The 53,412-nt window shown below is 44.9% G+C and overlaps 2 protein-coding genes across 4 annotated transcripts; one reads left to right on the plus strand and one right to left on the minus strand.

The window, feature by feature from the left end:
* Positions 1–4,787: 4,787 nt before the first annotated feature.
* CUNH20orf96 (chromosome unknown C20orf96 homolog) lies at positions 4,788–26,366 on the minus strand. 2 transcript variants are annotated; one of them, XM_040247619.1, is made up of 11 exons: positions 26,031–26,366; positions 25,670–25,718; positions 25,093–25,210; positions 15,272–15,384; positions 12,844–13,002; positions 12,248–12,347; positions 11,064–11,221; positions 10,882–10,983; positions 10,628–10,714; positions 9,822–9,940; positions 4,788–6,224 (listed from the first exon to the last, which is right to left on the minus strand). In XM_040247619.1, the coding sequence occupies exons 1-11, from the start codon at positions 26,048–26,050 to the stop codon at positions 6,164–6,166; spliced, it is 1,086 nt and encodes a 361-aa protein (XP_040103553.1). In that variant the 5' UTR covers positions 26,051–26,366; the 3' UTR covers positions 4,788–6,163. The 2 variants fall into 2 exon arrangements, with proteins under 2 accessions (XP_040103553.1, XP_040103554.1); XM_040247620.1 differs by lacking the exons at positions 25,093–25,210; positions 26,031–26,366 and having other exon boundaries at positions 5,896–6,224; positions 25,670–25,988.
* A 7,878-nt stretch (positions 26,367–34,244) lies between these two features.
* ZCCHC3 (zinc finger CCHC-type containing 3) lies at positions 34,245–42,171 on the plus strand. 2 transcript variants are annotated; one of them, XM_040247622.1, is made up of 2 exons: positions 34,245–35,741; positions 39,089–42,171. In XM_040247622.1, the coding sequence occupies exons 1-2, from the start codon at positions 34,873–34,875 to the stop codon at positions 39,219–39,221; spliced, it is 1,002 nt and encodes a 333-aa protein (XP_040103556.1). In that variant the 5' UTR covers positions 34,245–34,872; the 3' UTR covers positions 39,222–42,171. The 2 variants fall into 2 exon arrangements, with proteins under 2 accessions (XP_040103556.1, XP_040103555.1); XM_040247621.1 differs by lacking the exon at positions 39,089–42,171 and having other exon boundaries at positions 34,245–37,546.
* Positions 42,172–53,412: the final 11,241 nt, after the last annotated feature.

Consider the following 53,412-nt stretch of genomic DNA (forward strand, 5'->3'; position numbering starts at 1 on the left):
ACTCGGGCTGATGACTCCCTGCTAGAGAGCTTTACACAAACCTGTTTCATAAATCTACCCCACAAGATCTGAGGGCTTTTAAATGTTTGGAGGCAGAGGTAGATTCTCTAGATCAGGGGTCCCCAACCACTGGGCAACTGATCCGTATTGAATGGGGACGGTGGGGGGCGGGGGTGGTATACAGCAGGAGGCAAGCGACAGGCAATTGTATTCACAATCTCTTCAATGCTCACACTGCCTCCTGAGTCTGCCTCCTGTAGGATCAGCAGCATTAGAGTCTCCTGTGTGTGAACTGTGCATACGAGGGATCTAGGTTGTGTGCTCCTTACAAGCACAATAATGCCTGGTGATCTGAGGTGGAGCCGAGGTCGAGACGCTAGTGCTGTGGAGCAGCTGCAAAGTAAACGTAATGTGCTTGAATCATCCAGAAACATCACCCGTGGAAAAACCGTCTTCCACGAAACCGAGCTTTCGTTCCAAAAAGGCTGGGGACTGCTGTTCTGAATAATCTAGATCAACTCCACCCTTTGAAGAGCAAATCAGTGGCGACCCTCTCCTGGGTGGATGATTTCCAAAAATTAAGAATTTCCACAACTTTTGCCCCTCTACCCTCCATTATCAAGGCCCGCTTGACTGTCAACCACTGCCCTGCCCCTGCATGGCCTCCCCATAACACTCCAGCTTCTCCTCCTTCCCCTTCTTCCATTTTTAAGGACTCTGTGATGATACAAGCCTAGAGGATTATTCCCAGGCCTAGAAATCAGTTGAATTTTGAAATCGCTTGTGACCAGTGCCTCCTTTTTTCCTTTCATTTTCTCCCTTTTGAATGAGAAAGTCTGTAACTTTTATCTAATGTCTACCCCACCACTGCATTTTGTGATCAAATAACTTGTTTTTTTAGTTTCACGGGTTCACAGATGGGAAGGAATTGTGTCCAGGGATGAATAAAGTCTTTTCAGAGCCTCCTTTACCTGGTTTAAATGATATTTGGGACTTTTGAACTAATGGGTTTTAGATGAGATGCTTTTCCTTTGAGTTGATGCAATAACAGGATGAGACTTTGGGAAGTGGTGAATGTATACTTTGCCTGTAGGATAGACATGAATCTTTGGGGTAGGAGGAATAATAACCTCCTAAAGTGAAAGTCACTCAGTCATGTCCGACTCTTTGAGACCCCATGGACTATACAGTCCATGGAATTCTCTAGGCCAGAATACTAGAGTGGGTAGCCTTTTCCCTTCTCCAGGGGATCTTCCCCAACCCAGGGATCGAACCCAAGTCTCCCGCAGCGCAGGCGGATTCTTTGCCAGCTGAGCCAAAAAAAGCCCCTTAAAGATGTCCACATACTATCCCCAGAATCTGGGAGTTATGCTACATGGCAAAGAGGAATTATGATTGCAGATGAAGCTAAGCTTGCCAATGACCTTATAATGGAGATTACTCTGCATTATCCTGGTAGGCCTGGTGTCATCATAGAGTCCTTAAAAGTAGAAGAAAGGGCAGAAGAGGAGGCCAGAGTGATGTGATGGGCGAAGGACTCAACCTGCTGTTACTGGTTTTGAAGATGGAGGAAGGACCCACAAGCCAAGGAACACAGGTGGGCTCTAGAAACTGGAACAGGCAAGAAAATGGATTCGCCTCTAGTGCCTCTAGTAAAGAAGACAGCCCTGATGACCCCTAGATTTTACCCTTCTGAGATCTGTGTCAGACTTCAGACCTACAGATAGGTCAGATAATAAATTTGTGGTGCCTTATTTAAGATTGCAACCATTTGTTACAACAGCAATAGAAAACTAATGCCAGGAGCTCAGTCCCTGGCTCTATAGACAGAAAAGCATGACCGTCTAGTTTACTGTTCAGCACACATCCACTCCCCTTACCCTCCCATGGGTAGGTGAAGGGAGGTGGTGGGGGAGAGATCTACCTCCCTCCCTAAGTCATGTGGGCCCTGGACCTGCGACCTCCTTTGCCCAGTGAAATGCTTGCACATCCAAAAGCAGAGGTCTTAAGTGAAGACCTGACTCAGTTGCTCCCGGGATCCTCCTTGAGAAAAGCACACCCGAGATCGAGTATCCTGATCCACAGTCTGGAGCCAAACCCAGCTGACCCACAACCTGAAGCAGAGCTGCCCAACCAGCCCAGCTGGGTTCGGCCAAAGTGCAGTTGACCTGAGGCCCTTGAGTAGGGGATAAACTTTCATTGCCGCAGTCCACTGAGTTCTGCAGGTGCTTCTCATGCAGCCGTGCTAATGGGAACAAAGCTGACTAACAGACAGTTCTAGACAAGACACACAATCGGTCCTTTTATTGATAAGGGCAGTCCTGGTGTGTATCTGTGTGCACCTGAGGATCCAACCACGTGAAGCTCTGAAAAGTGAGAGAACATCCATATACAGCTGGGCACGTACGGGGTCACTCTCTGTCACAACTGGAGGCACCACAGCTGTGCGTGACTTCCGGGAATCCACGTGGTCAGTCGTCCTTTCTTGGTTTCCCCCTCAAAACTTATTCATCCCTTCACTACAAAGAGCCCAGCTTCTGGCCAAAAACTTATGCCTGACTTTTCTAAAGTCTTTTTTTTTTGATTGAAGTACAGTTGATTTACAATGTTGTATTAGTATCTGGTGTACAGCCAAGTGAGATATATATATGCATGTATATATATGTGTGTGTGTATATATATATATGATATTTATAGATGTCAGGTTCTTTTCCGTCAAACGTTGCTAGGAGATATTGAATATAGTTCCCTGTACTATAGGGTAGGTCTTTGTCGTTCATCTATTTTTGTACAGAGTGTGCGTGTGTGTGTGTGTGTTGTCGCCTCAGTTGTGCCCGACTCTTTGGGACCCCATGACTGTAGCCCACCAGGCTTCTCTGTCCATGGGATTCTCCAGGCAAGAGTACTGGAGGGAGTTTCCATGCCCTCCTCCAGGGGATGTTCCTGACCCAGGGATCTAACCCACTTTTCTTATGTCTCTAGCATTGGCGGGTGGGTTTTTTACCACTAGCACCACCAGGGAAAGCCCACAGTGTGTCTGTGTGTGTGTGTGTGTGTGTGTGTGTGTGTATTTCAGTCACTTCAGTCCTGTCCAACTCTTTGCGACCTATGGACTGTAGCCCACCAGGCTCCTCTGTCCATGGAGTTTTCCAGGCAAGAATGCTGGAGTGGGTTATCATGACTTCCTCCAGAGGTCTTCCCAACCCAGGGACTGAATCCTCGTTTCCTGCACTGCAGGCCGAGTCTTTACATTGAGCCACCATGGAAGCCCCATAGAATAGTGGGGCTTCAGCCCCATTACCTGTAATACAGCCCCATTACCTGTAATTTCTCAGGCACAACCACAGGCCATTACAAAGGCTCTCCCCAGCAGGCCTGGTGGGGAAGTCTGCCTGACCCCCACACACCAGTGTGGTGCCCCTCCCATGCACGCAGTCTCTGAGGGGTCACAGCCAAGAACTCAAGCCCCTGGCCCATCCTACATTCTGAGCCCAGCTTCCTTCAGAGACCTTCAGCAAGGGAGGGGGTAGCCTTTGCCCAAGGCCCTACTCAGGTGCCTCCCCCTTATCAGGGGTAGAGGAGACACCTTGAAGACACTTGTCTCCACTCTGACTCAGGACTCAGGACCTTCCTGCTCCTAGCCCTCCCTACACTCCCTTCCCCACTCCACCCACCCCCAATCCCCAGCTCCGGCCCCCAGGTTCACAGGTCCCCAGCAGTGGGAACACCCCTGGTGCTGACCCACCCCACCCGATGGCGCCATTCACCCCAAGCAGAAAACTCAAGGGAGCGATGCCAGTGCTTCTCCAGTTTAGCAGGCTCTTCCTTATGCTACAGAAGTGAGCAATTGAAGCTGGACTGTTACTGTCATTTGGACTCTTTTTTGGCTGTGCTGGGTCGTCACTGCTGCGCACTGTGGTGGCTGCTCGTGTTGTGAAGACACACAGACACACAAACAGACACACACACACACACACACAGGCTCTAGGCATGCCGGCTTCAGTAGCTGCGGCTCACCGGCTTAGTCTCCCCCCAGCATATGGGGTCTTCCCAGACCAGGGATCAAACCTGTGTCCACTGAACTGGCAGGAGGATTCTTAACCACTAGACCACCAGGGAAGTCCTGGACTTAATTGGCTCCTATGACACCTGGTGGCTCCGTTCTCTCTAGCCCGGCTGAGCTCCTGACAGTGCACTGATTAAAAGTGAACTGCCTCTACCACTTTCAGCCTGATGACCTCGAAAAAGTCACTGAACAGCTTTATGCTTTGGGTTCTTCCTCTGTAAAAATGAAAATGCTCACAATACCCACCTCCTAGGGTTGTTCTTGTGACGATATGAGGAGCTGACAGATGTAAGAAGTTCCAGCTAAGCATTTGCTATGATGATGTTCAACACTGTCCATTTCTGTTTGGAGATCCATGTGCTTCTGGGGGTGCCTGTTGGCTTAGCCTGGGTCATGTGCCCAGCCCATCGATGCCTTCCCCTGCTCGAGGGGTCTAGACTAAACTAGCAGGTGTTCACCTCCTAGGCTGATTCCTGGTGGGCTTGTGATCTGATCCAGTCATGTGAAAGTGAAGTGAAAGTCACTCAGTCGTGTCCGACTCTTTACAACCCCACAGACTGTACAGTCCATGGGATTCTCCAGGCCAGAATACTGGAGTGGGTAGCCTATTCCTTCTCCAGGGGATCTTCCCGACCCAGGAATCGAACTGGTATCTCCTGCATTGCAGGCTGATTCTTTACCAGCTGAGCTATCAGGGAATCTTAAAGACACTGGCTGAAAATTCTGGGATACAGACACTCTCTCTTTCTAGCAGGACATGAACAAAGAATCATAACACCCTAGGAGATGCTGGCAGCCATTCTGGGACCACAACGAGCGCTGACCTCAGCAAGGGGAAACACGAGGAAAACAAAGGAGAAAAAGGGAAACAAGGTCCTTGGTGTCATCACTTGATTTCCGGTTAAAGCCTCACCTCATCTAGAAATATGTACCTGAGCCCTTTACTGTTTAGGCCAATTTGACTTGGGTGTTCTGTCACCTGTAACCCAAAGTCTCCCAACACACAGAGTGGATCGGTGAGTCATCAGAGTAGGGAGTAGGGGGTAGACTAGGTCCCCAGGGAGGCCAACTCTGAGACAGCACAGGGTACAAGCTTTGATTACTGTGTGTCCTGGGGATCAGCTGAGGGAGAGAAGAGAGGGCTAGGCAGGGCTGGGAAGACAAGGAAGTTGAGCTACAGTGCAGACCCAGGGGCAGTTTCCGCCAACCCTCCAGGGAGCTGTGGAGCCAGAGGCGCCTTTGGTGTTTGTACATTGAGCATCATCAGAGGTGGGAAGGGGCCGGGGCTCTCTCCACCTCACACAAACACCGATGGGACTGGCAGCTGGAGGATGCCTGTCAATGCCCCTCCCAGTAACCCCAGCAACAAGCCCTTGCTTGAAGGGGGTCCAGGCATCACCCCTCTAAGTCCGCCTTGGAAGCCTATGTGGTAGGGAATGGTGCCTGACCAGGCACCCGAGGGTGAGTTGGTGTTCATGTCCACATACAGTGAGAATACAGACGGTGGACAGACAGACGACTGGACTGTAAGAGAGATGGACAGCAGCAGTGAAGATTCAGCAAGTTCCCAGGGGTGTCAAACTCCAGGCATCCCCCCTCCACCCGGGCACTGGTCTCAAAAGATCTGGGCACAAATCAGGGGGAAAACTGGGCTCCCACTGCACCAGGGAGGGGGCGGCTGGAGCCACAGAACCATGGAGCCTCAGGCAGGGGGTCCCTCCAGCACTTGTTGAGAAGTTCTGAGCCCCAGATGCAGGCAGCACAGTTATCCACCTCTTATGACAAAATCTACTCCTACTAGGCCTTAGGAAGCCCCAGGCACTGGCAAAGACCAGGGCAAGCCCAACTTTATTGGTAAAAAGGACTCACCTAGGAATTCCTACCTGGCCCAAGTAGCAGCTCTGAAAGAATGAGGGGCAGAAGAGGAAAGAAGAAAGGAAGGGAGAGAGAGAAATAAAGTGGGGAAAGAGGGAGGCAGTGAGGAGGGAAGGAACTGCAGACCGGCACCTGAATGGGGACGTGGCCTTAGGGGAGAACTCAAGGTTCCGAGTAGGGGGAAGAGACCAGGGAAGAAGGGTTGGTCCCCAGCCCCGCCATCTAGAAGGGCAGCGGCTCTTCCACAGGGATGTTGAGGACGACGTCCATGTCAGGGGTACACCTGTAGGGAAGAGCAAAGCGGGGTGTAAGAGGTCAGGCTCTAGAGCTGCAGGTAGGGGAGCCTGGCCTCAGGGAAACCTGCTCTTTGGAACACTTGTACTGGGGAGTCCCATTCCAAAACAACCTGTGTGCGCGCACACACACGCACATCAAAATGAAACAGGAATTGGTTTGGCAGGACTCATGTTCCGCTACAGAGGTCTGAGGTGAACAGGGAGCAGGAGCTCAGCTCTCAAGCGCTGGGGCCCTTCAGGATGAGCACTCTCTCTGGAGTCAGAATGACGGTTTTGGAAGCCTAGCTCTGTGTCGCCTCAAACACTGCTTTTCCTCTCTGAGCCTCCCGCCTTCTCTGGGGACAGACCCCAGGCGAGCCTCTGTTTCCTCACCTGGCAAAAGGGGAGGGTCTGGAAGAAATGAAGATGAAGCCGATACGGCCAAAACATAACAAATTCTAAATCTAGATGGGTAACTGGGTACTCCTCATAGTATTCTCTCAATTGTTCTATACATTTGAAATTGCTCAAAGTAAAAAAAAAAAAAGCATCTCTGCACTGTTGTTCAGTCACTTAGTCATAGTTCAAAAGCATCAATTCTTCAGCATTCAGCCTTCTTTAAGGTCCAACTCTCACATCCATACATGACTACTGGAAAAACCATAGCTTTCACTATATGAACTTTTGTCAGCAAAGTGATATCTCTGCTTTTGAATATGCTATCTAGGTTTGTCATAGCTTTTCTTCCAAGGAGCAAGCGTCTTTTAATTTCATGGCTGCAGTCACTGTCTGCAGTGATTCTGGAGCCCAAGAAGATAAAATGTCACTGTTTTCATTGTTTCCCCATCTATTTGCCAAGAAGTGATGGGACTGGATGCCATGATCTTTATTTTCTGAATGCTGAGTTTTAAGCCAGCTTTTTTACTCTCCTCTTTCACCTTCATCAAGAGGCTCTTTAGTTCCTCTTTACTTTCTGCCATAAGGGTGGTGTCATCTACCTATCTGAGGTTATTCCAGCTTGTACTGGCATTGCCAAAGTTTCCATTTCCAGCCAAAGTCTGTCTTCTGAGATCTACACTTATACCCCCAGCTCCCTACCTGTCAGCTCCACGCTCAGGTCTCCATAACTTAAACTCAATGTCCAAATCAACTGCTGATTGACCTACATATGCATCCTTCACCCCCAGTCCCAGTCTTCCTTCTCTCTGGGTTTGGTACCACTACCCACCCTGTTACAAAAGCTAGGAACCCAAGGGTCATTCTTGACACCTCCCTGTACTGTGCTTCCCATATCCAAATATCACCAAGTCCTACAGATTTACCTTCTTAAATATTTCTCCACTCCGTCCATCTCTCTTCTCTCTTCTGCCACCCATCTTGGCCAAATCACTCCCAACCACCCCTTCCACACACAACCGCCATCACAACCAACTGGACTCCTGACACGGCCTCTCCAATATCTTCTCCATATTTCTTTTCAAAGTGTCTTTTCTTGGAATGCAAATCTGATGTCATCACTGAGCTTGAAAAGTCTTTACTTAGGACTTCCCTGGTGGTCCAGGGGTTAAGACTCCACACACCCACTGCAGGGAGCACGAGTTTGATCCCTGGTTGGGGAACTAAGATCCTGTATGCCAAGTAGCACAGGCAAAAAAAAAAAAAGTTCTTTGCTTTCAGGATCAAATATCTTTGGTCTACAGGGCCCTGTATGGAAGTCCCTAAGGGCGGGCCTGTCATTACTCTCCCCATCACTCTGCAGTCCAACCTCACTCAGCTCCCCATAAACACCAACTTTCCTCCTACCACACATCTACAGCCTCACTGCTCAGCCTATGGTCCAGGGATCGGCACCTCAGCATCTCCCAGGAGCTTCTTAGAAATGTAGACTCCTAAGCCCCATTCCAGGCCTGTTGATTCAAAATCTGCTTTTCAACAAGATCTCCAGGTGATTCCAGGGCATGTTTTGGATGGAAAAGTTCTACTTAGCAGCGTGCCATTCCCACATTCTAGGAGGAGACAGCTTCTTCCCACTCCTGGCGTCTCCCTGCCCATGGAAGGGCATCAGTGGGCATACTATCATCAATGGGCATACTGCTCCTGGCTTCTCTCCATCTCTTTACTCACTCTGCCCAGGAAGGAGGTATAACAACCTGAACAGAATCTAGAGAGAGGAACAGGACCTGAGTAGCCCTGCCTCATTCTCTTTCAGTAATGAACAGCCTGCAAGGACTACAATCTCCTTTGCTTCCATGCAGCTGACCATGGAACTCCATTTGCCTAATTCTGAGTTAGTATTCAGAAGCCAACATGCCTGGAGATATAAGCTACATTCTCTAAAATCAGCTCTATCAGATAAAAGTGCGAGTCTGGCCCATGTCACCCTTGCCCCTTTCATTCTTACTTCAGTGTCCAGAGCTCAGGTAGGGACAATGGAGCCTGCTTAGCACATCTCGAGATGCCAACACCACTACCTAGAAATGCTCTTCCTTCAGTTTCCCCTTCAGCCCCCTTTGCCCAGTGAAATTCTAGGAATAATCCCTCAGACTTTAGTTTAAAAAGTCACATTCTCAGGACTTCCCTGGTGGTCCAGTGGTGAAGAATCTGCCTTCCAATACAGGGGATGCGGGTTCGATCCCTGGTCTGGGAACTAAGACCCCACATGCCGTGGGGCAACTAAGCCCACGCGCCACAACTAGGGAAGCCCGTGCGCCACAATGGAGACCCAGCACAGTCCAAAAAAAAAAAGGTCACATTTTTAGGGAGACCTCTTTGCTACTCCAGATACCTCCCTGTCCAGGCCATGCTCGCCCGTCACCACATCCACACCTCTTCTTTAGCAGCTCTCATCTCAGCTGCGACATTTATCTTTGGCTCGTTATCGATTCATGTCTGGTCCCGTCCTCGGCTCTGTGGTGGCAGAGCCAAGGACTGCTTGCCCTCACCATGCCTGGTGCTCCATAGGCCCATCGTAGATCTGACAGCACTTTTTAAGGAAACTTAAGAGAAGAATGAAGAGGTAGAGGAGGAAGAAGGGAAGGGAGAGGAAGAGAAGGAGACAGACACAGAAGCTAAGGAGAAGGAAAATAATTGGCAGATGGCAGGAACTGCCCCACCTGGAGAGGCATGGCCTGGTGGGATCCCCATGCTCAAACAGAGAGCACCTGCCCCCTGGGAGGTCGGGCAGGGAATTGGTTTTGGAAGGAAGTTCTTCCTCTGGGTCCCAGAAGTCTGCCCCACAGAGAGAACACCATTCTCTCCTTGCAGGGTGCCTTCCAGGCCATTCTTCCCTGGAGCTAACCACCCTACTCAACACCGTCTTCCTGAACAGCCTGGGAGCTCAGGGGTGCACCCACCTGGTTGAGACACGGAATCTGGAACTGGAAGGGGGCAGAGAGATTACCTAACTCAGCCTGCTACGTGCAGATGGACACTCAGGCCAAGAGATAGCAAAAGGTTACAGCTGCCACACGGTCAGTGGCAAACACCCAGTCTCCTGCACCCCTGCACAGGTCCTGCCTTCTCCCCCAGGCTGCCCCCAAGAACAGAGAGCTTGCTCAAGCCCAGAGCATGGCTACTGCAAGAGGTGCTGCTCAAGAACCACCTACTTGGATCTCCGAAGTAGAACGTCCGCAAACACAATCTCTCGGGGTTCCCAGATCTGAAATTCCAGCTGTTCCATCTCAGCCCTTAATCTGTGTATTTCCTCCTCAAAACGGTCTATAAACTGAGGAAAGCAGGTGAAAGTGAGAAACCAAACATCCCCCAACCATTAGAAGAAAAGGACAAAATGCGTGAATAAGGACATCTAGGGAAATGGCCTGGGCTTTGTCATCGGGACTTCTGGACTCCAAAGCGGGGCTCTCTCCTTGCAGGGCAGGGCTGGCTCATGAGTTACTGACAATGTTTGATGGTGCTGAAAAAGGTGAGGGAGACAGGCTGCAAGGGGGTGGCAGTGCTCGACAGTGAGAATTAGTGGGGGCTGGTGGAGGTGATGAAGGTCATTCACGCAGACAACTGACGAAGGTGCAAGATACCAAAAATTACCAGGAAAGAGGGGTGATCATGGAATTCATTAACATGGTCTTGAGTGATGGTCAATGTCGAGAATGAAGAGGTGAAGACAAGGAGTGGGTAGTGATAGTAAAGTGATAATTGTGTGGGTGAAGCTTGGTGATGCTGCCGATGGGTCACGGCTGGTGGTGTTGGTTAATGAGGCAAGGCCTAGCCCAGGACAAATTCCCTTCTCAGATGGAAGACAAGTGACATTAATGGCACAGCCAAGGAGGAAGACTAACACCAGAGACCTTGTGAGCCCCAGATAAGGACAAGCTTGACCCCCCCAGGGTCCTGGGGACCACCCACTCCCCCTGCTCTCGCACAGGGAGGACCACCACCATCACCACCCACTCACTTCTCGGAACTTGTCCATGTATTTCAGTATAACCTGGGTATTCCAGGTCTTCTGCAGGAGAGTCTCTTGATTGGCATGCTGGATTTTCTGTGGAAGAAGGAAAATCTTCTTCTGACCCCCTAGACTGGCCCCAGTGTCTACCCCTGCCCTGGGTAGCAGATGGGCATGTGGTGGGCCTGAGGGCAGAGGACAGGGTTAAGAAAGCAGGACTGGGGGCAGGACCCGGATACCTGCCACAGTGGCTGGCTACTCACCACCACCAAAGACCTCAGAAGGTTTTTTTTCTTATTCTGGATCTGGTTGGACATAGACGCCAGGACCATTCTGCACATCTCACCGAGTTCATCTAGCTCATCCTAGGGGTAGGCAGGAAGGTGTTGGCCACCAATCCTGCCTCGCACAAGGTCAGGTGAGGCAAAACCAGGGGCTCACCTACCAACTGGCTGTCCTTCACCTGCTGCAGCTGGCGCACGAGGTTGGCCACCTGTACCAACTTGATGGGGTATTCGTGGTCCTTGTACGTGCTCACGAAGCTCACCTGCTCACGGACCTTCTCGATCTGGGCATCTAGCTGCTCCACCTGCTGCTCCAGGTCTGACGAGATCAGGAGGGACAGAAGGCAGGATCGTCCCTCAAGGACAGCTCCAGGGCCACCCGAGAAGCAAAGCTCTCCTTAGTCAGTGGATTGGGGTCTGGGTCTACGGCTGTACCACCCTGAACGCTCCTGATCTCATCAGGTTGGGGTCTGGGCTGAAACGAGCCCAAACACAGCTGGGAGGTGATGGATGGGTAAGCCCCCAGAAAGAGCTTTGCCTTCACAGGAGAAGAAGCAACAACCTACCCAAAAGAGGAAACAAACTATCCCGGTGCCCGATGCTTGGCACCAAGCCTGGGGATATGGTGACAGGGCAGGATTAAGACAGCCTATCCTGGGACTTCCCTGGTGGTCCAGTGGTTAAGAATCTGCAAGGATGAGGGTTTGATCCCCGGTCAGGGAACTAAAATCCCACATGCTGTAGGGCAACTAAGCCCTACACACACCACAACTAGGGAAGCCTACTAACTGCAACTACTGAGCCCTGTGCACTCCAGAGTCTGTGCTCTGCAACTAGAGAAAGCCCGCGAACTGCAACGAAGAGCCTGTGCAGCCAAAAAAAAAAAAAGGCAGTCTATCCTGCCACCCTCCACAGAGGGGATCCCAAGTGTCTGAAGCTGCCTGACACACCAGGGGGGAAAAAAACCACGGGCTCAACAAATCTGTGACCAGTGACCTGCCTAGCCACCAACTCCCAGAGGAACCTTGGCAGGAAACAGACAGGCTGGGACTGGATGCTGGCTCCTAGCTGTATAACTTTCAGCAGCTACTTCACTTCCCTTAGCCTCAGTTTCCTCATCCGCAAAATGGGAGAAAAGAAAAACTTCCCTGCCTTATAGGGAGTTGTAAGGACTGAAAGTATGCCCGTAAAAACACAGCACATAGGGCCTGCAAATGCTAAGTGATAAGTAAGCTGTCGCTGTCCATCTTAGCAGTCCTCTGTGCCTCAGAAGCGAGGTGGTGGGCCTGATGGCTTCCCCTAGAGAGCCAGGTGAGGGTCAACTAATCCGCGGAGATATTCTTACTGTGGATCTTGGATTCCTCCTTCTCCTCCCATTCCTGGAGCTCACACTTCATCTGGTGCAGCTTCTTCTTGTTGGTGTACTCCAAGATGTCAGTGATGGTCTGTGGGAGTTGGGGGGGTGGTTAGCTCACCACCACCACCACCCCACCACCCTCGCTTCCACTGGTGCTGCCAAAGCAAGGACTGTCGGAGAATCCCGTACTTCCTCAGAGGAGTCCCCAGAGCCAACCCCACACTGGGGCCCACACCTCCTGTGTGCCAGGTGCAACTCCTTTTCGGGGTCACCGCTATTGTGCCCCACTCGTATGGGGCTCACAGGTTGACTCAGGTCTTCCAGCTAACTAGTGCTGAACTGGGATGAGCCCGCACCCTACCCCCAGTCTGATTCCAATGCCCAGGTAGGGGTGCGGGGTCAGGGAGAGCGGAGTGTGTAAAAGATGCTATCTTCCAGACGGAGGAAGGAGCTTATGCAACCGGCCGGGAGAGGCCGGGAGAAAGCAGGAGAGGGCGCCCGAGGGCTCGGAAGGGGCGGTGTCGCGGGCCGGACGGCGGCTCAGGGCGGAGGCGGGGCTGCGGGGCCGAGGCGGGGAGAATCACCATGTAGACGTCCTGCTGCTGCAGCAGCATGCGCACTTTCAGGGCCGCGCTGTCCTCTGTGTCCTGGATGGTCTTGATCAGTTCCCCACAGAGCTTGGTGAGGAAGTCCTCGTGGTCGCAGAGCTCCTGGCACGACGTTCGCCGGTTCCGGAGCATTGTCTGCGGGCAGAGAGACAGGGAAGGGAGGCGGCGGTGCGCGGGGCCGGCCGGCACCTCCGGGAGCCCAGGGACCACGTCCCTCCTGCCGCAATCCGCCCCCTTGTGGCCCCGACTGATAAATGCCACCCGAGCTGGGCGGCTGTTCTCTATTGTCTGCGGGTCAGAGCACCTTGAATTATTTCAGCCTTTCTGAAACACCCATTTTCTCATAATTTCATATTCTGGGGTGGAGCTGTATCTTACAGCTGGTGGCGTGTTACAGTCTAGTTGAAAAATATTTAATTAGTGAGTTATTAAGATAAAGGTGTGCCTTATTACCACTGGCTTCTTAGAATCAGTGAACCTATGTGTGTGTGTTAGTCGCTCAGTCGTATCTGACTCTTTGCGACCCAATGGACTTGTAGCCCGCCGGGGTCCTCCGTCCATGGGATTCTCCAGACAAGAATACAGGAGTGGGTTGCCATTCCCTTCTCCAGGGGAACTTCCTGACCCATGGTCTCCCACATCACAGGCGAATTCTTTACCCTGAGTCACCAGGGAAGCCCTCTTTGCATTGAAAGAAGTCTTAACCGCTGGACCACTAAGCAAGTCCCAACATATTTTTCTTATTTTCTTCCTTCTTGTCTGTCTTCCCAATTAGAATTTTACAGCCAGGAGGGCAGGGGCTTTGGTTGTCTTGTCACAGCTGTATCTCCAGCACACACACAGAACAGTGCCTAGAGCTCCATAAGGGTGGGCTTAATCAACTGATGAGTAAATATTCTTTGGAGGTTTTTTAATTTGTTATGCCTCTCCGCACTAAAGTATAAGCTCCATCATAGCACAGATTCTGGGATCATGTTCATGGCTATCTCCCCAGCACCCAGCTTAGTGCCTGACACATCGCTGGCCCTCTCAGGAGTTGTTGCTTGAATAAAAAACTGTCCTGAGGCTGAAGGCCAGTGTCAGAACCCTATTCCAACCCCAAGAACAAACCAACTGGGTCGTTTCTGCGTTCTTGCACTGTTTCCCCCCTTGTCCCCACAGCCCATTCTGCACACACGGCAACAGCAGCCCGGGGACTCCTATGAACCTCAGGGCCTTTGCAGTTCCAGTTCTTCTGCCTGGAGCATTCCTGCCTCAGATGTCACCACCTTGACAGCCTTCCCTGACCACCCTCCTAAAATGGTCACGGCTACCCCCTCCTCTGTGCCCCTTTAGCCCCCTAACCTTATTTTATACTTCTTCATAGCTCTTATCTTCACTACACATATCATATTTTTATCTATCTTGTTTGTTATCTGTCTCCCCTAGTAGACTGGGAGCTCCCTAAGGTCAGAGGCCACATCACTGGTGAATTCCCACACTTAGAACAGGGTCTGGGACACAGCAGATGCTCAAATATTTGTTGACTAAACAAATGAATGATTATAAGAGTATTAGGAACTGGTTAGGAGCACAGGTTTTAGAGCCAGTTGTCCAGGTTCATGTTTCATACCAAACAAAAACACATAACCCTTCTAAAGTCAGGATAAAAATAACACCAGAAATATGAGTTCCTCCTTTAAGAATACTGGGCTGCCTCTAGTAACTCATTTTTGCAAAATTGAAGGTTAAAGGGAAAAAATGATTTCAAGGCAAATACATTTCTCCCTATTTCTTTATATAAGTCATTGTTCATTGAGCTATTAAAAACTTTCCTGAAGAAGTTAGGAACTTTTCTATAATATTTTGTAGTAGTTATAGTATTTGGTATGTTACTTTCTGCTATGGACACTAATGCCCCCACTTTTTCTAGTTCAAGTACTTTGAAACATTGTTCAGAAGCCATAATAAACAACAGATTTTGAGAAAATGAATGATCAAAAGTTCTGTCAGTTGATGTGAAAAGTTTTACTAGGAAGCTCCTAAGTCTTGCTTCAAGATGCACTGTATTTCATGAAAGGTTAATTTCCCAGAGTTTTTAAATGAACAGGCCACTAGACTGTATTCCTAATGCAGTGAAATAAAATGATTCCAATCATTTTCCTGAATCTAAAACACAAAGGCAAATCTTTGCCTAACTGGCTTTGACCCCTGGTACTGCATTTTCTAACTGTGTGATCTGGTGCAAGTCATTTATCTCCATGCACCTCAGTTTTCCCTTCTGTAAAATAGGGCCGATGATAAGCATGCCCATGGGGTTGCTGTGAGAGCAAGACTGCAGGCAGGCGCCCATGAAGTGCTCAGGGCATGTTTGCTGTCACCATCCCCCACCTCCAGCCCCCACGCCTGTGGGAGATGCTCATACCCTCATTAATCGGATTGTGGCATGTGTCTTCCCAGAGTCCAGCTTTCCTCTGCGCAGCTCTATTGGATTCCTTGGCTGGCTTGTTATCCACAAGGTAGGCTTGGATTGCCACCCTAGGGCATGGGAAAGGACAGAGGGGGAGTCAGGAGAAAGAGAGAGTCAGACAGCCCAGGCCCCAAATGCATCCACTCATGGCCTTATAATGTATGACAGTGAGACAGAGGCCAAAGCTTACATCCATCCATAAGCTCCCAGGCCCCGCTCAGGTCCTTGTTATAAAGGACAGCGAAGCCCAGGGAACTTCCACATACCACACAGAGTGTGCGGGCTGAACAGAGGGGCAGTGAGGGGTAGCAGCGGGAGATGGCCAGACACCCTCATCTCTCCCATCAAGCTGGCCAATGGTAAGCTCAGGAATAACTAATGAGCTAGACAGCCTGGGTTTGAATCTGGCAGCTCACATGACCTCTCTGCCCCTCACGTCCCCATTACTCTATAATATAAGAATCATCATCATGACTACCTCACAGGATTGTCGTGAAGACTAAATAAGAAGCTACTGTCCTTTAAAGTGTTTGGAATAATCCTTAACACATATTCAGTGCAAATATAAACTACCAGTTGTCACTGTTATTACCAGTGACCTGAGAACTGAGATCAGGACCACAGCATCAGATGAAGACAGGAGCCAAGCAAAACACTGTCTCTGAAATACCTGTAAAACCTGTGGTCCTGCCAGATATGAAGTATACGAAAATAATTCAGAGCAGAAGACACTCAGAGGGCATGGTCCAAGAATCCCTGATTCCTCTTGGCGTGTCCTGCACCGGCGTGAGGCAAATCACACAAACCATCACAAATGCTGCCCTCAAAGGCCCTGTTAGAGGTACAGCTCAGTTCATTTTGAAAAATATTATTTCTTTAATGGATTGATATCGTAATTTAGTATTAAGTACTGAGGTGACAAAGCAAATTAGAGTAATTTTGAGTTAAAAGTTATGAATTATCTGATATTTACTTGAAACTGTTTGAGAGATGGAGTGATTAATACATTACTCTTGAAATGCTAATTTTTTAATATTTATTTTTATTTATTTGGCTGCACCCGGTCTTAGGTGCAGCATGTGGGATCTTTGATCTTTGCTGCGGCATGCAGGATCTTCAGCTGTGGCATGTGGGATCTAGTTCCCTGGCCAGGGATGGAACTCGGGCCCCTTACATTCAGTCTTAGCCACTGGACCACCAGGGAAGTCCCTTGTGATTCTAATTCAAAAGGAGATCCAGCCAGTCCATTCTGCAGGAGATCAGCCCTGGGATTTCTTTGGAAGGAATGACGCTAAAGCTGAAACTCCAGTACTTTGGCCACCTCATGCAAAGAGTTGACTCATTGGAAAGGACTCTGATGCTGGGAAGGATTGGGGGCAGGAGGAAAAGGGGACGACAGAGGACGGAGATGGCTGGATGGCATCACGGACTCGATGGACGTGAGTCTGAGTGAACTCCGGGAGTTGGTGATGAACAGGGAGGCCTGGCGTGCTGCCATTCATGGGGTCGCAAAGAGTCGGACACGACTGAGCGACTGAACTGAACCGAACTGAACTGAAATGAGATTTTGATTCAGATTTGTTTTTTAAGTTGCAAGGTTTAATACAATCTTATTACATGTATATAAATTACCACAACTTTTAAGAGAACATAAGATTACCCACATTTAGAAGTTTATTTATTAGATATACAAGAATTACATTACATGCCCAATGGTTTTGTTAATCAGAACAAGTGAACTTTTTGAAAGTGAAAATGTATTTATTAAATTTTAAATGTAGCTTAAACAATTTAAGGGAATTTAATTAACCAAGTTCCAAAAACTCCTTTACGAGGGTTTTTAAAAATTATAACATTCGTAGGTTGAACTTAAATACTTTAGGAAGATTTGTCGGTTTAATAACGAGTATTTCTTTTCATTAGTGGTGGTAGCCCTGATTTATCTTTTTTTAATTAAACGTTTAATTTTGAAATAAATTCAGATTACATGAAGTTTTAAGAAATAATACAAAGAAATCTTGTATTTCCTCAACCGTTACTCCCAGTGGTAACATCTTATAAAACTAAGCACAGTATCACAACCAGGACACTGAAAGCCAGCATGTTACAGAACAGTTTCACAAATGCAAAGGATTGCTCCTGGGACCTTGTATTGCCATAGTCATTTCCCTCTCCTTCCATCCTCCTTCCACTGCTGGCAATCATGAATCTGTTCTCCATTTCTACAGTTCTATCATTCCCAGAATGTTATACAAATGGAATCTAACGATATGATACTTCTAAGATTGGCTTTTCTCACTCAGTGTAATTCACTGGAGATTCATCGAAGTTAGTGAATGTATCAAAAGTTCTTTCCTTTTCCTTCTGAATAGTATTATATGGTATGGAATGGATGCACCATAGTTTCTTTAACTACTCACTCATTAAAGGACATCTGGATTGTTTCCAGTTTGAGGGTCTTATGAATCAGGCTACAGTGAAATTGTCATGCACTGGTTTTTGTGTGACCGTAAGTTTTCACTTCTCTGGAATAAATGCCCAACAGTTTGGTTTTTGTGTGACCATAAGTTTTCACTTCTCTGGAATAAATGCCCAAGAGTGCAACTGTTGGATCATTATGGGAAATGTGTGCTTGGTTTCATTAGGAACAAATGACCCAATCTCTCGTTGTTGCCAACACTTGGCATTATAACTATTTTTCATTTTAGTCATTCTGATAGATGTTCAGTGACACCCCATTCTGGTTTAATTTGCATAGCTCTAGTGGCTAATGACTGCAGAAGGAAATGGCAACCCACTCCAGTGTTCTTGCCTGGAGAATCCCAGGGACAGGGAAGCCTGGTGGGCTGCCGTCTATGGGGTCGCATAGAGTCGGACACGACTGAAGCGACTTAGCAGCAGCAGCAGCAGCAGTGGATAATGAGTTGAACATCTTTTCCTGTGCTTATTTACCATATGTATTTCCTCTTCTGGTGAATGTCTCTTCAAGTCTTTTGCCTTTAACTTTTTAACTGAATTGTTTTTCTGTTGAGTTTGAGGGTTCCCCATATATTCTACAAAGCAGTCCTTTGTCAGGTATGTGGTTTGCAAACATTTTATCCAAGTACATACCTTCATACTCAATCTCTGTTAAGACTGTGAAAAGAACAGAAGTCATACATTTTTATGAAATCCTACCTGTCCATTTATTCCATTTTTCTTTTATGAATCCGCTGTTGGTATGAAGACAAAGAACTTTTCACTTGCCATCAGTCCCAAAGAATTTTCTCTCATGTTTTTTCTAAAAGTTTTACTGTTTTACATTTTACATTTAATTTTGATTTCATTTTAAATTTACATTTTGGGTTAATTTTTGTATAAGTTGTGAGACTTCAATAGAAGTTCATTTTTTCATCTGTGGATGTCCATCTGCTCTAGCACCATTTGTAGAAAAGGCTTTCTTTTCTCCACTGTTTTTGTAACTTTGTCAAAAATTGCTTGAGTATTTGTGTGGCTGTTTCTGGTTTTTTCTTCTATTGATTGATTTTTTTATTCTATTCTATTGATCTATGTGTTTCTCTATCAATATGATGCTGTTTTGCTTACTATAACCAAATAGTAGGCATTAATACCAGGTAAAGTGATATTGTTCCGATGTTGTTCACTTGCTTTTCTGTATAAATTTTAGAATAAACCTGTCTATGTCTACAAAAAAGTTTGCTGGGATTTCGACTGGAATTGCATTAAACATGAATCAGTCTGAGAACTGACATCTTTATGATGTTGAGTCTTCTAATCCATGAACCCAGTATGTTTCTCCATTTACTTAGGTCTTCTTTGATTCTTACATCAGCATTATATAGATTTCAGCTTACAGATCCTATATGTGTTTTGTTAAGTTTATGCCTAAATATTTCATTTTCTTTGGTGTGACTGTAAATGTATTGCATTTTTGATTTCTACATATTTATTATTAGTACTTAGAAATGTGATGGGTTTTCATGTGTTGTGCTAGTATCTTGCAACCTTGGTCAACTCATTCTTCTAGTTTCTTTTTAGATATAGTAGATTCCTTAAGATTTTTTATGTAAACAGTCATGTGTCATCTATAAATAAGAACAGTCAAATAATTCTATCTGATTCATTTCAGTGTTGGTGTCTGTCTTTTCTCATTCATGTTGTGATTTTTCTCATTCTTGGTATGACGGGTGATTCTGATCGTACCTTGGATGTTTTAGATATTGCTCTGGATCCTATTTCATCTTCTTTTTAGCAGACAATCTCCTGTTGAAATTCAGCATGAAGACCAGATGATGGTGTATGCTCCCCATTCTAGGAGCCCACTTTCTTCTTTACAGTTTTCAGAGCCTCGCTCTGTTGTGTAGTGTCCAGAGATTTTTAGTTGCAAAAGGGAGGACCAGGAAGGAATGGGGCTACTCCATCCTGGTGGAATCTGCAGGTTTATCTTTTTTTAAAACTCAATAGCTGCCCTCAGGACATGACTTCCCACAAGACATGCTACCAACCCAAGCTTCAGTGTCCTCATCTGTAAAATGGTGATGACACCATTTCCATAAGTGAATGAGATCATGCGTACATGCTCAGTTGCTCAGTCATGTCTGGCTCTTTACGACCCCAGAGACTATAGCCCACCAGGCTTCTCTGTCCATGGGATTTCCCAGGCAAGAATGTTGAAGTGGGTTGCCAATGCCTCATCCAGAGGATGTTCCTGACCCAGGGACTGAACCCTGGTCATTTGCATCTCCTGCATTGTAGGCAGATTCTTTACCACTGAGCTACCAGGGAAGCCCATGAATAAGATCATGACCTCCTTCAATTATAAGTGTATTTTTTTTTCTTTTTAGCTGCACTTTGCTGTGACTCGTGGGCTCTCTAGTTGCAGCACAGCAGATTTAGTTGCCCCAAGGCACTGGGACCTTAGTTCCCCCACCAGGGATCAAACCCAAGTTCCCTGCACTGGAAAGCGGATTCTTTACCACTGGACCACCATCAAAGTCCCTACAAGTGTATTTAAAAAGTTTTGTGTAATTACATGTGTGAGGTTGGGACTATGAACTCTACACGGCTAGAAACCAATCTTTCTCCTAAGTCAACAACACTCAGCCCAATGCTGTGTACATCAGGGGCTCAGCAAGTGGCTGCTGCTAAACGAACATATGAATGAATGAGTGAATGAATGGATGAATGGACAAATAAGGCCTCTACAATAGAGCCTAACGCAAAATGAGTCCTCAGCAAATGCTAACTGTTGTTATTTACATAGATTACACTGGAATAAGGCAGGAATCTTTGTGCCCATTTCCACAGGGAAGGAAACTGAGGCTGGGATCAGTAACTCAAATAGAATTGCAAGCAAGAAGGGACATTGGAACACCAGCTCAGGTCTACATTTCTCCAGTGGTTGACTCTGGGTCCTGGAGCCAAACTGCCAAATTATCACAGCCTGGCTGGGCCCCCTCCTACCTGTGTGACCTTGGGAGTTGCACCTGTCTGTGCTTCAGGTTCCTCATCTGTAAGAGGAGGTGATAACATCAGCACCCACCTCACAGGGCTGTTGGGAAGATTAAATGAAGTGATATGCATAAATTGCTCAGATAGTATCTAGCACATATGTCCTTGGCATATGCTAATTGCTCTTGTTCTGGTTGTGGTTGTGTCTATTACATACCTCACTGCTTTCCCAGTGAAAGGAAAGGGCAAGCATTTCCTTGTAGATGCTGTTTGAATAGGGTCTAGGGCCAAAGACAAAAATTCTGTCACAATGTCGTGTGCTCATCACTTTACATCAGTGACTCTCAACAGCTCAACAGGGGTATTTACATATACTGCTGGGGGAATCTGTGGTTCACATAAATACCAAGGGTCCAACATCTCCCAGACAGGACAACCCCATAGAACATAGAATTCTCCTATCTTGTTTAACTTTTCTAAGTCCTACTAGATACTGACATAGGTAAAATCCGATTATAATGATCTGATCCCAGAACCTGATTTTGTTTTACATGTAACTATAAAAATGGAAAAAAGCAGAAACAGTGACAGATTTTATTTTCCTAGGCTCCAAAATCACTGCAGACAGTGACTGCAGCCAAGAAATTAAAAGATGCTTGCTCCCTGGAAGGAAAGCTATGACAAACCTAGACAGCATATTAAAAAGTAGAGACATCACTTTGCCCACAAAGGATCATATAGTCAAAGCTATGGTTTTTCCAGTAGTCATGTACAGATGTGAGAGATGGACCATAAAGAAGGCTGAGCACCAAAGAATTGATGCTTTTGAATTGTGGTGCTATTGAAGACTACCAATAGTCCCTTGGATTGCAAGGAGATCAAACCAGTCAGTCCTAAAGGAGATCAAACCAGTCAGTCCTAAATGAAATCAACCCTGAATACTCACTGGAAGGACTGATGCTGAAGCTCCAATACTATAGCCACCTGATGCAAAGGGCCAACTTACTGGAAAAGACCCTGATGCTGGGAAAGATTGAGGGCAGAAGGAGAAGGGGGTGACAGAGGATGAGATGGTTGGATGGCATCATCGACTCAATAGACATGAGTTTGAGCAAACTCTGGGAGATGGTGAAGGACAGGGAAGCCTGGTGCTGCAGTCCATGGGGTCACAAAGAGTCATTCACAACTTAGAACTAAACAACAACATAATGCTGAAGTTTCCAACGAAGCAGCTACAATCAGGGGAAGATCATGCCTTGTTTTGTTTAGAACTTTAGTAAGAGATGACACAACTTTGGAAATCTGGTTGCAATGAAAAATCTCTCTTGGTATTTGAGTCCCCAATTTCATCATGTGTCAGTCAGCATTTGCAACTGTTACATTCACCATGACGCCACATCTATGAGTAAGCTTCTGATGACTTGCTCATGTCTTCCAGTGGGCTCCATCCTGAACATTTACATACTGAAACCTATGTTATTTAAATGTAAATAACTTGCCTTTTCCTTTACTTTACAGTTCCCTTCAGTTCAGTTCAGTCCCTCAGTCATGTCCGACTCTTTGCCACCCCATGGACTGCAGCATGCCAGGCTTCCCTGTCCATCACCAACTCCCAGAGCTTGCTCAAACTCATGTCCATCAAGTTGGTGATGCCATCCAACCATCTCATCCTTTGTCGTCCCTTTCTCCTCCTGCCGTCAATCTTTCCCAGCACCAGGGTCTTTTCCAGTGACCCAGTTCTTCGCATCAGGTAGCCAAAGTATTGGAGTTTCAGCTTCAGCATCAGTCCTTCCAATGAATATTCAGGACTGATTTCCTTTAGGATGGACTAGTTGAATCTCCTTGCAGTCCAAGGGACTCTCAAGAGTCTTCTCCTACACCACAATTCAAAACCATCAATTTTTCAGTGCTCAGCTTTCTTTATAGTCCAACTCTCACATCCATACATGACTACTGGAAAAACCATAGATTGACTACAGGCCTTTGTTGGCAAAATAATGTCTCTGCTTTTCAATATGCTGTCTAGGTTGGTCATAGCTTTTCTTCCAAGGATCAAGCGTCTTTGAATTTCATGGCTTCAGTCACCATCTACAGTCATTTTTGGGCCCCCCAAAAATAAAGTCTGTCATTGTTTCCATTGTTTTCCCATGTATTTGCCATGTAGTGATGGGACCGGATGCCATGATCTTAGTTTTCTGAATGTTGAGCTTTAAGCCAGCTTTTTCACTCTCCACTTTCACTTTCATCAAGAGGCTCTTTGGTTCTTCTTCACTTTCTGCCATAAGGATGGTGTCATCTGCATATCTGAGGTTACTGATATTTCTCCTGGCAATCTTGATGCCAGCTTGTGCTTCATGCAACCCAGTATTTTGCATGATGCACTCTGCATATAAGTTAAATAAGCAGGATGACAATATACAGCAGCGATGTACTCCTTTTCTGATTTGGAACCAGTCTGTTGTTCTATGTCCAGTTCTAACTGTTGCTTCTTGATCTGCATACAGATTTCTCAGGAGGCAAGTAAGGTGGTCTGGTATTCCCATCTCTTTAAGAATTTTCCACATTTTGTTGTGATCCACAGTCAAAGGCTTTGGCATAGTCAATAAAGCAGAAGTAGATGTTTTTCTGCAACTCTCTTGCGTTTTCGATGATCCAACAGATGCTAGCATTTGATCTCTGGTTCCTCTGCCTTTTCTAAATCCAGCTTGAACATCAGGAAGTTCACTGTTCACGTACTGTTGAAGCCTGGCTTGGAGAATTTTGAGCATTACTTTGCTAGCGTGTGAGATGAGTGCAATTGTGCAGTAGTTTGAGCATTCTTTGGCATTGCCTTTCTTTGGGATTGGAATGAAAACTGACCTTTTCCAGTCCTGTGGCCACTGCTGAATTTTCCAAAGTTGCTGGCATGTTGAGTACAGCACTTTCACAGCATCATCTTTCAGGATTTGAAATAGCTCAACTGGAATTCCATCACCTCCACTAGCTTTGTCCATAGTGATGCTTCCTAAGGCCCACTTGACTTCACATTCCAGGATGTCTGGCTCTAGGTGAGTGATCACACCATCGTGGTTATATGGGTCGTGAAGATCTTTTTTGTATAGTTCTTCTGTGTATTCTTGCCACCTCTTCTTAATATCTTCTGCTTCTGTTAGGTCCATACCATTTCTGTCCTTTATTGTGCCCATCTTTGCATGAAATGTTCCCTTGGTATCTCTAATTTTCTTGAAGAGATCTCTAGTCTTTCCCATTCTATTGTTTTCCTCTATTTCTTTGCATTGATCACTGAGGAAGTCTTTCTTATCTCTCCTTGCTATTCTTTGGAACTCTGCATTCAAGTGGGTATATCTTTCCTTTTCTCCTTTGCCTTTAGCTTCTCTTCTTTTCTCAGCTATTTGTTAGGCCTCCTCAGACAGCCATTTTGCCTTTTTGCATCTCTTTTTCTAGGTATTTTGCATTTCTTTTTCATTTCTTTTTGTATTTTTTCTTTACTTTACAGTTAGGGCATTATATTAACTTTTAAATTATATACATAGGTAGATTATATTATCTGTGACGTTTATTTCAGGATACTAAAGGAATATTACAAAATATGTGTCATTAACAGGAGTGCTGAGTCTCATAAGACTGAATAACAATGGGCTTTACATGGATCTTCTAATTTAATTCTCACAACAATCATATCAGGTAAGTATTAGTGTCCTCGTTTTAAAAATGAGGAAACAGAAACTTAGAGAGATGAATGACTTTCCCAAGAGAGTAAATGAAAGAACCAAGATCTGAATCCATATCTGCCTAAGCCAAGGCCTCAGAACTCCCCTGGAAGGCATGACAGTGATATGGCAGAGATTATCCCAAGTTCACCAAACTGTTTTCTTTTCCTAGCTAGACTACATTTCCCATCTTTCCTTAGGGTTAAGGGTGGGCATGCGGCTGAGTTAAGGACACGGGAATATGAGTGGGCGTGATATGTGTCACTTCAAGTCTAGGCCCTGAAACTGTCCACAAGATCATCCATATTCTTGCTCTCTTTCTTCTTTCTGCTGGATGCAAAAGGACCCAACAGAGGACTTCAGGACTTTAAAAGACATCCTAGTCACAAGGTGATGGACCCCAGAATGATCATATGAAAAAGATTACCCCCTCCCCCCAGATCCACAAATGTACTTTGACATAAATGAGAAACAAGCATCTATATTAATACTTCAAATCTAGGGACTGTTATAGCAGTTAGCCTGCCCTGATATAAATGCTGTCACCAAGGGCCAAGAACCTCTACCCCATCCTGTCCCCACCTTCTTCTCCAGCGCCCAAGGACCTCTGCCCACCTGGCTGGACGGTAGACCAGGTCTTCCTTTTGCTTTTCTTAGCGCCCACAGTCTGTGGGATTGGAGGCAGAGTAGATGGCTTGGCTCTCTGTTTGGACCGCTGCCATGGAACATAATCCTACCAGACACAACACAAATCAGTCACACAGTTCATGGGCTCAAATCCCAGCTTCACCCCTTACTGATATCTGTACCCTTGACCAAGCGTTTACCCCTCTGAGCCTCAATTTTCTCATCTGTAAACTGGACCGAATTTAAAAACCGACCTCCATAGGTTGGTACAAACATTCCAAAAGATATTTGTAAAGCATGTGGTAAGTGCTCCCTAAATGTTATCAAGTTTGCATCAGCCAGCCAGAATTTACTAAGCACTTTCAGGCGGGGAGGTGCTAAGAACTGTGAGAAACAGAAGGCATGGAAAAGACCCGACAGGAAAGCAGATATGCAATCAGAGATAAAGAATACAGCAGCATAATATATCCTTACCTCCTGATAAGACGGTAAGAAAACTGAGGTTCTGAGGCACGCCCCGGGTCAGCAAGCCCCACCCCCACACCGACCCTAGCCCTGGACTCACCGGAACCTGGAACTGGGGGACTGTGGAGCCGATCCCAGAGTGGCTGCGTCTGCAAAGTGTTGGGGTGGGAAAATACTCCCATTAGTCCCAACCCACGAAGATGCAAGCAGCAAGCGTGAAACTGGGATGGGGTCTCGAACCCGAAACCTCAGTCACTAAGGACACAAGCCTAGCGGGAGCCGGAGAACATGCAAGAGAGGCGAGGTTAGGGAGATAAGGGCGGGGGAAAGGGCGGGGTCAAAAGAGCGGGATGACACCCGGAGAGGACCCAGCCCGCGCTAGGTTGGGGTCCACGCATGCGCACTCCACTGCCCTCCGTACTCTTTTTTTTTTTTTTTTTTTTTTTTTTTCCCCCACATACTTTGGAAAGTCGCGCGCCATTAGGGAGAATGGAAGAAGAATCCTGAGGCTTTGGGGCCCCGATTTTGGGGGATGCCTGTTTCTTCGGCTTCTCCAACTTCCTTGTCTCAGCGTGGATCGCGCGGTAACCAAGGCCACTCAAACTTCCCAGAGAGACCTGATGCTTTCTCGCCTGTCTCGGTCTCCAAGGAAACGGACGCAGACTACCGAGCGCCTAGAGGGACCAATATCGCACTGGAAAAAGTAGCTCTCGCCACATTCCACGCATCGCGGTTTCAAATTCCCCTCAGCTGGCCCCGCCTATCATGCTAAAGAATTATGTCATATTCCTCCTCTCAACAAACCTCCATCACGTCCTTCTCCATCGTTGCTGGTGCTGCTGCTGCTAAGTCGCTTCAGTCGTGTCCGACTACTCTTGGCTAATTACGTTGCTTCCTGTTTCACCGGGAAAATCATGGGAATCAGTAAACTCAGGTTCACATCACCTCATTCACCCACCCACATGCCTCCCTCCTGAGACTCTGTAAACTGCCTGCTGACCTCGATTCCTACTGTTGTGCACTAAAACCTGTCCTTTCTCATTTTCTCTAGGACTTTCCGCCAGGAATTTCCCCCGTTTTCTCCATCACCCTCTTCTCTGTATTATTCTCACTGCTTTACCAACATATTTTAATTTCTTCTGTTAAAAAAAAGCGAACAGTTCCCATCCAGCTACCCTCCCATTTCTGCTTCACTTTAAAGCAAAACTTCTAAAGAGGTTTGCCTGCTGTTTCCCATTCCTTTTTGCCTCTTCAGTCAGGCTTTCTCCCCCTCTCCACTGAAACTGCCACTGTCAGCGCTGCCAGGGAGCTCCATTTTGCTGAACTTCCCTCTATGCATCTTCCTCAGCCTATCTGCAGCATTTGACACAATGGATCACTCCCTCCTTGACACACTTTCTAAACATGGTGTCCTGGAAACCACTCTCTAGAGCTGCTTCCCACCTCATTTTCTTCTCTTTTCCTGGTTTCTCTTTTTCTCCCTTTACTCCCAGGTTGCCTCAGGACTTGGACTCAACCGTCTCTTTTTTTCTATCCATTCATGCTCCCTTTCAGTCTTGTGACTTCAGATGCCATCTTTACCCAGATGCCTCCTAGACTCACATCTCCAGCCTCTCCATCTTCTTCCAGTCACATACATCCAACTGCCTACTCAGCATCTCCATTTGGGTACCTGAGAGGCAACTAACACTCAATATTTCTCCAGAACCAACTCAAAGTGGCAGGACACTCTCTTCCTGGAGTCTTTTTTTTTTTTTTGCCTGTAGTGAAAGTACGGAGCTCTAACCACTGAACTGCCAGGGAATTCCCCTGGAGTCATTCTTAACTCATCTTTTGACTCATCTCTCCTCCCACATCCAAATCTGTCAGCAATACCTTCAAAGTAATGTAGAGTCCAACTGCTTACTCCCACCACCACCCATACAAACAAACACCCCACTTTCCCCCTCACTCCAAGACTACAAGTACCAGCTCCCACCCTTACCCCACTCCAGTTCTCTCTCCACACCTCAGATTTGCTAGATAGAGCACAGATTTAAAAGTGCATTCTTGTTTTAAAAAATAATTTGGAAGGAGCAAATAATATGAAATCAGTCACACTTCAATAGGGAAATGTTTCCATAGAACACAAGGCTTGGTGATCCAGCAATTAAGAACCTGCCTTGCAATGCAGGAGATGCGGGTTCGCTCCCTGGTCAGGGAACTAAGATCCCACATGCCAAGCAGCAACTAGAGAACCCACAAGCTGCAACTAGAGAAGCCTACGTGCAGCAACTACTGAATCCTGCATGCTCTGGGGCCTGCATAACGCAACTAAAGACTCCATGCACCACAACAAAAGATCCTGCATCTTGTAACTAAGACCCAACATAGCCAAAATAAATAAATAAAATTGTTTAAACCTTATCATTCTATATGTTTAAAAATCTATTTTAAAAAAAGAGAACATTAGGCCAGAGTTCCCAACCTTCTCCGCCTCTTAAAAATCACAGGAAAATGTTTTAAATAGCACTGCACACTGTGGTCAACAGAAGACACTGCTATGGCAAAAAGCACACAATATTTTAAATTAACTATACTTCAATAAATAAATAATAAAGAAAACATAAATAAAAATAAAGATCTCATTTCCCAACCTCCCTTGTAGCTACGTGAGGCCATGTGATTAGGTTTTGGCAAATGTGAGCAGAAGAAACATGTGCAGTTTTTGGTCATGCCCTTAAAAGGAAAGGAGACTAGATAAACATGGAGACAGAAGGCACTGGGATCACAGAGCTGTCCTGCCAGCTGGAGGCTCTAGTATCCACTGATGACTGGCTTTTCCTGGTTAAAGGTGGAATTCTCCTTGGTACTGATGCTGCAATAGGAATGCTAGCTGGATTTGTTACAACTTTATCCTTGGCTAAGAGACAAAGTCCTAAATGGCTCAACAAGGCCACGCATTCTTACTGGAGAGTAGGTATTCCCTTACCTTTCGAGCCCTGGGGTGGGGCTCACTTTATGCATGCTGTGGGGTTGCTGTGACCAGCTGCACATCTGGAAAACTTTGGGAGTTCACAATGCATTGTACCAGACATTTAGATATAGAAGGTTATTTAATCTTCACAATAACTTTGAAGCAGATGAAAGACTTTCAAAGTAAAATGCAATCAATATTTCCAACAATTCCCAGGAACTCTTTTTTAAAAAATATTTGTCAACACTGGGTCTTAAGGTCTTAGTTGCAACATGTGGGATCTAGTTCCCTGACCAAGGATGGAACCCGGGCCCCCTGCATTGGGAGTGCAGAGTTCTAGCCATTGGACCACTAGGAAAATCCCTCTGAAGAACTCCTGGATTGACTGTTGAGTGGGAGGAAGCATTGAAATGCAGATGAGATGAGCATGGTGGATAAAGTCCAGAATAACTGTTATGGGAAGGGCTATCTTTGGAGAAGCCACAAGAGCAGAGGGACTCAGTTGATTTCTCCTCAGGAGCACATGCAGATTACTGACTGACTTATGGGATAGATGGCACTCAGTGTCCTCACAGGAGGCCGACAGTGTGCTGTACTTTACAGCTGATTTGGTTATGTTCATGTGCGTGTGTGTGTGCGTGTGTGTGTGTGTGTGTGTTGTCTGCTGCTGCTACTGCTACTGCTGCTAAGTCACTTCAGTCGTGTCTGACTCTGTGCGACCCCATAGACGGCAGCCCACCAGGATCCCCCGTCCCTGGGATTCTCCAGGCAAGAACACTGGAGTGGGTTGCCATTTCCTTCTCCAATGCATGAAAGTGAAAAGTGAAAGTGAAGTCGCTCAGTCGTGTCCAACTGTTCGAGATCCCATGGACTGCAGCCTACCAGGCTCCTCCGTCCATGGGATTTTCCAGGCAAGAGTACTGGAGTGGGGTGCCATTGCCTTCTCCAGTGTGTGTTGGAGGGAGGGCAAAGTCTTCCCAAAGCTAGGAAGACTGTTTAAAAATAATTATATGGATAACTTCTCTATGTGGAGAAAACCCCAGGGGAAATACTTTTAGGACTACAAGAAACAGTTGAAACCAAGTTTCTTACCTGAAAAAAAAAAAAAAAATTATACTAAGCTATAATGGAAAGTCTTCAGAAACAGACTCCAAACAGCAGTAGTAACTCAATGTGCCTAACTAAATAAATGTCAACAGCCTTTCTTGTCAGTAGGTGGCTATCAGAACTTAAAGGACTTTCTGGTGTTAGGCAGACTCCAAAATGATGAGGTTAATAGGTAATCCTGTCCATCAGGCAGTAGATGTGGCTTTGGTCTCCTGAAGGCAGTCTTTGATTTTTACTTGCTAGTCATTTACCCCAAAACCTCTCACCTTAAGGCCCTGCATATTCTTAGACAAGAAGCCAGTAATACATTATGATAACTTGAAAGGATAATCATGCTAAAATAATAATAAATTGGTTCTGGGTCCCTAAACATTGACGGCTTGTAGTTTTATCTCAGTTGTCAAGATAAAAATAGCCCAATTATCACCTATCTTAACAAATGACTTTAACCAGAAAGTCATCTGAGAATTGAGTCTCAATATTGATGAGTACCACCTCCCTGATGGAAAGAGCTACTGGTCTATTCTTATAAACACTCCTAGTTCTTTCCTGTCCTCCTAGATCTCTCCTAGAAAGCAAAAAAATATCTGCTTTTTCTGGAGATTAACTTTTTTTTAAGAAAATTACACTCATATGTCAATATGCCAAGAAAAATAACTTTTGATTGAATATTGTGTAATTTTTTATGATTGCTTAGGCTCTAATTAGCTATCAGATTTAATAAAGTACATTTGAAATGTATCTCATAATGAAACCTTTCAGTTTTAAGGAAAAATTTTTAATGAAATGTCAAGTGCATAATGTAACAGTTTTCTCTGAACCATGTTACCCTGTTAAAATTGCTGCATTGTTAATTAATTAAACAATGTTAATAAGCACCTGGGAAAATAAAGAGCCTCAGCTTGTGTGCTGATAGAACCATGAATGTAAGTTGTCAGTAAACAGTAACCTTGATGTAGGCATCGTTATCTCCATTTCACAGACATGAGGCAGAAGTACATAAGTGAATAACTATATAAGCTTTGGAGCTTATATAGTTGATGGGGGCACAGATTTTGACAATTGAAAAAACAGAACTATGTTAAACAACATGGAACTGAACATTATTTTTCATACAAAGTTAAAAGCACATTGTATTTCCTTCCTGACCACTTACCCACTTGCTTTGAGAGAAATAAGCTTCATCTGAATTATTACATCTGATTGATGATTGTCATTTATAACTTTATTGCTACTCCTGTCAGGCATTCCCTTGGAAAAGGAGTATGGATTCATTCCATATTCTATAGATTATAAGATAAAGTTAAGCATGTATCTGCTGATACTGTTTAAGATGACCTGTTTTGTTTTTGTTTTTGATCTGTCTTTATACTTCAGTTCAGTCGCTCAGTCTTGTCAGACTGTGATCCCATGGACTGCAGCACTCCAAGCCTCCCTGTGTTTAGACTTAGAAGTGTCTCTTAATAGCAGGCTTCCCTGGTGGTGCAGATGGTAAAGAATCTCCCTGCAATGCAGGAAACCCATGTTCGGTGCCTGGGTCGGGAAGATCCCCTGGAGAAGGAAATGGCAACCCACTCCAGTATTCTTGCCTGGAGAATCCCATGGACAGAGGAGCCTGATGGGCTACAGTCCATGGAATCACAAAGAGTTGGACACAACTGAGCGACTATCACTCACTCAAACTACTACAAGCTTTGTGACATTGGGCAATTCACTTCTGTGACTGAGCCTACTTTCCTCATCTGTGCATAGGAACAGTAATTCTAAGTCACAGATTTTTTTTCTCTCTCGTTCTCCAAAACCTGCTTCTTTTTTCAAAGGCCATCTCAAATCACACCTCCCCCACAGTCTCCTAACTAGCCTTTTATTAACAGTGCAAATTCCAAAACTCTGTCCGTTAAAATCCAGACTGAGATGCCAAACTTACCAATTCTACTAACCCTCTCTGGCAATAATCTGCCAGGAATGAGTAAGGGCTGCCCTCTTCAGATGGCCTTGGTGCCCGTCTGGACTGTTTTGCTCACAGGATACCTGCCTGGTCCCACAGCTTCTGGTTCAGCGATCTCTACAATCTTCTGCAATCTCTGACTATAGACTTGGTCTACAGTCAGACCAAGCTGACTGCTGGACAGTGCTGAGAGGAATGGTTGACAATTTTTTTTTAATAAATTCAGTGAGAAATCAATATAAATGTTTAGCCTTTTATCCAATTCACAGTGCTGATAGTGATTATCAAGGGAAAAAAAAAACTAAAAATGACCAAAAGAGAATAGAGAAAACTTGGATCTGCAAAAGTTGACGAGAAAAAAGGCACTGATGGAAAGAATGGCCATACCCATACCATACCAGCAAAATCTTATGACAGAAGAAGATAGGGTTAGTAAAACTGAGAAGTAGCCAGACCCCAGTCCCCAGATCAAATCTTTTCAAAACACAAACAGATCTCTTAATAGTCAGAAACAAAACAAAAATGCCCAGTGTATCTTGATTCCATGAGGGGTCCTGTCTAGTACAGTAAAACAAGAGAAAAGTGTTAAGCTCTGAACAGAAAGATTTTCGTTATTTACAGACAATATGACTGCCAACAAAGAAAAGGAAATTGATTCTAAAAGCCATTGGAAACCTTAAGATTTCAGTATTGTTGGCAGATATGAGTTCAGTCCAAAAAAATTCAAATGTGTTCCCTTTAAACACCAACATCAAATATGTGATTTCCAAAGATACCATTTACAATAGCAACCAAGGTGCCTTGAAATAAATCCCTCCCGAAATTATACAAGATCTTTATGAAGAAAACCATAAATTGCTATTGAAATTCATAAAATAACTTACATAAATGAGGAATCCCAGAGGGTCATAAATGGGGAGACTCAGTATTATAATATGGCAATTCTGTATAAATGCAATGTAAAGCCAATTAAAATTCCCAAAAGTGGTTTACTGGAATTTACTAAGCTCGTTCTAAAATATATACAGAGGATCCAAATATAGCTGAGACAACCTCGAAGAAAAAAGAGAAGGAAGAATGTTTGCCATTTAAAAAAAGAAACTAGAGTTAGGCTTCACTTTAAAAACAGGAAGATCTGGCCACAGTGGGAGCAGTAATTAGCTGGAGTTGACTATCAGTGCCCCTTCAGATAGACTATGCACCCTCCATCTCCCCCATTTCTTTATTTAAAGTACCTGCCTTGTAGATAAATTACTGTGTGCTAGTTACCTGGGGCGGGGAGTTAGGGTAAGAGGTACAAAAGAAATTATTAAAAATAAATAGATTCTAGGACTTTCCTGGAAGTCCAGTGGTTAAGACTTCACTTTCTAATCCTGTGGGTGCAAGGTCTGATCCCTGGGAGGGGAGCTAAGATCCCACAAGCCTCAAGGCCAAAAACACCAAACATTAAAAAAAAAAAAAAGACGCAGTGTTGTAACAAATTCAATAAAGATTTTTTTTTAATGGTCCACATCCAAAAAAGAAAAACTTAAAAAAAATAAAATACATAGGTTCTGTTTGGTTATGTAAATATCCTCACCATGAAAAAGATATGAGCAGGCGAGCAGAAAAAATAAAAGAGTGGAGTGTGTGAATCTAAGATTTTGATACTTCCAGTTAATGATCCCAGTACATATGATCCTGGGCATTTGGGGCAGAGAAGGGATGGAGGAAATCAGGTCAGGAGTTATAAAGTGAAGGAATCAAGCACAAGAGTTGGATCCTGAGACCAGTACTGGAAGTGGAGTAAAGGGAACGCTCTTAAAGAACTCACAGGGATTCCCAGATGGTAGGTAGAACTGCAAGAGAAATAGGAAAGAATCCAATACTGGCAGAAAGGAAGAATAACCTTTTCTGGAAACCCACGGTGGACTAACCTCTTTGACACAGATTATCTCCTAGAAACCCCACTGTAGTCCTCTGAGAGTAGATATTAATATATTCTTTGCTATGAATGAGCAAACTGAGCTTTGAAAACCGAGGTCACTGTCCCCACATGACAAAGCTGAGATTGGAAGCAGTCAGATTCAAACTAGGGTCTCCGTGACTCCACAAATCTTTTCTTTCACTAAACCCAGAAAGATCACTGAAGCACCCTGAAATACAAGCAGTTATGGTAAAGAAAACAAGATGACAAAAGATATTAAACCCATTGCCTTCCAGCACTCAAATTTTATCACTGCTTCCAAACACGAGTTGAGACAGAACAGGGAGGAATAACAGATTGTGTCCCGTGCTAGTTTTAGCTAGGGAATCTGTGTGAAGGAGGTTTTCTAGGGAGTATAATCGAAAGAGTCCTTTTTCCACAATGTCAGAAGCAAAAAAGTGGAAGAAATACAAGCCACCGTCGCGTGGAGCTGCCTGTTAACTCTGCCACTTGGCCAAGTGATTTAACTCCTATCTCCAACCCCCTGCATCCTATAAAATGGGTGTAATTACAGTACCGTTTTGGAAGGTTCCATGTGATAAAAGCTTGCGATGTGCTTAGAACAATATTGGACACTTAAGCTCTCAATATAATTGCCATCACGAATATGATGGAGGTCTTTTCTTAAAAAAATAATGCCATGTCACTTACTTGGAAGTGTCTCAAAAAATGAGTGACGGATAGAGGTGTAGTGTGATATGGTATAGCAAAATTTTAATGACAGAAAGTTAAAACAGTTTAAATGTTAAAGGTTAAAAGTTCGCTGCAAAATTCTACTTGCGTGTTTGAAAATGTCCATAATCCAATGTTGCAAAAATAATGCATTGTGATCTGCTTTGGGAGGAGGGAGAGCTAAGTTTGTTTTTTGTTTTTAATAGAAAAGGTACAAAAACGAAAACAAAATGGGCGAAATCTTCCTCAACTCTGTCCCGCCTTCGGACTGTGGGCCGTTAGCAAAGCCACTTGAATGAAATCATCGAGGACCGCTTGCGAAACTCTAAATCCTCGAGAGCGAGGGCAAAGCTGCCAAACCCTCGCGATGGACAGGGACGCGCTCCAAGATCCCCATCCCGCTTCGGGGCCGAGGAGGTGGGGTTGGAGCGAGCACTAGCGGAAACGCGGTCCAGCCCTTACCAGGGGGTTCCCGGCCCGCAGCCGCAGGACGCCCGAGCGCCTCAAGTAAATACTTTGGCGGGGCGGGGAAAAGAAGCATCGAATTTCAAAAAAAAAAAAAGCCCAAACCCCCACAACCCCGGGCGGGCGGGCGCGCGCGATGGGCGCACTTTGGCTGCGGGAGCGAGTGGAGGATGCTGGGAAGGAGGTAAAATGGCCACCGGCGGCGGCGCGGAGGAGGAGAGGAAGCGGGGGCGGCCGCAGCTCCTGGGCCCCGCGCGCCCCTCGACCAGGGCCGAGGAGGCCGAGGGCGGCCGCGAGAAGATGGGCTGGGCCCAAGTGGTGAAAAACCTGGCCGAGAAGAAGGGCGAATTCCGTGAGTCGCGGCCGCCGCGGCGGGAGGAAGAGAGCGGCAGCGGCGCGGGAGGCGGACTCGGTGCTCAAGCGAGTCTGGCGGCGCCGAGCCTCGGCGACTTCCCCCCAGCCGGCCGCGGGGACCCGAAGGGCCGCCGGAGAGACCCAGCTGGAGAGGCGGCGGACTCCCGCAAGAAAAAGGGTGCAGCCGAGGCGGTCAGGAGGAAGAAGGCTGAGGCGGCAGCCATGGCGACCGCGGCGAGGCCCGACGCGGCCGAGGACGCAGCCGACCGGCCCCCCCAGGACGAGCAGGCTACGGCGGCTGGCCCCGCTGCCGGCCCGGGAAAGGGCCGCTTCCTCGTGCGCATCTGTTTCCAGGGAGACGAGGGCGCCTGCCCAACCAGGGACTTCGTAGTGGGCGCGCTCATCCTGCGTTCCATCGGCATGGACCCGAGCGACATCTACGCGGTCATTCAGATCCCGGGCAGTCGCGAGTTCGACGTGAGCTTCCGTTCGGCGGAGAAGCTAGCCCTGTTTCTGCGCGTCTACGAGGAGAAGCGCGAGCAGGAGGACTGCTGGGAGAACTTTGTGGTGCTGGGGCGGAGCAAGTCCAGCCTGAAGACGCTCTTCATTCTCTTCCGGAACGAGACGGTGGACGTGGAGGACATCGTGACCTGGCTCAAACGCCACTGCGATGTGCTGGCTGTGCCCGTGAAAGTGACCGACAGGTTTGGGATCTGGACCGGGGAGTACAAGTGCGAGATCGAGCTGCGCCAGGGGGAGGGAGGGGTAAGGCACCTGCCGGGAGCCTTTTTTCTGGGGGCCGAGAGGGGCTACAGCTGGTACAAGGGGCAGCCCAAGACGTGCTTTAAATGTGGTTCCCGGACCCACATGAGCGGCAGCTGCACACAGGACAGGTGCTTCAGGTGCGGGGAGGAGGGGCACCTGAGCCCTTACTGCCGCAAGGGCATCGTGTGTAACCTCTGTGGCAAGCGAGGACACGCCTTTGCCCAATGTCCCAAAGCGGTTCACAATTCCGTGGGAGCTCAGCTAACCGGCGTGGCCGGGCACTGAACACCCGCCTACCAGCCAGGGTGAACACAGAGCCAGCCTACCCCTCTTAAGTGCCAAAACTTTTTTTTAAACCATTTTTTATAGTTTTTTGAAGGAGATCTTCTTAAACCTACAAGAGACATCTCACTCTGCCTTCCTAAATCGCGTTTACTCCTTTCGGCCTTTCCTGAATTTGGTGACTCTTGTCATCAGTAATGACTACCGAGAACTGTAGTGTGCAGATAAGTTGCCCTGCCCTTTTTAAAATTTTATTTTCATTTTTGTATTCGGAGACTTTTTTTTTTTTTCTGGTACTTTTTTACTTCCTACGCCTTGTCTTCTCCCTTGGTTTTTACCCTTGGAGCTGCCTTGCTCATCTTTATGCCCCAGTGCTAGGTAGGGGCCCAGCACATGGTAGGCACTCCATCAGTGTTTGTTGAATTGAGAACATCGTTGACTCTGGCTTCTGTCAGGGTGTTTATCTTTTGCAGTTCATCCCGTCCCCTTTTAATTTTGCTGCTTCTGATCTATGTGGTCTGAGAATTTTGTGAAACCAGTGTTGTTAGAAGTGTATGTAACCTGAGTCAATAAGCTCTGAATGGTGGCCACGGGCCTCTCCTATGGCATTAGAATGCATGGACTTTGTGACAGCGCTTTCAGTGGCTCAGAAGCCATTCTTCACAGAATCATGGAATCTAGTTTTCCTGCTGAAAAGGACCTGAAAGTTGGTTAAGACCAATCCCCTGGTTTCCCAACAGATGAAACAGTACCAGAGAGGTTATATGACTGGGTCGAAATCACATAGCTGTCTGGTGCCAGAGCTAGCCTAGAGTAGAGTTCCCTGACCCCAAGCCCGGTGCTCATTCCACTACCTCTCACACTTCACAACATTTTCCTCAACACTTGAGGGCCCAGAAAGTCTGCTCTTTCCAGAATGAGCCCAGGGGAATGCTAAGACATCATCTGGGGGAGGAAGCAGAAGATTTGGCAGGGGCTTCAGAACACTTGGGAGATATGGAAGGGACAGAGGAACACAATCCAGGGTGCACTCTGATGCCCGGGTGCCACATCTGGATTAAAGTGGTCCAGGTCTTTGTGACCTTTCCCCTCCCCAGTCATCGCCATCAGTGAGAAGTAGAAGCCCTCCTGAGTAAAGAAAGGTTTACATTTGCACCTTAGCTTCAGTAGCCAGAGCCCCTAGAGAAGCAGCTACCTGGAGCTCATCTGCAACCTCCCGGCTCACAGGAGAAAATGGAATTCTACGTGAGCTGTTAACTCTAAAATGTACTTGTTAAATAGGCCAAGCGAGAGGGCATTGGGTCTACTAAGTGTTACCGAGTTAAAGTAGAAAAGACAGTACACTGCTTTTCTTACTGTTTTTGTCTTTGCTTTATGTTTTGCTATTTCCTTGTGGCTTAGAATGTAAAACTGATTGTTTAAAGTTTTGTTCTGAATAAATATTTATCTTTTGTATTGCTAATGCTGCTGCGCTATTTCCTTTCAAAATATTGGCTGCAGAGGTTCACAGGCCCTAGTTCAACCAAGGGTTGCCACACACCCTTTGTTTACCTTGCAAATACATGTCCAGGTCCACAGGCAACATTTTACACCTACTATGTTGTCCCCTGATGCTCGGAAAGATTGCAGGCAAAAGGAAAAGGGGGCAGCAGAGGATGACATGGTTAGATAGCATCACTGATTCAATGAACATGAATTTGAGGGAACTCTGGGGGAGTGGAGGATAGAGGAGCCTGGTGTGCTGCGACTGAACAACAAATGTCCCAGGCCCTTGGGAGTTGTTACCTAAGCCTCTGCATCAGAATCACTTAGTATATAAAATTAAAGTGTTAAGTCCTTACCTCCAAGGAATCAGAATCACTGGAGTTAGTGGAAATATATTTAATAAGCACCCCAAACAACTCTTGATGGGCAGCCAAGTTTGAGACCACAGTTCTGAATAGTACTAACAGGAATGAGAGGGACTCTGCCCTCTGGAGATTACAAACCAGTGGGGTAGACAAAGGTAAGGTGTCAGTTTCACATCTTACAGTTATTGTAATTGTACTGAATTGGATACAGATTGTTCATGGGCTTAAAAATAAAATGCTGTCTCTTCCAGCTATAAGGGAGGAAGAAAGTCCAGGAAACTTCCCATAGAACTCCTCCAAGCCTCCTTGGAGACTCTAGACACAGCCTTCTGAAGGAATTTCTGTCTCTGAGATGATGAGATGATCTGATCCTAAGAATTATCGTTCCCAGCGTATTGATTCTCTGACTCAGTGATTTGAGGGTATTTCCAGAGCTGATCTGGTGCAGTTGAGGCCTGGATGGCTTTTGGGAATCGTGAGTTTCAGAGCCAGCTCAGCCCTTCTTCCCTTCCTGTCTCCCAAGGCAAACACACTCTTCCCTCCTCCATCCCTCCCTCCCTCTGTCCTCTCCCCCACCCACCCCTCTTCTACTCTGCCACAGGTTTCCCTCCCTCACAGTGCTGGAGGCCTGTTGGGGGTAAAAGCCTGCATTCATCATAGTCCCCTCCCCCTTCCTCCTAGCAGGCTCTGGGCCAAGGAGCCTCCCTGGAAGGAATCTTCCTCTCCCTGCTCCTCCCCCATAACTGGAGGGAGCAGAAGAACAAACTGTTTCCCTGCCGATGCTCCCCACCCCCCGCACCCCCACCAGGATCTGCTCCAGGGCCTCCTGCCTGGCGGTCTCGGGACTGGGCCACGGGCTGGAACAGAACAAACCTCCCCCGACTTCCTCTCCTGATCTAACAGTCCCCAAATTAACAATCCCTCACTGTTCACAGGCTCCTGGGGAGGGTGTCCAGATCCCCAGATTGAGGCTGACGGGCTAGCTGACATTCATTTCTTCAACTTTCAACAGTACTGAAGGCCATTAGCGCAAGGCCCCAAACAAGGTGCTTTTATACACCTGTGAATAAGTGCACTTGCAGAGGGAGCTACAGATAAGAAATAAGCAATTTTAAAAATAATATTAAGTATTTTTTGTGTTTAAAAGAGTATAGAGTTGCCTCAGGAACAGGTCTGGCAGAAGAAATGATGATGTCTGGACTGAAACCTGCAAGATGGAAGAGTCAGGTGAAGAAGGAAGAGATATTCAGGCAACAGAAGCAGTCTATGCAAAGACCTGGAGACTAGAGCACAAGGTGTGTTCAGGCCGGCTGGAGAGTCACGGGAAGATGTGGTTGGGAAAAGGCCCAGAGGAAGTGACACAGGGCTTGTCAGTGTTAGAAGACGCTTGATTTTGTCCTAACACCCTCCACTCTGGCCTCCTTTGTTCTGTTCATTTAACACATCCAGCTCTTTCAAGGCAATGGATTACAGCAAAATAGTCAAGTCCTTTGGGGCTCAAATTCTAGAGTCTTGCAAATATGTAATTATAAGAGTGATATGTTTAATAAGGAATATTGATCTGTTCTTGAGGATGAGGGATACCTTTCCAAACAAAATGTTTGAACTGAGATCAAAAGACTATATAAGGAGTTGAGAGATGGGGTTGCAGATTAAGTGGCATAAGAATATGAGCCTAGGTTTCCATTAGGATAACAAGTATAACAACCCTATAGTGGGAGGAGGCATGGCAGATTCTAGAAACCAAGCGAAGTCCAGTGTTTAGAAACAAACCACTCTAGACATTGAGGAAAGTAATGGGCTCTGGGCTGGATATTAGGAAGAATTCCTAGAACACCGCAGAACTGACATACCAGGGGAGCTACTCCCTCTCACAGAAAGGAGCCAGGAGGCCATCACTGAAAAGATTGAAAAGCTGCTACCCAAGGACAAGATGTCACTGCCAGTGCTATTGCTAGAGCAGTGAAATGTCCAGACTTGAAGCCAGAAACCATATCCTAGAGTCTCCACAACCTTACTTCCAAGCAAAAACAGCCAACATTGTTTGACTTCTGCCTATTTCCACCTTCCAAACCTCAGGCTAGCACACCTAATTGTTGGAGCCCTAGCTTCAGTGGAATCAGGAAATGCTTTCGCTTTCCAGCACGTGTAGCACAGAAGGCACATAAACAGTAGGAATGGGAGCTATCTGCTAACCAACCACATCTGGCACAACCAGTGTGGCAATAACGCAGAGAGGGGGCAGGGGGTAATGGTGCAAAATAAGACTGCAGATCTCTTGGGGAGGTCTGGTCAGCCACGTTTAGAATTTGAGTCTAAGAATGATGAGGTGCCATTGAAAGATTTTTAAACAAGGAAGTGACATGTTCAGGGTTATATTTTTAAAAGACCATCCAGGATACTTTGTAGAGAATGGGACAGAGGGAAGCCCAAGTGTAAAAAAGTCCACTAAGGTGACAGATCAGGGCACCTTGGACCCGGATGATGCAAACAGAGAAAAGCAGGCAGGATTTCTAGAAGTTGTTAAGTCAACAGGAATTAGACATGGGCTGGAGGAGAAGTATCAAAGATGACACCCAAGTTTCCAGCCTCTGCACTTGGATAGATAGTGGGGCCATTCCCTGAGATGGAGAACAGAGGAGAAAATCCAAGTTTCGGATGAAGGTCTTGAGTCTGATTTTGGCTGTGTTGAGTTTGAGGTCTCTGTAGAGGATGTCTAAAAGGTATGGAACGTGTGGTTCAATATCCACAGGTCTTAAATTGTAACCAGATCTTGGGCTTGAGAAATAAACACAAGTGTCAATATAGCAATGGTTTTCAAACTCTTTACCCACATTCCACAGAAGAATATACATTTTACATTGCAGCCATCCAACATATACATGTGTATACTTAAATATAAATGAAAAAGTTTAGAAAGAATATTATCTCTGTGAGTGGTGATGCACTCATCTTTGTATTGCTTCATTCTTTTATAAATGCTTACATGACCCACATATTTGTTGAATGGGAACCCATTGGATTGAATAACGTAAAGGTTATTGGTGAAGGCATTTTAGAGTGTTGTGAGAAAGAGGTGGACTAGGGAACGAATAATCTTCCTATAATGCAGTCTAGCACTCTAACTCTTTTATCCCTGTTTTCTTGGAGTCAGCCTAGCATACAACTCTTTCGAAAGGCTTCTGGGCCCCTTTGGAACCTTGTTCTCAGCCGGAGTGCCCATTACCTTATTCTTTGTCAACTCCAGGTATGGCTGACAAAGAGCTATCAGGAGTTCAGTATGATGAAGTATGGAGTGGTACAAGAGGAAGCTAAGGGTGACAAGGGGTCTCATCAAACCAAGTTGAAGGTAGACTTCCATGAGAGCATTATCAGCCTTGGGCAAAGCCAGTGGATCCATACAGCACCACTTGCTGGCTTGTCAGTGTGACTAAGAATATTTGGGGGAGGATATGTTTTGCGAAAGTAAACAGATACATTATGGAGGAGCATGCAAACTTTGCGGAGTTGTAAAATAAAACATGGACCAACATCTTTGGAAAGCAGTTTGTTTGGCACTATAAAAACTTTCAATTCACATAATCTTTAACACAGCAGTCATTTATAGAAGATGAATATATAGCTAAACTTGGACACAAAGATGTTATGTATCATGACATTCACTGATGCATTATTTGGAGTACCAAGGACTGGAAACAACCTGATTATCAATTACCTATCAATAGTAGTTAGATAGGCTATGGTACATTCAAATACTGTAACTAGGAAGTTGTTAAAAGGAACAGCTATTAAAAACCACCTAAGACATTTTAAAGTGAACAAAGCAAGATATGGTATGCTTCTGTTTACATTTCAATTTTACTTTTTTCAGCTTTGTTGAGGTATAATTGACAAAATTGTAAGTTATTTAAAGTGTACAATATGATAACTGATATACATATTACATGTTAAAATGGTGGAATAAATATATACACATGCTTATTTATGTATAGAATAATCTGGAAGGATATTAGTGAAATTGATAACTATTGTAGCTTCTGAGTTGAGTTCAGTTCAGTTCAGTCGCTCAGTCGTGTCCGACTCTGCGACCCCATGAATTGCAGCACACCAGGCCTCTGAGAAGAACCTACTATTCAGGATTTGGGATAGAAGGAAAACATTTTCCACAGTATATCCCTGGTAGGGGCTGTGGGAGGTTGTTTCTATTTCATGTATTATCTCTGGCCAAAAAAAAAAAAAAAAAATTAACGAAAACAAAATGCAAAAGGCAACACAAGGCTTGAAAGAAATTCTTGTGGACTCCTTAGAAACAGGAGTCCATTTTCTCTCTCTTTAAAAATAAGACATTTTGATATGAAAGTTTAAGACTCTAGAACAGCCAACTCACTGGTCTCCCTACTTCCAAGCTTCGCCTCCTTCCACCCAGGAAAACTGTCCCCCAGGTGAAATTTGATCACAGTAAGGCCCAGCATAAGGACCTTCAAAGACTCTGTGTCCTGGATTGGGGGGTGCCCCCAAGCCTTGCCTAGCTGCCCAGCCTCCTCTGGGCCTCCCCCGCGCCCCGTGGCTGGGCTCCCAACAATCATTCCAGGAATCCACCCTTCTAGACCCAAGGTTAACTCTTTGACTTCCCTGGTGCTCAGCGCTAATGCTACTTCCTAACAACAGCCTTCTGTAACCTAGACCAAAACCTCTTACACTCTCCCCTCCTTTTTGTGGTCACTGCAGGTACAATATGTTTATTTACGCTGTGGTTTGATTAATATCTGCCTTGAGTTCCCAGAGGGCAAAGAACATGACTTTTTTTTTTGCCCTTGGTTTTAGTTCCAACATTGTGTACTGTACCTGGCATATAGTAAAAGCCCAATAAATATTTATTGCATGGATAATCTAGAGATTACTCGGCTACAGTTACAGATCAGGATATGTAACTCCTTATCCTTTTTTTTTTTTACCTTTTTTTAAATTGAAGTATAGTTGATTTACAGTGTTGTGTTAGTTGTACAGCAAAATGACTTTAGTTTTACATATATATATATATTCTTTTTCAGATTATTTTCCATTATAATTATTATAAGATACTGAATGTACTTCCCTGTACAGTAGGTCCTTGTTGTTTATTTTATATATAATCTGTAATCTTCCTTGTTCTATGTACATGACATTCAAAATATCCCTTAGCACACCTGTTGCTGACTCTACTGAATAAGGGCTTATTCATTCATCTTTAAAAAGCAAATTCAAATTTTGAGATTAACAAATACACACTACTATATATACAACAGACAACAAGGACCTACTGTGTAGCACGAGGGGTAGTAACTTATAATAACCTACAATGGAAAAGAATCTGAAAGGTTCTCTCTCTCTCTCTCTCTCTCTCTCTATATATATATATATATATATATATGTAATTGAGTTCTTTGCTGTATATCTGAATCACTGAAAATCAACTACATTTCAATTTTTAAATAATAATAATAATAAAAAAAAGCAATTCACTTCTTCGGTCTTCTCACCTTTGGTAAGAGTTTCCTTCAGCCTGAAGGTCAGACCATTTTCCCCATTCCTCTGAAGGCATATCATTGAAACTTAGCCTGCATGGCTCCCACACTATGAGGCCCAGTGGATTGTGAATGTCTAGCTTTAACAAAACACTTCCTTACCCCTGGCAAGAGTAGCTCTGGCCCTGAGCCCTGCCCCTCCTCAGGGGTTGGGGTGGGAAACTGTGGGCACAAGAGGAACTGCCCACCCAGAGTCTGCGCCCTCCTTTTCCAGACCATTCTATGAAGCCTCAGAAGTCCCTTCCAAAATATCCCTACGGTCATTTAGAGCCTCCATGGCCTCATCCCTGGGTTCATCTCAGCTGAGGGCAGTGCAGCCTGATACACCCCTTACAGACCTGAGGCTTAAGTCTCAGAGTAGCTGTTTGTAAGAGTCAGATGGATGTGGGGGCTGGGGTGTTCACTCATGCATGCTGGGTCTCTCACTGATGGGGTGGGAGGTAGCAGGACAAAAGTTAGAAACAGGATACAGCGGGCAGCCCTCCCTGGGCAGACACATCCCCACTCTGATCTTCAAGGGTCCTGGAATTCTAATTAGAACCTGGCCCTTCCAGGTGGTGGTGAAAATAGATCCCTCAAGGAGGAGAAGATACCATATTTAACTTAACACATTAAATTGATGGATCGCTTCTAACTATAGAAACACATGGTATATGGGCCTCCAGTTGCACACTTGTCCTGGGCACTACAAATATCCCTGTTTGGTGGTGTCATTTCTTAGCTCAGACAAGCCATTACCTTAACCAGAAAAATGGGTTTAATGGTAACTGCCTTATCAGGGCTGATAAGAAATTGAAATAAAGATTCATATAAAGGGTTTGGCAGAGTGCCAGGCCCTCAGTAAACAGTAGCTATCATCGTTATTTTTTCCTTTTTGCCCTCTGGCTATCATCTCCCATGATTTTTTTTTTTCATCTCTCAAGATTTTCTAGGTGACATCCAAACTGGTTTCTTATGTAAGATTTCCACACTGCTCTTTCCTCCTCCCTTGTTACCTACGAACTGATAACCTCCTATTCTCTCCACCTAGTCAAATCCAGTCCCTTCTTCAATTACAGGAATAGCTGCTGGTGACTACAGTTTACTGTGTTTCGAGCACCATATTAAGAGGTTGCCAGGCATTATCTCAACTCAGTTCTGACACCGACTTAACGAAGTGGGTACTGTTTATCATCCTCCAAACACAAAGACACTGGGAGCTGGAGAGTCGAAGCATTGACATCTGGTAGGTGGTAGGGCCAGCGGGAATGAGAACCCGAGGGTCTTACTGCAGACAGGTCTCCCAAATGCCTAGTCACGATCCTGTCTGCCGCCCCCTCCGTCCTTCCAGTGTGCCGGCCAGCCCTCTCTCCTCCAAGCTCAACTCCAGGCTCTTACACCCCTTCGGGTCTGTCTTTGGACTTTCCTCCCCAAAGGCAGGGCGCTCTGTCTCACGCCACGTTGCACACCCACGTTGCATCCCACATCAGGGATCCTCCCTCCTTCTGTCCTCTTCCTTCCTCCCTACTTAAGTATCACTTTCCTAGTCTGCTAGGCTTTGTGTTCGTTCACATACTGAATGTTATCAATGAAAGGTCAAGGGAGGATGGAATTATTCGTCATTTTTCTCTTACATCTTTAACGGGCTGTCTGATTTTTTTTTTTTTTTTTTTCAGTGAGCACGCAGGCCAGGTTTCTCGAACCCAGTTCAAATGCTGCTTGGCTAGGTTGGTTTGGTCAGAAGGCGGCCCTGTCCCCTTAACTCCCAGCCCCCACGCCTCCTCCATCAGCCCTCAAATCCAGGACGCCCATCCCCCTCCGGAAGGGGGGAGTTGGGAACGAACGCCGAAATATGAGTGGCTCTTTCAAGCCTCCGTTGCCGTAGAAACCGGCTGCACAGGCCTTGGCGGTCCTTTATACCATCCTCAGCCAATGGGCCACGAGCTCCATCCAGGCGTCCCCGCCCCACAGCTGCCCAGCACCCACCAATAGGCAGGCCTCTAGGCTTAGAGTCCTGCCTTCCGCTTAGGGACACCACCAGTGAGCTTCGATCCTGCTCCCTCCTGATTCAATGTAGCAACAGACTCGATTTTTCAAAAGAAGGAATTCTCCAAATTAGAAGAACTAGAAGTAACGCCTCTGTCAGTTGCAGCCTGAATAATCTTTGGCTGCTATTTTATTTAAGGAGAACAAAAGTGTTCCAATTACACAGTATATGTTGTTCTCTACTAAAACAATTTTAGGCAATGAAAATTTAGGCAGTGGGGTTGATATCATCTCTATGTGGATGTCTTTCTTTATAGGTATTTTCATTTAATTTAAAATGATCAAGAAGCTAGTTATCTTTCTTTCTTTGTATTTCAAATGCATACAAATGAAAGACGCTGAGGTTTGTTACTGAGTTCCGAGACATTGACCTAAGCAATGATAGTCGACTTTTACTGGACAAAACATAATGAAACTGTAGGATAAATGAATATTTCTTTTAATCCATTGAAGAAATTCCATTTTTAAGGCAAGCTGTGTAATTACTTTTAACACGCTAAAGTCTAAATAAACTAAACGTGTTTCTAAAACCTTAAGCCATCTTTTTTAAAACAAACTTTATTTTTGAGAACAGTTTCAGATTTACAGAAAAATTATTAGAAGATAATACAAAGTTCCTATATCCTCCACTCATCCTGTTTCCTCTATTATCAACATCTTACATTAATATGGGCTTCCCTGATAGCTCAGTTGGTAAAGAATCTGCCTGCAATGTGGGAGACCTGGGTTCCATCCTTGGGTTGGGAAGATCCCCTGGAGAAGGGAAAGGCTACCCACTCCAGTATTCTGGCCTGGAGAATTCCATGGACTCTATGTATAGTCCATGGGGCTGCAAAGAGTGGGACATGATTGAGCGACTTTCACTTATATTAATGTAGTGTATTTGTTACCATTAATAAATCAACATTGGTGCATTATTATTAACTAAATTTCATAGCTGATGCCAATTTCCTTAGTTTTTACTTCATGTCCTTTTTCTATCCTGGGATCCCATTTAGGGTACCACATTGCATTTATCTCATGTCTCAGATTCTTCTTGGCTGTGGCCATTTGTCAGACATCAACAGGACTTATCACAATCGATATTGACCTTGATGCCCTGACTAAGGTAGTGTCTGTTAGGTTTCTCTACCTTAAAGTTACTCTTCTTTTACCCCTTTCCTTGCTCTCCTCTTTGGAAGAAAAGTAGCTATGTTTAGCCCACACTAAATAGTAAGGAGGAATGTTCTATCAGAGTATCTATTATACTTCAGTTATTTGAAATTTTTCTGCACTGAAGGTGTGTTTCTTTTCCTCTATTTATTCAGTCATTATTTACATCAGTGGGCTCACAGATGTTTATTTCATACTTTAGGTTATAATCCAGTACTATTTAATTTTGTCACTCAAATTGGTCCAGATTTGGCCTTTGGGAGCTTTTTAGTTGGCTCCTGAGTCCCTCTGATATATTCCTATCTTTGTGTGTCTTTTTGTTGTTGTTGAGCACTTACTTACTTTCTGGTAGTATATGTTATCTCAGACTCATCTCGTATATTCCCTGCCCCAGTCTTAAATTAGCTGTTTCTCAAAAACCCAGATTCCTCCTATTAGAGAATGGTATTAGAAACCAAAATTTCGACCCTAAGTGTGCTCATTGCTACTCAGATGTTTCTTTTAAGCCTTCCCAACTAATAAAACAAAGAAATAAATTTATATATGCTAACCTGTGTACATACACATATCTATGAATAGTTCTGTATGTAACAATCTACATCTATATTAAGCTATTAGTTATGAGGTTCTATTTATATTTTCAACTCTAATCTATTACCACATGAATCATTCTAACCTCCTCCCCTTGCTTGCCTGTAAATTCCCACTCCAACAATGAGAAACCTGGCTCCCATCATCCACCAGCCATTTACTTAATTGTTTAATTCTAGTATACATGTATATCAGTATCAGTATTGTTAACCCATACCCCTGTGGGAAAAGTTATCAACTTTCTGTACACTTTCTTTTGCTTTTAGTTTTATAGACTCTGCTCATTTCTAAAATTACTTAAATCAGGGTCCTCTCCCACCCCCCAAACCCCACCTCACCCCTGCCTTTAGTGGGGTTGTTTCATATGTTTGTGATACAGTTTCATTGCTTTGTCACATTCTGCCTTCCATTTGGGGATTCTCCCTATGTTCTAAATTATTTTTATAATTTTTCATGCATTAAGATTTGCTCTTTCTATTGTATAGTTCCATGGGTTTTGACAAATGCGTAAGGTCTTGTATCCACCGTTATACTATATATTAATAGAAGAGTTTTACCACCCTAAAAATTTCTCTGTGCTTTACCTTTTCAACCCTCTCCCCCCCCAAACCCTGACAACCATTAGATCTTTTTGCTATCTCTATATTTTGTCTTTCTGTACCTTTTTTTAAAAAAGGGAATACACACAATAGAGTATTTCGGTTGTTGCTCATGTTACAACTCACTGACTGTTTACCATGTCTCATGTCCTAAACTATTATGCTCTCCCATTTTGCAGATGAGAAAACTGAGGCACATGAGTTGAAGTAACTTTGTAAAATCTCATAATATTGAACAAAGTTTGACTTCAGATCCTGGATGCTTTGATTGTTTAAAGGCCCAGTATGTCCATGCTTGACTTCTCAGTCATCTATGGGAGTCCTCTATATATAGCCAATAAGAGGAGAATGACTTATTTCCCAGTTTACCCAGGCACTCTCAGTTTATCTCTGTTGTTTCAGCATAATTAGTAATAGTATCCCCTTTCATGATAAAAAAAAATATGGTCACCTCCAAAGGAAAAATCTAATGAATTTCAGAGTCAGGTTGTAGGAGTAAGAATTATATTCTAGGAGATGTGGAAGTGTGCCAATGGGGTGTGCCAGATATCCAAATAAAGTCAGCTCCTCATCTAGTCTCCTTCCCCTTCCTTCTCCCAATCTGATTATTCCCCAAGTCCACCAGTCCTGTTGGTGCTGCTGAAATGCCTCTGATGCTGTCCTCTTCTCTGCATGAACATGCTCCCAGTTCTGGTCTTTCCTCTCTGCCTTGTGCTTCTCTGAATTTCAAACTATATCTCATGGACTAGCAACCCATAATTCCAGTAGGATCTTTAAGATTTGGGGGATTTCACAGAGAAGTAAATAAAATCCTCCCTCCCTTGAAAAAACTACTTATGTTAAAATTTGGAGATGGACAAAAGACTGCCAGCTTTTGACTTTGCCAAGTAAAAATGAGGGAAACCTCCATCTTTTGTATTCGTACTGCCTATTAGAAATATAATACAAGCTCTAAGTGTTATTTTAAATTTTCCAGAAGCCACATTTCATCTTTTTTTTTTTTTTTTTTTTTGGCCATGCCACATGGCATGTGGAATCTTAGCTCCCTGACCAGGGATGGGACCTGCACCCTCTGCACTGACAGCCTGGAATCTTAACAACTGGACCACCAGGGAAGACCCCAGAAACCACGGTTTAAAAGGTGAAATAAAGTTTTTGTTGTTTAGCTGGTAAGTTGTATCCTACTCTTTTGTGACCTCACAAACTGTAACCCACCAAGCTCCTCTGTCCATGGAATTTTCCAGGCAAGAATACTGGAGTGGTTTGCCATTTCCTTCTCCAAGGGGATCTTCCCAACCCAAGGATTGAACCTGTGTCAACTGTGATGGCAAGCAAATTCTTTACCACTGAGCAACCAGGAAAAACCACAAATAAATAGACAGGTGAAATTAATTTTAATATATTTGATTTAACCCAATATATCCAAAATGTTATAATCTCAAAAATATTAACGCGATAGTTTACATTTTTTGTGCTATTTGGAAACCAGTGATAATTTTGTACTGAGCACATTTCAATTTGCAGGAGCTGTATTTAAGTGCTCGAGAGCAATGCAGTTCTCCATGTGCAGTTCTTTCCCGTTAGTCAGTAAAAGAGCCCTGGAATATATACACACATTCACATACGATCATAATCGTTGAATTTTTTCAGAGAAGACATTTAGATGAATCAAAAAATGAATTCCCTTGTTCCTATTGCTTTCTCTCTTTATTATGAATGTCTTTGAGGACCATGCCAGTTCAAAGACTGCTGTTTTAGAACTAGACTCAGGGTGGGGAGAGTTGCATGGTGCTGTGACAGCCATGCCCACAGTCGAGTTGGCGCCTTCCTCCTTTCACTGCATGGATATTAACAGGCTGCGCTGTCCCAAGATGTGCTAGGTGCTGGGGAAAGTGGAAATCAGGTGGGTCCTCTGAGCCCATAGAGCTTCTGCTCTACCATGGTGTACCAATAGGACCTTGCAGGCAATGAGAGGGTGTATTGTCTGCAGAGAATCTGAAAACAATAAAACTGATTGAATGTCTGTCTGCATTTTATTATTACCATGTGCCCACAATTCTAAACCATGCCACTGATTAAGACATTCCTCCCTGAAAATCAAGTAGCTGGTCTAACCTGAGTCCTAATGATATATTTATAAGCTTTGAATTGGCATATTTTAATCACTAGTACACTAGTCGACATTATCACCCACCAGGGATTTATATCACAACACTCCCAGCTATACATTCAGCCCCTAACACACACCAAGCCAGACACAGTTATACGTGTTAGTTTTGAGAATAAGTTCGTAACAGTCCAGAATTGTTCAAGCTCGCTTCCTGAGTACTTGTGTCTCTAGCCCCTTTGGTACAACATATGGCTGTGTTTAAACAATAGATTGAAAATAAACAATGATAGCCCAGTGATTAGGAAGCTGAAGAACCAGAACTTGAGTTGCTTCAATTCTGCCATTCTATGTGACCACTTGAAGCTTTTGTATTTAAAATTCAAAATAGTGAAACAGTGAACTGCAGAGTGTGGTAACTGCAAATTTTATTATTTAGTAAAATAGTATTATATACAATATTATTATTTAGAAAAATTGTTTTACCAAATTTGAATCATATATTTAACATTAAAGTTGATTCTTATTTTTAAAGTATTTTCTTATTTTTCAATTTTAATGTAATTAATGGAATGGAATTATTGCAACAGACTGCTATGTGGGTATGTTTTTTTATTTTCTTTTCTTTGCAAGGAAATATATTAAAGTAATTGGAAAGTATGGATCAAATACTCTTTCCCTTTTTTTGTACTATAATATTTACTTTTACTGACATGACTACATATATAAAGTTTAATAAAGGAATATTCTCACCATCCACATTTCTTATCTGGCCATTACCATTAGTATTATTCATTGTGTTTCATGCTTATTGAAAATACTGTCATTTAACAAAAGTGGGTGTTAAAAAATTATCTGTTCTGAGACTTGCCTTGTGGTCCAGTGGTAAGATACATCTTGCAATGCAGGGGACACGGTTCGATACCTAGTCAGGGAATTAAGATCTCACATGCCTTGGGGCAACTACATGCACCTCAACTACTGAGCCCACAAGCGGCAACAAGTAAATAAATAAAAACCCAAACCTGAGCACGCGAACTAGAGAGGAGTCCCCACTTCCTACAACTAGAGAAAGCCCACACACACAACAAAGAGCCCGTGCGCCGCAACTAAGACCCAGCACAGCCAAATAAATTTTTTTTTTAAAATTTTTAAATTTTCTGTTCTAAGTATCAGATGAGCTAGGCAGGTCACTGGTGCTCTGAAGAAAAGGAACATGGGGTTAGGAGAGCTCTAAAGAGGCAGACACGAGGCAGGAGTGCTGGAAAGGTGGACTTCCTAGCACCCTGTGTGGGGAGTCAGCTCAGCCTTTTCCACAAATTGAAAGTGACTCAAGACTGAGAAACTCAAAGAGGAGAGTCAGATAGGTGAGCAAGGGTCAGATCATGCTTGGCCTAGGTGAAAGTCCAGTGTTTATCTTGAGAGTAATGGGAAAACCACTGATGGGTTTTAAGAAGGGAAGATGCACAAGCAGTTTTGTGACTGAAAAGCAACATCCTTCTAGCTTCAGGGAGGAGAATGGAATGGAACGAGACTGGAATGGAAGGAGACATGCTGGGTACAGGGACCAAAAAGGAGGCTGGACAGGTACCAGATAAGAGATGATGGCGGTCTGGACTAGTAGGGCAGTGGTGGTGAGCATCTCTCTGAGAATCTTTTTAATAAAGATTTTTTTAAGAATAATTTTTTGGGGGGCTGCACTGCATCCTTGTTGCTGCGTGCAGGCTTTTCTCTAGTTGCCACAAGCGGGGACAACTCTCTAGTTGTGGTGCTGGAGCTTCTCACTGCGGTGGCTTTTCTTCGGATGGACTAGGGCTCTAGGGCTTGGGGGCTTCAGTAGTTGCAGTTCCTGGGTTCTGGAACATAGGCTCAATAGCTGTGGTGCACGGACTTAGTTGCTCCTCAGCAATGGGATCTTCCTGGACAGGAATCGAACCCGTGTCTTCTGCACTGGCAGGTGGATTCTTACCATTGAGCCACCAGGGAAAACCCTGTCTGAGAATTTTAGCGTCTACCTGCCACAGTCTGGATTAAACAGTTCAGTGGTGAGCCCGACCTTGAACTCCTGTGGCCTGCAAGGTTTAGACTCTGGGACCCCTATGTGAAATGATTCAGGGTAACCTGTGTGCACAGATAAATACCACATCTCAGTGGCAGCCTGGAGTTTTGGGGTTTGGGTTTCAAAATTTCACTTCCTTCCCTTGGCTCCCAGAGGAATCTGACCACTGACTTTGATTCGTTTAATAAATATGTATTGAGTACCCACTGTGCGCCAGACACTCTCCTAGGGACAGAGCAGGAAACAAAAGACAAAAATCTCTGCTATCTTGGAGCTGGCAGTCCAGTGGAGGGGAGATGGGCAAAAAACAATTGAACAAATAAAATATTCTGAAATGTGGTGAGTGGTACGAAGCAAAGAGAAAGGGTGAGGAGTTAGAATAATGCAAGCAAAAATTAAAGAGTCTAACAATACCAAACTTTGGACAAGATGTCCAGATGAAGAGGATCTCTTCTATGTTGTTGGTGGAAAATTAAACTGGTACAGCATTCATATATCTCAGATGCAGCCACCACACCTCCCATAAGATACCTGGGAGACCTTCCAGCACTTGAACACCAGGAACACATATAGGATTGTTAACAGGAACATTCTTCATAAGACCAAAAACCTGGCAATAACACAAATGTCCAGGAATAGGACACTAGATAGAAAAATTGTAGTACATCCCTGCAATGGAAAAATGAATGAACCCTACACAGGTGCAAGCATTCAGATGAATCTTACCACTATAATAATTAGAAAGTAAATATCAGAGTATTACATACAGCATGGGAAAATTGCTCAGTCATGTCTGACTCTTTGCGACCCCATGGACTATACAGTCCATGGAATTCTCCAGGCCAGAATGCTGGAGTGGGTAGCCTTACCCTTCTCCAGGGGATCTTCCCAACCCAGATCTCCTGCATTACATACAGCATACCTTTATGCTAAAGCTAAAGGCAAGGTAATGTATTTTTAAGAAAACATTTTAAAAAGAGAAAGGAGAAATTGAAACCCTCATACACTGCTGATAGGAATGTAAAATGGGGCAGCAAATCCATTGAGACAGAAAGTAGATTTATGGTTGCCTAGAGCTGGGGGTTACAGAAGAGGAAGAGATGGAGGAGTTAATGAGCAGAGTTTCTTTGGGGAATGATGAAAATATTCTAAAACTGATTGTGGTGATGGATGCACAGCTCACTTAATATCTCATTGAATTGTATATTTTAAATGAGTAAATAGTCTAGTATATAAATTATATCTTAATAAAGCCGCTCAGCTTTTTTTAAGTGTAAGAGAAGATTTAGGATAAACATTACATCAGGTGAGAATAAGCAGGGGATGGGATGGGAAAGGAGTTCATAGGAGAAGGTAGGTTGTTATCCATGTTCCAGTTCTT

This window comes from Oryx dammah, unplaced genomic scaffold (assembly GCF_014754425.2).
Source record: "Oryx dammah isolate SB20612 unplaced genomic scaffold, SCBI_Odam_1.1 HiC_scaffold_10, whole genome shotgun sequence".
NCBI classification, from domain to species: Eukaryota; Metazoa; Chordata; class Mammalia; order Artiodactyla; family Bovidae; genus Oryx; species Oryx dammah.

Coding starts and splice junctions, on each gene's coding strand:
- ZCCHC3 (XM_040247621.1), top strand. CDS start 34,873: ATGGCCACCGGCGGCGGCGCGGAGGAGGAGAGGAAGCGGGGGCGGCCG.
- CUNH20orf96 (XM_040247619.1), bottom strand. CDS start 26,050: ATGGCGCGCGACTTTCCAAA. Junction 15,385..25,092: donor CTGGTCTACCGTCCAGCCAG/GTGGGCAGAGGT, acceptor CCCATGCCCTAG/GGTGGCAATCCAAGCCTACC. Junction 10,984..11,063: donor AGGTGAAGGACAGCCAGTTG/GTAGGTGAGCCC, acceptor GCCTACCCCTAG/GATGAGCTAGATGAACTCGG.